Source organism: Manis javanica, chromosome 14 (assembly GCF_040802235.1).
Source record: "Manis javanica isolate MJ-LG chromosome 14, MJ_LKY, whole genome shotgun sequence".
NCBI lineage: Eukaryota > Metazoa > Chordata > Mammalia > Pholidota > Manidae > Manis > Manis javanica.
Window position 1 is genome coordinate 42,009,153 of NC_133169.1, and position 72,089 is coordinate 42,081,241.

A 72,089-nucleotide genomic window follows, 5' to 3' on the forward strand; every position below is an offset into this window, starting at 1 on the left:
CACTGAAAGTTTTTAAACTCTGGAGGGATCAAGTAGAGAGAAGGATGTTTCAATTCTGCTCATAAAGATAGTCATTTACTAAACTGTTGTCAGTTTAAGAGAACAAGGTTAAAACACTTTACCAGCAACATTTGAAACAAAAAGACACAAAATCATTTTCTTTAGTTTATGTAATCTTATGTAACTAATACCTGTTCTGCTGAAATCTAGTTCTTTACCAGTTTCGGGATAATACTATAAATGACAAAAGACTTACAAATGACAATGGTTAAAGATCTGATGAGAGCTTACTGTAAAACAGTTGACATAAGGAAATTTTGATATTTCTGTAATACAAAACATTCAGTAACAAAGTTTAGCATCATTCTCTTTGACAGTGCTTTCCAGGTAAATATATATATATATATATCAGATAAATAAGCCAAATTAGTCAAATACTTTCTCTAGTGAGAAAAATTCTTCTGACATGTTCCAGGGGCCCTCTGGAAAATATCAGAGTTAACTAGAGGTAAAAGCACTTTTTTGCATTTAATTTTTTAGAACTATCATTACACATTTATTGTCTATATACTCAGCACAGTAAACGAGATATCTTAAAAAGGTGGGGCAGCAGGGGAGATGCTGCTGTCAATTTTTAAAGACAACATACAGAAAGTCAAACTAATTCTATGTTACTAAGCATTCTTGAGAGAATGGTAGCAGATGGTAGATTCTTCTGCTTTCATCTTCAGGAGGGGAAAAAAGCTACAATAAGAGTTCATATTTAGCTGAAAGAACTGTAAACTCAAGGCAGTGTATAATATCACCAGGCATACAAAAAACCTGTTAGAGATACATACAAAGAATGAATATGGCTATAGTCAAATTTAACTTAAAAGTTTAAGCAGAATCTCAAATTTAAATGTCTCTTTCTTTCACACAGATATTCAGATATGACCAGAAATATGATTTGAGATGAAAGAGATCAGGCATTTTACTTCTTCATTTAGGGACTGAGAAATGATGACCTTTGGCTTACAATTAATAGCTTACAAACAGTGAAAATAATAAGAACATAACTCAGCATAAGTGTCTAAGACCAGATACAAAAAAGCAGAGAAAGTGCTTAAGTTTACAGGTCTTCCCTGAAAGCTTCAAGAATGTTTTACTCTTTAATAGTAGATATAAGCTGCTATGCAAATTTTATTAAAAGCTCTAAGATTATTTGCATTAAAAAATATGGAGAGTCCCCCATGTTTTTTTTAAAAAAACATACAGCATATAAATTAAACAAGAAGACCTGGTGGTTCTCAAAAAAATCTATTACAACTTTTCTCAAAAGTGGTCACACGTTCGTCTATCTAAACCTTTACAGTGAAACCTGTTTTTCTGGGAGAAACATAATCTTGTCCAGATTCTACAGTTTAATAAATTTTGGTTTGTTAACTAAGTGCATTTAATCAGCTGAGAAAAGCTTTGTTACTATTCTGCTTAGGAATTCAATTTTTCAGGCCATGCAATCATTTTTAATAACAAAATATTTCAAAGGCAAATAAAGGTTATACAGTTGTTAACAAACTTTAGCTTTTAGTTTCTTTAACATTACGATTTCATGGCAACTCACTGAGACTTTAAGCATGAGAAACTGCTGTGATCTTTCAACATAGAGAAATGCCCTCTCTATCACTTTAAGCAGTTCTAACCAGAACTCAAAACTATTAGAAACTTCAAGCTCCAGTGAACACTGAGAAGCAGGACACTGCAAACTGTCAAACCAACATTTCCTAGACTGACAAACTTACGAACACATTCTACAATTTCTGCAACCATGAGCTTCACAGCACAATCTCCCAGAAAACACAGAGCACATCTTCTCAACTTAACAAAACTCTAAGGCCTTAAATTACTACAAAGATTTTCAGGCTGCAGGTAGGCATACACACTGCAACACACAATTAAAAAGGTGTTCACTTGCCACACTTATCCAGTTCACCTACCTGCAACAACTATGCTAGCCTACTCACAAGACCCCCACTGAACACTAGACAAAGCCAAGCTTCTAAGCATTCTATTCTTAAAAGATTTAGCAGATAACATGACTCAAATGACTCTAGGTAAACTCAGGCAGCCGACAACTACCAGGACATGCCCGCCTCAGGCAAACTCAAATTAGCATTAATGCTTAACACTTTTTTTATCAGGTTTTCTGGAAGTTTTAGAACACTCAATTTTCACAAGCGCTTGTCTTTAAATCAATTTCATTAATACCATCCGGAGGTAGAAAGATATATTCATTTACACACTTAGGGGGTTGTCTGAGTCTGTCCCATTGTCAGTATAACAATTATTAGGCACATGAAAGACACAAAAAACAGAGGCACACACAGATTAGACACACAGCGGCTGCTTTTTGTTTTTTCTCAGATTTTCAAACAGAAACCGAAAGGAATCAGAGGGTTGATATTCCTGGCGCCTGAAAATCAACCCTATCTCATCAGATTCACCTTGCCAGAAAAACAGACGGGAGGCTACCAGGCGTCCCTGGCCTCCCAACCTCCCCGAGGCGTCCCCCAGGGTTGCAGCCTGCGGTGCTCCTAGTACGTCTACCGACCGCAATCTCGACCCCTTTACGGGATCGGGACAGCTGCCAGACAGTGGGTACCCCTTTTCAGAATTCTGACCGGTCTCACTGAAAAACAGAAGACAGAACACAGACAACTCAAGGCGCCACTAATCTTACCTCTTCCTCCAAGAGCGACTTTGGGAGTGAAGCGGGGTGAACGCATGATCCCGGACAAGCCCCCAAATGTTGGATTCCCCTGAGGAAGGCGCCGCCCCAAATCACTCACCAAAGACGTTTCTTGATGCAACAAGCAAGAGGAATTTATTCAGAAGCCAACTAGTTGGGGTCCAAGTCAGCCCGTCGCAGCGGGTCTCAACGAGGACCCTGAGTACTTACAACTAAGTGGTTATATAGGATTTTCTGAGGCATTCAGCCCTAGAGAATTACTATGGTTACAGATTATTTTGTAATAACAAGATAACAATACTACATAGCAAGATAACAATACTACAAAGGCAGTAATTTTTCAAACCTACGATTTCTGGGTTAGTGCCACGTCCTGGGGGTGTAGCAAGGTAGGGTCGGCATTTATGATTAACTAACCGAGAGGTTAGCGCTGCCAGCAGTCATGATTGATTAACTTGTTTTTCCAGAGGAGTTACCTGGTTTCAGTTGTTCCCTCTGAGTCATATATCAGAATGGCTTTTTTGGCTTCAAGATGGCCACTCTTAGGCTAACTTATTTCTCAGGGAGGTTGGGGTCCTACAAAATATGCTTTGAGATGAAAGAGATCAGTCATTTTACTTCTTCATTTAGGGACTGAGAAATGATGACTTTTGGCTTACAATCAACAGCTTACAAACAGTGAAAATAATAAGAACATAACTCAGCATAAGTGTCTAAGACCAGATACAAAAAAGCAGAGAAAGTGCTTAAGTCTACAGGTCTTCCCTGAAAGCTTCAAGAATGTTTTACTCTTTAATAGTAGATAGAGCTTTTAATAGAATTTGCATAGCAGCTTATAAGATCATTTGCATTAAAAAATATGGAGTCCTCTATGTTTTTTAACACATACAGCATATAAATTAAACAAGACCTGGTGGTTCTCAAAAAATCTATTACAATTTTTCTCAAAAGTGGTCACATGTTCGTCTATCTAAACCTTTACAGTGAAACCTGTTTTTCTGGGAGAAACATAATCTTGTCCAGATTCTACAGTTTAATTTTTAAGAATAAATTTTGGTTTGTTAACTAAGTGCATTTAATCAGCTGAAAAAAGTTTTGTTACCATTCTGCTTAGGATAAATTAAGAAAACAAATAATCAGTAACAACTTTAATCATTTGTTGGTTAGAGATTTTTCTACTTATAAAAATATATGGAATAATTCAATTTCTCATGCCATGCAATCGTTTTCAATAACAAAATATTTCAAAGGCAAATAAAGGTTACACAGTTGTTAACAAACTTTAGCTTTTAGTCTTTTTAATATTACGATTTCTTTTTTTTAATATTCTGGCAACTCACTGAGACTTTAAGCATGAGAAACTGCTTTGATCTTTCAACATTAAGAGCAGACAAACAGTTAAAGAAACTGTTTAACTGGAAACGAGATTCTAATTTTGCTGTGCACTTGATATCAAGACTCACTTTCTTTAATTTCACTAGGCACGACTATATCTGTAAGAATATAGTAATTTATCCTTCATTTGCCCCATGGTCCCAAGCACATAAGCCGGTGAGAATTATGCCTGGGCTTGACTGGTTTTATCTCACTTTATCTCTAAAAGCAACAGGCTGAGCGGATCTTCCACAACAAAAGGCACCACGCTGTTTTCTCTCTTTAAATAAATAGCTGTACTTTAGAACAAAGTTACTTTCTTTTATCACAAAACACATTCTTTAGCATGCAGAAGAGTTTTCCTTCTTTATACTTTTTCTTATTAAAACATACATCTTTTAGCGTAGAGAAATGTTTTCTTTATTACTTTAAGTAGTTTTAATTAGAACTTAAAACCATTAGAAACTTTAACTTCTAGTGAACACTGAGAAGCAGGACACTGCAAACTGTCAAACTAACATTCTCTAGACCGACAAACTTACGAACACGTTCTACAATTTCTGCAACCATGAGCTTCACAGCACAATCTCCCAGCAAACACAGAGCACATCTTCTCAACTTAACAAAACTCTAAGGCTTTAAGTTACTACAAAGATTCTCAGGCTGCAGGTAGGCATACACACTGCAACACACAATTAAAAAGGTGTTCACTTGCCACACTTATCCAGCTCACCTACCTGCAACAACTACGCTAGCCTACTCACAAGACCCCCACTGAACACTAGACAAAGCCAAGCTTCTAAGCATTCTATTCTTAAAATATTTAGCAGATAACATGACTCAAATGACTCTAGGTAAACTCAGGCAGCCCACAACTACCAAGACATGGCCGCCTTAGGCAAACTCAAATTAGCATTAATGCTTAACACTTTTTTATCAGGTTTTCTGGAAGTTTTAGAGTACTCAACTTTCACAAGCGCTTGTCTTTAAATCAATTTCATTAATACCATCCGGAGGTAGAAAGATATATTCATTTACACACTTAGGGGGTTGTCTGAGTCTGTCTCATTGTCACTATAACAATTATAAGGCAAGTGAAAGACACAAAAAACAGACACACACACAGATTAGACACACGGCGGCCGCTCCTTGTTTTCCTCAGATTTTCAATCAGAAACTGAAAGGAATCAGACGGTTGATACTCTTGGCGCCCGAAAATCAGCCCTATCTCATCAGATTCACTTTGACCGAAAAACAGGTGAGAGGCCACCAGGCGTCCCTGGCCCTCCACTCTCCCCGAGGCATCCCTCACGGTTGCAGCCTGCGGTGCTCCAAGTACATCTACCAACCACGGTCTCGAGCCCTTTACGGGATCGGGACGACTGCCAGACAGAGGGTACCCCTTTCAGAATTCTGACCGGTCTCACTGAAAAACAGAAGACAGAACACAGACAACTCAAGGCACCACTAATCTTACCTCTTCCTCCAAGAGCGACTTCGGGAGTGAAGCGTTGTGAGCGCACGATCCCGGACGAGCCCCCAAATGTTGGATTCTCCCTGAGGAGGACGCCGGCCCAAATCACTCACGAAAGGCGTCTCTTGATGCAACAAGCAAGAGGAATTTATTCAGGAACCAGCTAGCTGGGGTCCAAGCATCAGCCCAACGCAGCGGGTCTCAACAAGGACCCCGAGCAGTCAAAGCCGGAGGTTTTTATAGCATTTTCTAAAAAGACAGTATTGTTCTACAAGCATGTAACAGGGGTTATTTTCTAAGGACGCATAAATCTTCGGTTGGCGCTACATCCCGGGGGTTTCACGAGATAAGAACACTCTCAGCCATACAGTGTTTCCGCAAGATAAGCTTGGTATGTATGACTAACTGACTAAGGTTAGCTGTCTGAAGGCTGCAGCTGCCCACCACCTGGTGTTTATGATTAACTTGTTTTTCACCTTGTTTTTCAAGGGCTTTCTGAACATATTCAGAAAGTGGCCTCTGAGCTTCTCAAGATGGCTGTGCTTAGGCTAACAGGCTAACCTGTTGTCTTCACTGAATGCTTAGATCCTACACATTTCCTTATTTTTCTTTCATTCCTCTAGTGATACATATTGAAAATAATTATTCTCAGTTTTCTGAAGCATAATCTATGTATTATGAGTAAAGCTATTTAATTCACTCAGTGTATACTTGTAAATGTTATACAACACCAGTTAGTTCAATTTAATTAACTCAATTAATTAAATTTCAAAAAAGAGGAGAGGTAATTTAATGATATGTCCCTAGCCATTGCTTGTGGATTGTGTCATGGAAGAGCTTTGCAAAGATTTAATGTAGTTTTAAACCAATTTATACACCCTGAAACAAAACATACTGCATGCACACATTGATGGTGGGGTTCTTGTTTGTGGAGCCGAAGAATGAGCTTCAAAAACAGTCAAGGTAGGAGAGCAAGGTACTGGCTTTTATTTAGAGATACAGTGAAAGGACAGCACTCCTGGCTCATGCCAGGAGGGGACAAGAGAGTCCGTAGTCGTGTTTTGTTTAGGGGGTTTTATAGGCAGCTGAGGATTTTTTGAGAACATGAAAAAAGCTTAGGGGTGTGGACTTAAGTGGTCTCTGAATATTTAGAATTAATTTAACACAAGCAACTTCCTCTGATGATTTCTCCTTGAGATACTAGCATCTCGGTCTGGGAGCATATGAAACAAGGCCACCTGCTCAGCCCCCAAAGTGGGCCCAGGTATTATTTGCTAAAGAGGAAGTTAAGAATTTCTAAGGTTTTAACTTCTTGGGTATTAAAATGCAATCTTATCTTTAAGGTGGAATCCTTCATGCCTTTTACTGTGTTGTTTATTCCTGGGCTTACTTGCTAAATTAGTTGCCCAGTTTGCAAAATCACTTCATCATATCTGAAGGAGAAAGACAGCACATAGGCCTGGGCCTTTTAGTATGCTAAAGAGAACTATACACATGATTACAAATGGTTAGCATAATAAAACATGCGCTACTCTTCTTTATCCAGGGAACATTAACTGATTTCACTGAAGAATGATTCTAGGGCTCAATGTTTAACATAGAGTTTTAGCAGGGGGGTTTCTTTGCATGTAGTTACATTGCTCTGACTGCAAACATCTCACTCTGCCCCCTCCAGAGGCCCTCACCTTACTCTGACTACATCTATGGTCTCCGTCTCAACATGTCAATAATTAAGATAAAAATGCCATTTTTTAAAATCTTATCAGCAAGACCATAACTAGGCATGCTGCAGCTAAATTTGAATTCAGTAAAGGAAACAGCACATATTTGTGATCTAGCTATAAAGGTATGAGTGTTTACATCAAAATGGAAACATTTTATGATATAATAAAAATGATTTTACATTTTTTATAATTTATGCATGCTGAGAAGTGTAATTGTAATCAATAATGTATGTGAATTGTCTGCAAAATCAATGAGAAACATTGGAAACATCTCTTGATTTTGATGAATTTAGAGTTACTTTTCAAATTATGTTTTAACTTTTTGAATTTCTGTTAATACTGATTTAATAGAAGTGTAAATTAATGTGGACATGCAAAGCTCTCAGTAAGAGGTCCCATCAGGGTGGAGTAGTAGGAATCTGTGGGAGATTTGGTTGGAGGGGAATAAGATGAGACAAATGGCTTAAGGTGGGAGTTGTGTATCTAATGGAGAAGACTCTGGAGTTTAACTGCAGTTGGCGTGGAAAGGTTACTGTGTATGGTCTTGGAATGGGCATGGTTTGGAGGAGTTTTTTCCTGTCTATGGTAATGGCCTTGTAGCACGGGGAGAGCTGAACTCCTAGTTACATGAACTGAGCAGCTGACAGCTGAACTTTGGAGGGTGAGACCGAATAGCTGTGTTCTGAGAGAAAGTTTAAAAGAAGAATAGTATCCCATTGAGAGGTTTGTAGGGAGGGACTGCATAGGAGAAGTTCATCTACATATTGAAGAAGGGTGGAGCTCAAGAGTAAGGGATTTGAGGTCTTGTACTAGAGCCTGTCCAAAAAGGTGGGGACTATCCCTAAATCCTTGGGGAAGGACTTGTTAAGTGTTCTCTGAATATTAAAAAGTCACTTAACATAAGGAATTTCCTGCCTTGATTTTTCTCTGGGATACCGGCATCTTGATCTGGGAGCATATCAAAAGGCTGCCTGCTCATCTCCCAAGGTGGGCTGAGGTATTATCTATTTGCTAAAGAATCCTGCCTTTCGGGATTAAACAATTCCCAGAAAAGCAAAAGCTGAGGGAATTTGCTTCCCACAAACCACCTCTACAGGGCATCCTACAGGGACTGCTCTAGATGGGAGCACCCCTAAAAAGAGCACAGAACAAAACACAACATACGAAGAATGGAGGAGGAGGAATAAGAAGGGAGAGAAGAAAAGAATCTCCAGACAGTGTATATAACAGCTCAATAAGCGAGCTAAGTTAGGCAGTAAGATACTAAAGAAGCTAACCTTGAACCTTTGGTAACCACGAATCTAAAGCCTGCAATGGCAATAAGTACATATCTCTCAATAGTCACCCTAAATGTAAATGGACTTAATGCACCAATCAAAAGACATAGAGTAGTAGAATGGATAAAAAAACAAGACCCATCTATATGCTGCTTACAAGAAACTCACCTTAAACCCAAAGATAAGCATAGACTAAAAGTCAAGGGATGGAAAAACATATTTCAGGCAAACAACATAGAGAAGAAAGCAGGGGTTGCAGTACTAATATCAGACAAAATAGACTTCAAAACAAACAAAGTAACAAGAGATAAAGAAGGACACTACATAATGATAAAGGGCTCAGTCCAACAAGAGGATATGACCATTCTAAATATATATGCACCCAATAAAGAAGCACCAGCATATGTGAAGCAAATACTAACAGAACTAAAGAGGGAAATAGACTGCAATGCATTCATTGTAGGAGACTTCAACACACCACTCACCCCAAAGGATAGATCCACTGGGCAGAAAATAAGTAAAGACACACAGGCACTGAACAACACCCTAGAACAGATGGACCTAATAGACATCTATAGAACTCTACATCCAAAAGCAACAGGATATACATTCTTCTCAAGTGCACATGGAACATTCTCCAGAATAGACCACATACTAGCTCACAAAAAGAGCCTCAGTAAATTCCAAAATATTGAAATTCTACCAACCAATTTTAAAGACCACAAATGTATGGAAGTAGAAATAAATTCTACAAAGAAAACAAAAAGGCTCACAAACACATGGAGGCTTAACAACATGCTACAAAATAATCAATGGATCAATGAACAAATCAAAATAGAGATCAAGGAATATATAGAAACAAATGACAACAACAACACTAAGCCCCAACTTCTGTGGGATGCAGCAAAAGCAGTCTTAAGAGGAAAGTATATAGCAATCCAGGCACACTTGAAGAAGGAAGAACAATCCCAAATGAATAGTCTAAATTCACAATTATTAAAACTGGAAAAAGAAGAACAAATGAGACCTAAAGTCAGCAGAAGGAGGGACATAATAAAGATCAGAGAAGAAATAAACAAAATTGAGAAGAATAAAACAATAACAAAAATCAACGAAACCAAGAGCTGGTTCTTCGAGAAAATAAACAAAATAGATAAGCCTCTATCCCAACTAGTTAAGAGAAAAAGAGAGTCAACACAAATCAACATAATCAGAAATGAGAATGGAAAAATCATGACAGACTCCACAGAAATACAAAGAATGATTAAAGACTACTATGAAAACCTATATGCCAACAAGCTGGAAAACCTAGAAGAAATGGACAACTTCCTAGAAAAATACAACCTCCCAAGACTGACCAAGGAAGAAACACAAAAGTTAAACAAATCAATTACGAGCAAAGAAATTGAAACAGTAATCAAAAAACTACCCAAGAACAAAACCCCGGGGCCGGACGGATTTACCTCGGAATTTTATCAGACACACAGAGAAGACATAATACCCATTCTCTTTAAAGTGTTGCACAAAATAGAAGAAGAGGGAATACTCCCAAACTCATTCTATGAGGCCAACATCACCCTAATACCAAAACCAGGCAAAGACCCCACCAAAAAAGAAAATTACAGACCAATATCCCTGATGAATGTAGATGCAAAAACACTCAATAAAATATTAGCAAACAGAATTCAACAGTATATCAAAAGGATCATACACCATGACCAAGTGGGGTTCATCCCAGTGATGCAAGGATGGTACAACATTCGAAAATCCATCAACATCATCCACCACATCAACAAAAAGAAAGACGAAAACCACATGATCATCTCCATAGATGCTGAAAAAGCATTTGACAAAATTCAACATCCATTCATGATAAAAACTCTCAGCAAAATGGGAATAGAGGGCAAGTACCTCAACATAATAAAGGCCATATATGATAAACCCACAGGCAGCATTATACTGAACAGCAAGAAGCTGAAAGCATTTTCTCTGAGATCGGGAACCAGACAGGGATGCCCACTCTCCCCACTGTTATTTAACATAGTACTGGAGGTCCTAGCCACGGCAATCAGACAAAACAAAGAAATACAAGGAATCCAGATTGGTAAAGAAGAAGTTAAACTGTCACTATTTGCAGATGATATGATACTGTACATAAAAAACCCTAAAGACTCCACTCCAAAACTACTAGAACTGATATCAGAATACAGCAAAGTTGCAGGATACAAAATTAACACACAGAAATCTGTAGCTTTCCTATACACTAACAACGAATCAATAGAAAGAGAAATCAGGAAAACAATTCCATTCACCATTGCATCAAAAAGAATAAAATACCTGGGAATAAACCTAACCAAAGAAGTGAAAGACTTATACTCTGAAAACTACAAGTCACTCTTAAGAGAAATTAAAGGGGACACTAATAAATGGAAACTCATCCCATGCTCATGGCTAGGAAGAATTAATATCGTCAAAATGGCCATCCTGCCCAAAGCAATATACAGATTTGATGCAATCCCTCTCAAATTACCAGCAACATTCTTCAATGAATTGGAACAAATAATTCAAAAATTCATATGGAAACACCAAAGATCCCGAATAGCCAAAGCAATCCTGAAAAAGAAGAATAAATTAGGGGGGATCTCACTCCCCAACTTCAAGCTCTACTACAAAGCCATAGTAATCAAGACAATTTGGTACTGGCACAAGAACAGAGCCACAGACCAGTGGAACAGATTAGAGACCCCAGAAATTAACCCAAACATATATGGTCAATTAATATTTGATAAAGGAGCCATGGACATACAATGGCAAAATGACAGTCTCTTCAACAGATGGTGCTGGCAAAACTGGACAGCTACATGTAGGAGAATGAAACTGGACCATTGTCTAACCCCATATACAAAGGTAAACTCAAAATGGATCAAAGACCTGAATGTAAGTCATGAAACCATTAAACTCTTGGAAAAAAACATAGGCAAAAACCTCTTAGACATAAACATGAGTGACCTCTTCTTGAACATATCTCCCTGGGCAAGGAAAACAACAGCAAAAATGAGCAAGTGGGACTACATTAAGCTGAAAAGCTTCTGTACAGCGAAAGACACCATCAATAGAACAAAAAGGAACCCTACAGTATGGGAGAATATATTTGAAAATGACAGATCCGATAAAGGCTTGATGTCCAGAATATATAAAGAGCTCACACGCCTCAACAAACAAAAAACAAATAACCCAATTAAAAAATGGGCAGAGGAACTGAACAGACAGTTCTCCAAAAAAGAAATACAGATGGCCAAGAGACACATGAAAAGATGCTCCACATCGCTAATTATCAGAAAATGCAAATTAAAACTACAATGAGGTATCACCTCACACCAGTAAGGATAGCTGCCATCCAAAAGACAAACAACAACAAATGTTGGCGAGGCTGTGGAGAAAGGGGAACCCTCCTACACTGCTGGTGGGAATGTAAATTAGTTCAACCATTGTGGAAAGCAGTATGGAGGTTCATCAAAATGCTCAAAACAGACCTACCATTTGACCCAGGAATTCCACTCCTAGGAATTTACCCTAAGAACGCAGCAATCAAGTTTGAGAAAGACAGATGCACCCCTATGTTTATCGCAGCACTATTTACAATAGCCAAGAATTGGAAGCAACGTAAATGTCCATCGGTAGATGAATGGATAAAGAAGATGTGGTACATATACACAATGGAATACTACTCAGCCATAAGAAGTGGAAAAACCCAACCATTTGAAGCAACATGGATGGAGCTGGAGAGTATTATGCTCAGTGAAATAAGCCAGTGGAGAAAGAGAAATACCAAATGATTTCACTCATCTGAGGAGTATAGGAACAATGGAAAAACTGAAGGAACAAAACAGCAGCGCAATTACAGAACCCAAAAATGGACTAACAGGTACCAAAGGGAAAGGAACTGGGGAGAATGGGTGGGCAGGGAGGGATGGGGGGGGAAGAAGAAGGGGGGTATTAAGATTAGCATGCATTGGGGGGAGGGAGATAGGGGAGGGTGGGCTGCACAACACAGAGAGGACAAGTAGTTACTCTACAACATTTTGCTAAGCTGATGGACAATAACCGTAATGTGGTTGTTAGGGGGGACCTGGTATAGGGGAGAGCATAGTAAACATAGTATTCTTCATGTAAGTATAGATTAAAAATTTAAGAAAAAAAAAAAAAGAAAGAAAAAAAGAAAAGGGGGATTACTCCTTGACAGGATAAAACTATTGGTAAATCAAATATCAATGCATGCTTTAAATATCCTTAATGTTGATCACTTAAAGGGTGTCACATGATCAGCTATGGAGGTACTCTTTTCTGATAATATTCCTTTCTCTTAATTAGAAAAAAAAAAAAAAGGCAGTTACTGTGTGCTGACCTCCAATGAGTTCTGCACAGTGGTATAGAAGGCATGTCAAAGTGTGGGCAAAGGGTCTGTTTGTTTCTACGCTGAAGATCAAGGCCTAGCTTGGATACCCAGAAAATGAACTAAGATATGATATGAGGAGGAGCTTCCGGCATCAGCACTCTCTGGAGGACTTGTGCCGGGGGATGATCATCAAAAAGCCTCCACAGGTATCCGGACGATGCTGAGGTTGTGGCTGCATCCAGCCCACCATCTCCTGGACTTGCCATAGGAATGAGGAGGGAGATGTCTAGGCTGGCATGTGCATACAGTGAGACAACGAATTTGACCGAATCTGTCCTGTTGGAACTCAACCAGGAGTTGGGAGGGGTGCAAGTTGTAGCACTCCAAAATCTCATAACTATAGACTATCTACGATTAAAAGAACATATGGGATGTGAACAGATCCCAGAAATGGGCTGCTTTAATTTGTCTGATGGTTCAAGTACAGTTGGACAATATCCATCATATCATAGATAAATTTTCACAAATGCCTAGGGTGCCTAAATGGTTTTCTTGGCTTCACTGGAGATGGATGGTAATTATAGATTTGCTTTGTTTATGTCACCGTATTCCTATTATGTTAATATGTGTGTGCAAATTAGTAGTTTAAAACCTATACATACTTAAGGTACTCTACAAGAAGATATGTCAAAGAAATAATCAATCCTCCCAAGTTTCCTTCATATGCTACATCTATAGCTTTTCTTCTTCCTTCCTAATTACAACCCTTAAATAGAATTCGTGCCTCATATCAAATTTACCGAGTATCATAATTCCTCCAGGTGGTAAAGATACCTTGAGACAAGTGCTGGGCATAGAAGCCACAGGGCATAAATCTGCAAAGAAGTAAAAAGCTAACCTTTGCAAACAATATGGCTTCTCTCTCACTTACCAACTTTACATTTCCCTGTATGGCCCCGGAAGATGACTGGTTAGCCAGAGACGGGTAAGATTCCTCAAGGGAGGAACAACCTAAGACAGGCACAGTCGCAGGGGGGCCATCAGGTGAGAATTTGGGGATCAACAGAGGTGAGGCTCAGAACCTCACCCCACCTGCTTTGAGAGAAATCTTCTGCATCCGTGGATGTCTTGCTGCCCTTGTCTAGCCTGGATTAATACTTAGTCCATAGGCACATACCTGATCATCTGATCATCTACATTTGCCCTCTTACAGCACTAAACTATGTTTTCTACCTTTATCTTGCATCTACCTACCACTTCAGCATTTTATTAAAAATAAAAATAATAATAATAAAGGGAGAAATGTGGGATCAACATATAAATCAAGTACAAAAATCAAACGAATATTCATATTTGACCTGATTGTTTATAGGTCATAATGCATGATCAAAACCGAAAGTTTCTGTGATGAATGCCCTTGTACTGTTCACCATGTAAGAATTTATTCACTATGTAAGAATTCATTCACCATGTAAGAACTTGTTCGTTATGCTTCAGAAGATTGGAGACTGACGAGAATTAGGCTTGAGATGGATTAATGATTGTACATTGAGCGTTGACCCCCCTATACTGAATTTTATTGTTGTTAACAACCATTTGATCAATAAATATGAGAGATGCCCTCTCAAATAAAAAAAAAAAAAAAAAGAATCCTGCCTTTTACTATGCCGTCTATAGCTGGGTCTGCATGCTAAGTTAATTGCTCAGTTTGCAAAATTACCTCATCAGATCTGAAGGAGGAAAGACAGCACTTAGGCCTGGGCCTTTTAGTATGCTAAAGTGAATCTTATACACGATTACAAATGATTAGCATAATAAAATACGTGCTACTCTTCTTTATCTGGGGAACATTAATTGACCTCACTGAAGAATGATTCTAGAGCTTAATGTTCAACATAAGTTTAGTAGGGGGTGGTTCCTAGCATGTAGTTACATTGCTCTGACTGCAAATATCCTGCCTTGCTTTCTCCAGAGGCTCTCACCTTATTCTAAGCTTATGGTCCTTGTCTTACTCTCCCCTCTATAGATAGATACTGTAGCTGCTTCTAGGGAAAGGGGGAGATGACCGCTCTGGCTGCTTCATGCTGAGAGGAGGCACAGTAAAGGGTGCATCTAGGTCTCCATCACTGGTCAGTTGAAAGGGCCTTGGAAGGTGGGCGCTTCTATTCTGGGTTTCATTTCTATTACATTTTGCAGTTTTGTGGCTTCTAGGCAAGATAGAACAAATTGTTATTAGGTTAAGTAGCAACATCTGGAGTTGGATTTTTCATTCTGGAAGGACAAACGATGAGATTAAGAAGGCATCTCATATTTAGATATGAGAACTAGAAATATGAAGAGTCTAATTGAGAATCATAGCCAGGTATCATGGGGAAACTAGAATTCTGGATAGAGTTTAAATCTCAATGACTAGTATTAGGATATAGTATAGATAAGACTGCATTATTGAAACAATACTTTTCTCTAAAAGCACCCTCAGTTTTATTAGAAGTATCCAGATTAAGAAAATAATTAACAGTTGGCTTGATTATTTGCATAAGTGCAGCAAGAAGAGCAATTGATTACATCGGATCTTTTAAATGTGCTTTGCTGGAACTTTTTGTAAGGAATTTCAGATTGAACTTTTAACGGCTTCTTAAGGCCAGAAAGCTAAGCCAGACTCGCCATCAGATTGTGCCTGCAGTACCTTTAGATTTGGGTGAATTCCTCTCTTCTTGAGATTCCCAAGACATTCCTGAGGTTCCTGCACTTGCCAGGAAGTGACCTTCCTTACTCACCAGGTAAGGCTGCTGGGAACCCTGTAAGCAAGGTACCAGGCCAGTTCTTCTAAGGGGCTTTGTTGACTTTATAGTCAATCTTAGTTCCTTAAAGCTCTCTGTTCATCTCTGAGTTTACACATGTGTCTCTCAGGCATGACATTCCAGTAGAAGCCTTGGTAATATAACCAGTGTTCTTAATTAGTCCTCTTACAAGGAAAGCAGATTCTTATTGAACTTGTGCAAATAAACATACTGCCATGAAATATAAAAATAGTCACTGAGAGTTTTTAAATTCTGGAGGGATCAGGTCGAGTGAAAGATAAAGTTTCAATTCTGCTTATAAAGACAGTCATTTACTAAACTTTTGTCAGCTTTGAGGTATTTTGTTGTCATTCTGGTTAAGTAAATAAGTATTGCTTCATGGCAACCTATAATCTTATTTAAGGAAGTGCCAAAGAATCTTTCTGACAGTTTCCCAAAATCAAATTTTAAAAATGTGTTTTTACTTCTAGTTAACTGATATTTTCCAGAAGGCCCCTGGAACATGTCAGAGGAACTTTTTCTCATTGGAGAAAGTATTTGGCTAATTTGGCTTATTTATCTAATATATAATTACCTGCTTGATTTTCTTGGAAGCACTGTCAAGAGGAATGATGCTAAACTTTCTTACTGAATGTTTTGTGTTACAAAAATGTCAGAATTTCCATATGTCAGCTGTCTTATAGTAAGCTCTCATCAGATCTTTAACCATTGTCATTTGTAAGTCTTTTGTCATTTAAAGTCACTGTTTTATTACTCCTAAACTAGTGAAGAACTAGATTTCAGCAGAACAGGTATTGGTTACATAGGATTAAGTAAACTTAAGAAAATGATTTTGTGACTTTTTGTTTCAAGTGTTACTGATAAAATGTTTAAAGTTTTTTCTCTTAAGCTGACTGACAACAGTTTTGTAAATGACAATACCTTTATAAGCAGAATTGAAACATTTATCTTTCTCTCTACCTGACCCCTCAAGAATTTTAAAGCTTTCAGTATTTTTATATTTCATGGCAGTATGTTTATTTGCATAAGTTCAATAAGAACCTGCTTTCCTTGTAAGAAGACCAATTAACAATACAGGTTATATTACCAAGGCTTTAACTGCAATGTCATACCTGAGAGACACGTGCATAAACTCAGATATGAACAGCTTTAAGGAACTAAGATTGACTTTATAAAGCCAACAAAGCCCCTTGGAGGAACTGACCTAGTAACTTGCTTACGGAGTTCCCAGCAGCCTTACAGGTGAGTAAGGAAGGTCACTTCCTGGCAGGTGCAGGAACCTCAAGATGTCTTGGGGACCTCGAAAGAGAGGAATTCAGCAAAATCTACAGGTACTGCAGGCAAAACCTGATGGCAAGTCTTGCTTGGCCGTCTGGCTTCAAGTGGCCTTTAAAAGTTTGATCTGAAATTCCTTACAAAAAGTTCCAGCAAAGCACATTTAAAAGAGCCTATGTAATCAATTGCTCTTCTTGCTGCACTTACACAAATAATAGAGCCAAGTGTTGATTATTTTCTTAATTTGTTTTTTTCTAGTGAGAATGAGGGTGATTTTAGAGAGGGGTATTGTTTCAATGGTGCAGCCTTGTCCATGCTGAGTCCTAGTACTGGTCATTGGGACATGGACTAGATCCAGAATTCAGGCTTCTTCAAAGTATCTGGCTATGATTTTCCAGATGTTTTGTTTTTTTCCTATCATTACAATTAGAGTTTTGCTGTTTCTAGTTCTCATATTCAACCATGCATTCTTGGTCTCATAAGGTTTCTCCTTCCAAAGTGGGGGGTACAACTCCAGATATTGCTACTTAACTTAATGGCATAATCTGTTCTGTCTTGCCTAGAAGTCACAAAACTGCAAATAGTAGTGGAAATGAAACCAGCAGTGGAGGCACCAATCTTCTGGGGCCCTCTCAACTGACCACTGATGGAGACCTGGATGCACCCCTTACTGTGCCCCCTCTCAGCATGGAGCATCCGGAGCAGTCACCGCCCCTTTCCCTAGCAGCAGCTAGGGTCCCTACCTGTACAAGGGAGAATGAGACAGGGACCGTGGGCTTTGACAGAGTAGAGTGAGGGCCTCTAGACGGGGCAGGGTGAGATATTTGCAGTCGGAGCAGTGTAGCTACATGCAAAGAAACCCCCCTGCTGAAACTCTATGTTAAACATGGAGCTCTGGAATTATTCTTCAGTGAAATCAGTTGGTGTTCCCCAGATAAAGAAGAGTAGCATATGTTTTGTTATGCTAATCATTTATAACCATGTGGAGGATTCACTTTAGCATGCTGAAAGGCCCAGGCTTGTGTGCTCTCTTTCCTCCTTCAGACCTGACAGAGTAATTTTCCAAACTGAGCAACTAGCTTAGCATGCAGACCCAGCTGTAGATAGCATGGTAAAGGACAGAGAGAATTCCATCTTGGAGATGAGATTGCATTTTAACACCCAGGAAGTTCAAGAGGCAAGATTCTTTAGCAAGTAGACAATGCCTCGGCCAACCTTGGGGGCTGGGCAGGCAGGCTTTTGATATGCTCCTGGACCCAGGCACCAGTGTCCCAGAGAGAAATCAAGGCAGGAAATTCCTTATATTAAGTTAATTTTTAATATTCAAAAACCACTTAACAAGTCCCCACCCCTAAGTTTTTTCATGTTCTCGAAAAATCCTCAACTGCATTGTAAACAAACTTATTAATTTTGTAAGAGACCATGTTAATACTGTCCAACTCCTGTTCTTAAGACAATACGAAAAGTTGCCCACTCCTGAGACCCCCTACGATTGCCCTACCAATGAGCAAGATTACTCATTGTAACAACAAAAAGGGGGGAATGTAAGGGCAAAAAGGCCATTTTCTGGGTACATGACACAGGGTAGGAGGAACTGGGTAAAGCTTGATAAATAGAGTTTTGAAGAACAAGTTAATCATGGACACTGGGTTGTGGGCGACTGTGACCCTTGATCAGCTAATCATGCATACCAGGTTGTGGGTGGTTGCGACTCTGGTTAGCTTATCTTGCTGAAGCACCCTAACATTTGAGGAGTGGTCTTATCTTGCTTTTGCTTAACACCCAGGATGTAGTACAAGCCAAAAATTATGGAAAATTACTGTGAGTAAGGGCTTTTTGAAAATGCCATATAAACCCCTGGCTTTGAGTGCTCTGGGTCCTTGTGGAGACCCACTGCGTTGGGCAGACACTTGGACCCCAGCTAGCTGGAAATAAACCTCACTGTGTGACTTGCATTATCGTGAGTGTCTTCTATTTGAGAGGTGGCTGAATCCGAACCCTAACACAGTCAATACTGATATTACCTATATACACCTAAAAATGTATTACCTGGACTTATGGAACATAATATTAAGTTCTAAACTAAATTATATCATATTGTAAGAATAGAAATAGGTTAGCATAAGAGTAGACATCTTAAGGGCCTAGAAGCCATTTTCTGAGTGTGTGTTAAAAAGAAAAACTGAAACTGGGTAAGGCCTTGAAAAACAAGTTAATCAATCATGAACACCGGAATAAGGCAGTGGTGACCCTTGGTCAGCTAGCCTTGGTCAGTTAATCCTAAATACCAAGCTTATCGTGCGAAACCACCCTAACAATTGATGAGTGGTCTTATCTTGCTCTTGCCTAACCCCAGGATGTATGTCTTGCAAGAATAATGTATAGCTGTGAAAAATTACTATGAGTTAAGTGCTTTGAAAATGCTATATAAACCCTTGGCTTTGGGTGCTCGGGGTCCTTGTTGAAACCCACTGTGTTGGGCAGACACTTGGACCCCAGCTAACTGGAATAATAATAAACCTCTTGCTTGTTGCATCGATCTGCCGTGGCCTTCATCTCTTCACTGGGGGGAAGCGCAGAATGGAATAAGGCCGTTGGGTCTTACAATATCATGAAGATATGGTCACTGAAAAAAGAAGATATTGTGTGACAAAATACATACTAAATGGGTGCAAAGGCTACTTCAAAAATGAAGATAATTTATTTATACATAATTCAGCCAAAACTTGTCTTAGAAATGCAATTGAATTTAAAAGATATGTGTATTTACTGAGGAAGGTAAGGGGCATTGTGCTCTGGGTCTGTGATGAATCCCCTGGAGTTGGGGAGGATTGCGTCTTAGTGGAGAGGCTTTAGAGGCTGTATGTAAGAGAAACTGTATTCCCCACCAGTAGGGCTGTTTTCATGGCAGACTGGGAGGTGCTTGCATAGCTGCTGATACTGCTATGCAATGTGTGGATTGTTGTCTGGGTTGAAATCCTAACAGATTTAAGGAGATCAGTTAAGGAAATGAGTGTCATGATCTATGTGAGAGTAGGTCAAGCTCAGAATTATATTTTAAGTGCTGTTTCGGTGTGAATGGCTGCACGTCTTTCAAAATAAAATGATTTGGGGGCTGTTTCATAAACATGCCTCCCTGGAGGGGAAGGTCAATGCTGGTCTTTGTACGAGACAGTGTTGAGTCACATTGGGGTGGGCTCTGGATGGGATCATGTGAAATTTAATTAAAAATTAACACTTATATGTCCAAATCCTCAATATCAGTTGCTGAGAATAATATTTCCTATTTTTACTTGGTTGTTTGTGGGATTTTTTTCTTTCTTTCTTTTTCAAGTCATCGCACAGCACAGTTAAATGGTTCCTAGGGTAACTTATTGCATAAACACACTTTTATATTATATGAAACAGTTCTTCCTATTTAAGTGATTTCTTAAATGGGTGCAAAGAGTAATTTATGTTTTAACTCAGAAATAAAAAATGGATAAAATCATTAAAGTTAAATGGTAACGGGCAAGATGAACTGCCTATGGGGACAATAAACTATTTTCTGAATTTGAAGGGCACATTTGGGAAATAATCCATGCCTTCATAGTGATAGTGGAGGTTTTATGGTTATCAAGAATTTCTTGTCAAATTTCCATGATTTTATTGCTTTCTGTTTAATTTTTACTTTTGATTTTTAATATTCTATGCATATCATGGAGCTTACAGTGAAATAATATCTTTATTAGCAACCTAGGACATGTTGTTGAAATGAAATAGTAGATAGAAACAGTGTGATAATTAAGTCACTTAGAAATCCAGGTAGCAGATGGTACAGTGACTATGATGGAGACGTGCTATGGGCAGAGCTGCTAATGAGGATGGTGCATTTCACAGCTGCTGTTCAGTGATGACTTCCACATGTCACACTGAAATTGTACAGACTTTGTTAACTCAACTATCATGAAGTGGTTGTTTTCCTCCTAGTTTACTAAGGTATGATGGACAAAATAAAAATTTTATATATTTGAAGTGTACAACTAATATTTTCATATATGTACACATTAAAATTATCACCAAAATGAAGGTAGTTAACATATCTATCATCTCACACAATTTTTTTTCTTTTGTCTGCTGAGAACACCAGCAGCTGGTGAAATCTGTCCTGGCAAATTTCAAGTGTACAAGACAATAAGTAACTATGTGCACATTGCTGTGCATTAGATCTACAGAGTTTATTCATTTTAATAATAGTAATGCAGATTTTATGCACTCACCTCTTCTCCATCTCTTCAGCCACTGACAACCACCATTCTGTTCTCTCCTCTATGATTCTGATATTTTTTTATGACACATAAGTATCATCAAGCTGTGTTTGTCTTTCCGAGCCTGGATTATTTCACTTAGAATGATGCCCTCCAGGTGTATCCGTGTCGTTGCAAATGGAAGTATTACTTTTTTTTCTTTTTATTTATTTATTTATTCATTCATTCATTCATTCATTTATTTATTTATTATTTATTTATTTATTTATTTTTGAGAGGGCATCTCTCATATTTATTGATCAAATGTTTGTTAACAACAATAAAATTCTGTATAGGGGAGTCAATGCTCAATGCACAATCATTAATTCACCCCAAGTCTAATTTTCATCAGTCTCCAATCTTCTGAAGCATAACCAACAAGTTCTTACATAGTGAACAAATTCTTACATAGTGAATAAGTTCTTACATGATGAACAGTACGAGGGCAGTCATCAGAGAAACTTTCGGTTTTGATCACACATTATGAACTATAAACAATCAGGTCAAATATGAACATTTGTTTGATTTTTATACTTGATTTATATGTGGATACCACATTTCTCCCTTTATTATTATTATTTTTATTTTTAATAAAATGCTGAAGTGGTAGGTAGATGCAAGATAAAGGTAGAAAACATAGTTTAGTTTTGTAAGAGAGCAAATGCAGATGATCAGGTGTGTGCCTGTAGACTATGTGTTAATCCAAGCTAGACAAGGGCAATAAAACATCCACGGATGCAGAAGATTTCTCTCAAAACAGGGGGGGTGAGGTTCTGAGCCTCACCTCTGTTGATCCCCAAATTCTCACCTGATGGCCCCCCTGCGACTGTGCCTGTCTTAGGTTGTTCCTCCCTTGAGGAATCTTACCCGTTTCTGGCTAACCAGTCATCTTCTGGGGCCATACAGGGAAATGTAAAGTTGGTAAGTGAGAGAGAAGCCATATTGTTTGAAAAGGTTAGCTTTTTACTTCTTTATGCCCTGTGGCTTCTATGCCCAGCATTTGTCTTGAGGTATCTTTACCACTTGGAGGAATTATGATACTCGGTAAATTCGATATGAGGCACGAATTCTATTTAAGGGTTGTAATTAGGAAGGAAGAAGAAAAGCTATAGAGGTAGAAGATGGAAGAAAACATGGGAAGATTGATTATTTCTTTGACATATCTTCTTGTAGAGTAACTTAAGCATGTATAGGTTTTAAACTACTAATTAAATTGTGCACACACATTAACATAATAGGAATACAGTTACATAAAGAAAGCAGATCTATAATTACCAGCCATCTCCAGTGAAACCAAGAAAACCAGTTAGGCATCCTAGGCATTTGTGAAAACTTATCTATGATATAATGGATATTGTCCAACTGTACTTGAACAGTCTGAGAGAAATCAGACAAATTAAAACAACCCATTCCTTGGAACTGTTCACATCCCATATGTTCTTTTAACAGTAGGTAGTCTATAGTTGCAAGATTTTGGAGCACTGCAACTTGCACTTCTGCTAATTCTTGGTTTAGTTCTGACAGTATAGATCCAGTCAAATTTGTTGTTTTACTCTATGCACAGGCCAGCTTAGATATCTCCTTCTTCATTCCCATGGAAAGTCCAGGAACCGGTGGAATTAATGAGCTACAGCTGTAGCAGCGCTTGGATCATTGTTGAGGTTTTTTGATGATCATCTTCTGGTATGAGTCTTTCAGAAAGTTTTGATGTTGGAAGTTCTTCTTCATATCGTATCTTAGTTCATTTTCTGGGTAGCCAAATTAGGCTTTGATCCTCTGTATAAACACAAACAAACCCTTTGCTCACACTTTGATATGCCCTTTATACCATTGTGTAGAACTCATTGGAGGTCACCATACAGGAACTGCTTTTTTTTTTAAGAGAAAGGAATATTATCAGAAAATGTACCTCCATAGCTGATCATCTGACACTCTTTAAGTGATCAAAATTAAGGATATTTAAAGCATGCATTAATCATTGATTTGCAGTTAGTTTTATCCTATCAGGGAGTAATCCCCCTTTTTTTTCTTTCTTTGTTTTTGGTTATCATTAACCTACACTTACATGAATAATATTATGTTTACTAGGCTCTCCCCTATACCAGGTCCCCTCTATAAACTCTTTTACAGTCACTGTCCATCAGCATAGCAAAATGTTGCAGAATCACTACTTGTCTTCTCTGTGTTGTACAGCCCTCCCCTTTCTCCCACCCCACCATTATGCATGCTAATCTTAATACCCCCCTTCTTCTTCCCACCCCTTATCCCTCCCTACCACACCCATCCTCCACAGTCCCTTTCTCTTTGGTACCTGTTAGTCCAATCTTGGGTTCTGTGATTCCACTGCTGTTTTGTTCCTTCAGTTTTTCCTTTGTTCTTATAATCTACAGATGAGTGAAATCATTTGGTATTTCCCTTTCTCCACTTGGCTTATTTCACTGAGCATAATGCCCTCCAGGTCCATCCATGTTGCTGCAAATGGTAGGATTTGCCCTCTTCTTATGGCTAAGTAGTATTCCATTGTGTATATGTACCACTCTTCCTTTTCCATTCATCTATCGATGTACATTTAGGTTGCTTCCAATTCTTGGCTATTGTAAATAGTGCTGCGATAAACATAGGAGTGCATCTGTCTTTTACAAACTTGAGTGCTGCATTCTTAGGGTAAATTCCTAGGAGTGAAATTCCTGGGTCAAATGGTAAGTCTGTTTTGAGTATTTTGATGAACCTCCATACTGCTTTCCACAATGGTTGAACTAATTTGCATTCCTACCAGCAGTAGACGTGGGTTCCCCTTTCTCCACAGACTCGCCAACATTTGTTGTTGTTTGTCTTTTGGATGACAGCCATACTTACTGATGTTAGGTGATACCTCATTGTAGTTTTAATTTGCATTTCTCTGATAATTACCGATATGGAGCATCTTTTCATGTGTCTGTTGGCCATCTATATTTCTTTTTTGGAGATTTGTCTGTTCAGTTCCTCTGCCCATTTTTTATTTGGGTTATTTGTTTTTTTTGTGTTGAGGCATGTGAGCTTTTTATATATTTTGGACATCAAGCCTTTATCAGATTTGTCATTTAGAAATATATTCTCCCATACTCTAGGATTCCTTTTTGTTCTATTGATGGTGTCTTTTGCTGTACAGAAGCTTTTCAGCTTAATATAGTCCCACTTGTTCATTTTTGCTGTTGTTTTCTTTGCCCGAGGAGATATGTTCAAGAAGATGTCACTCATGTTTATGTCTAATAGGTTTTTGCCTATGTTTTTTTCCAAGAGTTTAATGGTTTCATGACTTACATTCAGGTCTTTGATCCATTTTGAGTTTACTTTTGTATATGGGGTTAGACAATGGTCCAGTTTCATTCTGCTACATGTAGCTGTCCAGTTTTGCCAGCACCATCTGTTGAAGAGACTGTCATTTCCCCATTGTATGTTCATGGCACCTTTATCAAATATTAATTAACCATATATGTCTGGGTTAATGTCTGGAGTCTCTATCTGTTCCACTGGTCTGTGGCTCTGTTCTTGTGCCAGTACCAAATTTTCTTGATTACTATGTCTTTATAGTAGAGCTTAAAGTTGGGTAGTGAGATTCCCCCTACTTTATTCTTCTTTCTCAGGATTGCTTTGGCTACTCAGGGTCTTTGGTGTTTATATATGAAATTTTGAATTATTTGTTCCAGTTCATTGAAGAATATTGCTGGTAGTTTCATAGGGATTTCATCAAATCTGTATATTGCTTTGGGCAGGAAGGACATTTTGATGACAGTAATTCTTCCTAGCCACGAGCATGGGATGAGTTTCCATTTGTCAGTGTCCCCTTTAATTTCTCTTAAGAGTGACTTGTAGTTTTCAGAGTATATGTCTTTCACTTCTTTGGTTAGGTTTATTCCTAGGTATTTTATTCTTTTTGATGCAATTGTGATTGGAGTTGTTTTCCTGGTTTCTCTTTCTATTGGTTCATTGTTAGTATATAGGAAAGCCACAGATATCTGTGTGTTAATTTTGTATCCTGCAACTTTGCTGTATTCCGATATCAGTTCTAGCAGTTTTGGGGTGTAGTCTTTAGGGTTTTTTATGTACAATATCATGTCATCTGTAAATAGTGACAGTTTAACTTCTTCTTTACCAATCTAGATTCCTTGTATTTCTTTGTGTTGTCTGATTGCTGTGGCTAAGACCTCCAGTATTATGTGAAATAACAGTGGGGAGAGTGGGCATCCCTGTCTTGTTCCCGATCTCAGACGAAAAGCTTTCAGCTTCTCGCTGTTCAGTATAATGTTGGCTGTGGGTTTATGATATATGGCCTTTATTATGTCGAGGTACATGCCCTCTTTTCGATTTTGCTGAGAGTTTTTACCATGAATGGATGTTGAATTTTGTCAAATGCTTTTTCAGCATCTATGGAAATGATCATATGGTTTTTGTCTTTCTTTTTGTTGATGTAGTGGATGATGTTGATGGATTTTCGAATGTTGTAACATCCTTGCATCCTTGGGATGAATCCCGCTTGGTCATGGTATATGATCCTTTTGATGTATTTTTGAATTCAATTTGCTAATATTTTGTTGAGTATTTTGCATCTACATTCATCAGGGATATTGGGCTGTAGTTTTCTTTTTTGGTGCGGTCTTTTCCTGGTTTTGGTATTAGAGTGATGTTGGCTTCATAGAATGAGCTTGGGAGTATTCCCTCCAGTTGTATTTTTTGGAAAACTTTAAGGAGCATGAGTATTATGTCTTCCCTTTATGTCTGATAAAATTCCGAGTCGAATCCATCTGGCCGGCAGGTTTTGTTCTTTGGTAGTTTTTTGATTACCGCTTCAATTTCGTTGCTGGTAATTGGTCTGTTTAGATTTTCTGTTTCTTTCTGTGTCAGTCTTTGAAGGTTGTATTTTTCTAGGAAATTGTTCATTTCTCCTAGGTTTCCCAGTTTGTTAGCATATAGGTTTTCATAGTACTCTCTAATAATTCTTTGTATTTCTGTGGGGACCATCGTGATTTTTCCTTTCTCGTTTCTGACTCTGTTGATTTGTGTTGACTCCCTTTTCCTCTTAATAAGTCTGGCTAGAGACTTTTCTATTTTGTTTATTTTCTCAAAGAACCAGCTCTTGGTTTCATTGATTTTTGATATTGTTTTATTCTTCTCAATTTTATTTATTTCTTCTCTGATCTTTATTATGTCCCTCCTTCTGCTGACCTTAGGCCTCATTTGTTCCTCTTTTTCCAATTTCAATAATTGTGACATTAGACCATTCATTTGGGATTATTCTTCCTTCTTTTAATATGCCTGGATTGCTATATACTTTCCTCTTAAGACTGCTTTTGCTATATCCCACAGCAGTTGAGGCTTTGTGTTGTTGTCTTCGTTTGTTTGCATATATTGCTGGTTCTCCATTTTGATTTGGTCATTGATCCCTTGATTATTTAGGAGCGTGTTGTTAAGCCTCCATGTGTTTGTGAGCCTTTTTGCTTTCTTTGTACAGTTTATTTCTACTTTTATGCCTTTGTGGTCTGAAAAGTTGCTTGGTAGCATTTCAATCTTTTGGAATTTACTGAGGCTCTTTTTGTGGCCTATTATGTGCTCTATTCTGGAGAATGTTCCATGTGCACTTGAGAAGAATGTGTGTCCTGTTGCTTTTGGATGTAGAGTTCTGTAGATGTCTGTTAGGTCCATCTGTTCTAGTGTGTTGTTCAGTCCCTCTGTATCCTTACTTATTTTCTGTCTGGTGAATCTGTATTTGGAGTGAGTGGTGTGTTGAAGTCTCGCAGAATGAATGCGTTGCATTCTGTTTTCCTCCTTTAGCTCTGTTAGTATTTGTTTCAGATATGTTGGTGCTCCTGTATTGGGTGCATATATACTTATAATGGTTATATCCTCTTGTTGGACTGAGCCCTTTATCATTATGTAATGTCCTTCTTTATCTTTTGTTGCTGTCTTTATTTTGAAATCTGTTTTTTCTGATACTAGAATTGCAACACCTGCTTTTTTCTATCTATTGTTTGCATGAAATATCTTTTTCCATCTCTTGACTTTAAGTCTGTGCATGTCTTTGGGTTTGAGGTGAGTCTCTTGTAAGCAGCATATGGAAGGATATTCCTTTATTATCCATTCTATTATGCTGTGTCTTTTGATTGCTGCATTCAGTCCATTTACATTTAGGGTGATTATTGAAAGGTATGTACTTATTGCCATTGCAGGCTTTAGAATTGTGGTTACCAAAGGTTCAGGGTTAGCTTCTTTACTATCTTACTGTCTAACTTAACTTGCTTGTTGTGCTATTATAAACACGGTCTGATGATTCTTTTTTTCTTGCCCTTCTTATTCCTCCTCCTCCCTTCTTTATAAGTTGGGTATTTTGTTCTGTGCTCTTTTTAGGAGTGCTCCCATCTAGAGCAGTCCCTGTAAGATGCCCTGTAGAGGTGGTTTGTGGGAGGCAAATTCCCTCAACTTTTGCTTGTCTGGGAATTATTTAATCCCACCTTCATATTTAAATGATAATCATCCTGGATACAGTAGTCTTGGTTCAAGACCCTTCTGTTTCATTGCATTAAGTATATCATGCCATTCTCTTCTGGCATGTAGGGTTTCTGTTGAGAAGTCTGATGATAGCCTCATGGGGTTTTTTTGTAGTTAACCTTTTTTTTCTCTCTGGCTGCCTTTAATTCTTTGTCCTTGTCTTTGATCTTTGCCATTTTAATTATTATGTGTCTTGGTGTTGCCCTCCTTGGATCCCTTCTTATGGGAGTTCTGTGTACCTCTGTGGTCTGAGAGCAATTTTTCTTCAAAAACACTTTCTATCCCTTTTTCTCTCTCTTCTTCTGCTACCCCTATAATGTAGATATTGTTCCACTTCGATTGGTCTCTCAGCTCTCTTTGAACTCTTTCATTCCTGGACATCCTTTTATCTCTCTCTGCATCAGCTTCTCTGCGTTCCTGTTCTCTGTTTTCTAGTCCATTAATGGTCTCTTGCATCTCGTCCATTCTGTTCTGAAGTCCTTCCAGAGCTTGTTTTATTTCTGTATTCTTGTTCCTCAGTTCTTGCATATTTCTCTGCAAATCCATCAGGTTGGTTATGACTTTTGTTTTGAATTCTTTTTCAGGAAGACTGGTTAAATCTATTTCCCCAGGTTCCTTTGCAGGGGAAGATGTAGCAGATGCCAAAGCTGTCTGTATTAGTCTTGTCTGGATCATATTTTTTTGACTTTTCATGTTGATAGGTGCTACTGACTGTCAGCTGGGGGGGGGCATACTTTCCACGTGCTACTGGCCTTTCTTTACTGGGACATCTGCGACCCCTAGTGGCTTGTGTTGGGTAATTGTGTGTAGACTGGCTCTTTGTGTCTTGCCCGGCCAGTATGGAGGAAGCTCCCTTTCTGAGGGCGTGGCCAGCCTTACGCTGATTTTCTGCTTTCGCAGCGTCCATAGGGGTAATGAACGGGGGGGCTGTTTGGCTGTTTACCTCCATGAGGGGTCTCAGAGCTGTTTCCCAGGTAGTTAGTGCATCTGGTTTTCCCTGTAATTTCCAGCTGCTGATCTGTGAGCTGTGTTGTTTCCATCCAGCTGTTGCATCCCTGTTCCTTTAAGAATTTCAAAAAGCACTCGCTTTTCTTTGTCACGGGGGCATCAGCTTCGTGACCTGCTCACCGGCCCTGCTGTCCTGTTTCCCTAGTATCCAGGACCCCACGCATGCACTGTGTCTGTGTTCTGGTGCAGATGTCTGGGGCTGGGTGTTTAGCAGTCCTTGACTCCCTCTCCCTCCTTGCTCCGACACCTCTCCTCCCACAGGGAGCTGGGGTGAGGGGTGCTCAGGTCCCACCGAGCTGGGGCTTGTATCTTTATCCTTTCACCATGTGCTGGGCTCTCGCACGTGTGAATGTAGTCTGGCTGTTGTTCTGTGTCTTCTGGTCTCTCTTTTAGGTTTAGTTGTATTTGTTGTATTTTCAAAAATATATATGTTTTTGGGAGGAGATTCCCACTGTCCTACTCATGCCGCCATGTTGGCTCTGCCCCAATGGAAGTATCACCATTTTGAAGGCTAAATATACTATTCATTCATTTGTCAATGGATATTTAGGGTCATCCCTACATCTTAGTTATTATGAAAAATGCTGCCATAATCATAGGAGTGTGGATAGTGATTTCATATCCTTTGGCTATACACTGATGAGTGGGATTGCTGAATAACTTTTTGAATAACATCTGTACAGAATTCCATTAATTGTAGCAATTTTAATTAATCATAAGGGAACTGAATATATCCTGAATATGTAGATATACATTTTGATTTACAAAGAAAGTAATACATCTGCTTATTTTAAATCAGAATCCCGAGGCAGGGGCATTTGTGTGTTGAACAGAGACGTGAGTCAGAGCTCCTTCAGAGGATCTGAGGGTAATGCACGTGCTCTCTGCACCTGTTGTTATGTTTGAGTTGTTGCAGGAGACAAGGCAGGATAGGGGTAAGACAGCAGGGAAGAGATAAGGATTTGGGAATGAATAAAATTGAACTCAAAACCAATTTATTTGGGCATAAAGGAAATCATACACATTCTTTACATTTTCAGCTGTAGTGAATGTATATTTTAAAAGTTTTCATTTTATGTGATTTTTTTGAGGTTAGTTTTTAGTAGACATAATAAATTTATTTCAGAGTTGACCTCAAAAATTTTATGGGCAATTATGGGATATTTATTTAGACAAAAATTAAAATGTAAATAACTATATCTATCACTCTAACATCTAAAATAATAGCAGAGTAACTAGATAAAAGCACTTAAATCTCTGAATCTACTCTTATCATCTGTAAATTGCCAGATTATATCAGCCTCAAGAGCTAGCAGTCAAGTTAATCCTGACACAAATTTTGACACACATCAGATTGCACCTAGTGCAGAACGTTGGAAAAAGTTCACAGCTTGAACCTTTTTTCCATGTAAGGACCTTATCTAGGGTCAAGGTTAGTTTCTCCAAATCACTGAGAAATCACGTGTTTTTGCTTTTCTACTGATATCCAAATCACAGGTTAAGTGGAATGTGAAAAATGAAATAAGGAGAAAATCAACTTTAAATGGTCTTTAAAATATTCTTTATTATTATTATTTCTTAGATAAAAATAAAAGGGGGAATTAAAAAATAGGCAGAGGAGATGAGCAGACAGTTCTCCAAAGAAGAAATTCAGATGGCCAACAGACATATGAAAAAATACTCCACATTGCTAGTCTTCAGAGAAATGCAAATTAAAACCACAATGAGATATCAGCTCACACCAGTAAGGATGGCTACCACCCAAAAGACAAACAACAACAAATGTTTGCAAGGTTGTGGAGAAAGGGGAACCCTCCTACACTGCTGATGGGAACGTAAATTAGTTCAACCATTGTGGAAATCAGTATGGAGGTTCCTCAAAATGGTCAAAATAGACATACCATTTGACCCAGGAATTCCACTCTTAGGAGTTTACCCTAAGAATGCAGGAGCCCAGTTTCAAAGACATATGCACCCCTATGTTTATCACAGCACTATTTCCAATAGCCAAGAAATGGAACCAACCTAAGTGTCCATCAGTAGATGAATGGATAAAGAAGATGTGGTACATATACACAATGGAATATTATTCAGCCATAAGAAGAAAACAAATCCTACAATTTGCAACAACATGGATGGAGCTAGAGAGTATTATACTCAGTGAAATAAGCCAAGTGGAGAAAGACAAATACCAAATAATTTCACTCATATGTGGAGTATAAGAACAAAGAAAAACTGAAGGAACAAAACAGCAGCAGAATCACAGAACCCAAGAATGGACTAACAGGTACCAAAGGGAAAGGGACTGGGGAGAATGGGAGGGTAGGAAGGGATAAGGGTGGGTAAGAAAGGGGGTATTATGATTAGCATTTATAATGTGGGAGGGGAGGAATGGGGAGGGCTGTGCAACACAGAGAAGACAAGTAGTGATTCTACAACATCTTACTAAGCTGATGGACAGTGACTGTAATGGGATTTGTGGGGGGGGACTTGGTGAAGGGGGGACCCTAGTAAACATAATGTTCTTCATATAATTTTTGATTAATGATAACAAAATTTTAAAAATTCCTAATAATGAAAATAAAATAAAAGGTAAATATGTAATATTTTTACAGGAGAACAAAAGCAATCTGTTTTCCTTAGACCTTGAGACATATTCCATGGCCGAGGTTTCTTCCCTTTCAGATGCAACACTTCTTTAAATGATCAAATGCAAGTTTAATGCTAAAGGACAGAGGTACAGAGCCAATCAAATACTGCCGCATTTTCAGTCCTGCTACATGGCATCAAAATATACATCTAACTTGCCATTCATTATTTCTGTTCTGTGTGCTTTTTCCTCATGATTAACCTGAGGTGATGTTAACTACCTCAGGGGGACTTTGCCACAGTAAGCCCTGCATGAAATGGAAATGATAGGAATACATACAATGTGCACTTAATTGGCAATAACAAATACTACATTTTCAATCTTGTCAGTGTGTGTACTGATTCCACAATATCAGTCAATATGAAGTTCTCATGTTGAATCCAAATGCCATGTTATAAAAAAAAATGAATTCTCCCCGTTTTTCTCTGCAAGTTGTTGGCAGCAATTGAAAATCAATTTTTCCGCATTTGCCTAGGATTGTGCTGTAGGATCCTTATAATTTATTTGATGGGTCATATATAAAATAAGTTGAGTACATGCAAATTATTAACTGAAATAATTGTATCACATTAATATTTTGCTCAAATAATGTGTGGATAAGGCATCAACAACTCACAGGTAAATGGTCCTCTTGTTTGACTTAAATCCATCCCTGTGAGCTCCAACACAAATGCTTCAAATTATTTTGTAATTTTCCCCAGTATTTTGCCAATGTTTTAAAAAGTATTCATATGTTCTAATGCTTGACTCCTAAACCCCAAATGCGAAACAATTATTTGAGACCAGGGCGACTGCAGATGGGGAGCTGACCCCACCTACACCGTGCCTTCACCATCCTCCCTTCCTGCGTGCTCTCAACATAGGCACAGCCCACTTTGTGTCTCAGGGAAGTGGGATGACGGCATTATTCCATATTCCATGATTTACTGGCCGCATATAAAAATACGACTATTGCAAAACCTGATGCTATCTTATTGGCCATTAATGCATATATTTCTTGTCATCATATTACTATAATTTCTCTGAAGACATTTTCAGGTTTTGACTTTATAACTAATGTTGATAATTCCCAACAATATTCTTTTTTAAGACATTATTTAGACTTCAGAAAACTTTTCTTTAATAAATTATTTTTCCTTATTTTTCTGTCTTTTACATTGTATTTGAGTATTTTAGCTCATGTGTAACTATTCTGAGATAATGCTTTCTTTAATAATATTCACTCCATGATTTCTATGTCATATGCATTTTTACGAATGCTCATAAGCATATGTTGGGCCATCTTATCTCAATTCTTTAATTCTCTTATGTTTTCAAAATGTCGATCTTTTGTTTTTGATTCCCAGAAGTCTTTTATTATTACCCTTTTATATCACACATTTTATTAATAATGTAGAATTAACAACTCCTTATATTTTTCTGAACATAGCAATTTTCTTTTAAAGGTGTATTGTCATTATGTGGTGTATGTGTGACCTCTGTCATACATTCGGAGACATCCTCATCAGTATGATTGTCTTTGATCCTGGAAAATAATTAAAAACTGACATATTGCAAGATTCTTATGCTAACATATTGCTGTTATTGCCTCTGGAAGAGAATCCACAGGCTCATTCCTTCTCAGAAGACCCTAAGGACGCCATTTCCTCTTTTCTCTGTTTACATGACTGCTAACCAAAATTCCTTCTTCCAAAAGACTGAACTCTTTTTATCCTTGGATCCCCCCTCTTCTCCCTTCCACACTTTCTTTACATTTATAACATATTTATTTCTTTATTATAATGTTAGTTTAATGACAGAGGCCTGACATATGTGCTAAATTCCCACAATTATCTGATTGTTTAAAGAGTTTTAAATAAATGAAATTAAAAAGGAAAATTGAAAGAGACAGAAAAGACAATAAAATGAACAAAATAGCAGTAGTCTCAGAGACAGTGAGAAGTTCCTGTTGGTTGGAATGGGGGAAGGGTGGAGTGGGGAGGTAAACTAGGGGAAAGGGGTAAAGAGGCACAAAATCTCTCTCATAATATGTAAATTAGTCATGGGTGAAAGTATACCACAGAGAATATTGTCAGTACTTCTGTAACATCTTTCTATATTGACAGATGTTATCTAAACTAGTTGGGATGAGGATTTAAAAATACATATAAATGTTGAATCGTTATGTTGTGTATTTGAAGCCAGTATAATATTGTATATGAACTATACCTCAATAAAAAAGCTTATTACACTGTATTTACCTTAATGTACACCTGTTTTTAGGAACAATTAAATGAGTGAAATATGGAGAATTACAATCACAATCCTCAGCTGGCTTGCTCCTCTTCGTTCTCATTGTTCTCATTTTCCCGGTGGCCCTGCCGGGCAGCCTCTCCGTGATCCCCCCGACCCTCCTGGACACCCACCTCCACCCTCCCGTGTGCTTCCTGGTGAGCCGGCTCTCCCTGATGGGCCTGAGCCGCATCTCCACCATCGTCCCTGAGGTGGCTTCCAGTTATCTCTCTGGAAACATGTCCATCTCCTCAGTAGGCTGTGGGGTTCAGAGCTCCTTGTTCTTGCCTTTAGCAGCTGCAGAAGGATTACTACTGGCATCTATGGCCTATGATCGTTATGTAGCCATTTGCTTTCCTCTCCACTATCCCATCCTTATGAGCAACAGAGTGTGTGTGCTGCTGATAACAGGAACTTGAATAATGGGCTCCATCAAGTCCTGTGTCCACACCACGCATATCCTCCATATCCCTTACCGCCCATCCAGGGCCACCAACCATTTCATCTGTGATGTCCCAGCCACGCTGACTCTGGCCTGCACGGACACCTGGGTCTACGAGCACACAGTGTCTCTGAGCACCACTCTCTGGATTGTGTTCCCTCTCATTGGCTTGCACGTTCCCATGGCCGTGCCCTCCTGGCTGCCCACTGCATGCCCTCACCCGAAGGGAGGAGGAAGGCTTATTCCACCTGCAGCACCCACCTCGCCATGGTGACCTCCTACTATGGGCCCTTGCTGACACTTACCTGTGCCCAAGATCCCTCCGAACTCCAACAGAGGGTAAAGTACTGACTGTGATCTGTACCGTCCTGACCCCAACGCTCAACCCCATCATATACAGCCTGAGAAACAAGGAGTGATGGGGGCCTGGAGGAGAGTGACTCAGAGATTCTGCTTTTTCAAAATGTAGACAATGGTTCTCTTTAGGACTGCAGTTTCAGAAGCAGATAAATTTAAAAATTAAAGAATATCATTACAAGATCAAGGAATGTAGTATTTAATATGGAGCATTAAATATTTGAGATTTGATAAAACACATATATTTCCAATCACTTTTTAGTTTTCTTCCTGATAACTTTTAATAAAGTACATATAATTCCCACTATCACTTGAGCAATGAATAGTTATTAATGTGTAGAAATGAAGTTGAAAGCATCAAATTTGATGTTATCATTCAGAATAACTTTTCAGCTATACATAATACATATCCAAAAATGTCTAAACATTGCAAAAGAACCATAAATATTATAACATTGTTTGATATAATTGAAAACAGAACAAATATTTCTATTATAATTCACTCTTAACTGGTGCATATTGGTTCCACTATTCCCACTTTTCAGGGAAAATGATTAATATAGAGATTAGATAGAGAGCTCTACATGGATTTAAGAGTGCTTGGACCACTGTATATAAAATACAATATGTTTATATCATACATGCAAGGGTCCATGGAAATACCTAAATGTATCTTTAGGAAGTGATATATTTATGGTCTACCTTAGATTTCACAGCTTTGGCTGTGGAGATGCAAAAAAGCCTATACTGGAATGAGAGCCACTTTTTGAAAAGATTAATGCAAGTTACATATAATACTAGTGCAGATTAATCAGTCTGAGAAACACCTCAAGAATCCTTCAAAACACACTCAAATTGTATTTCCCAGGCAGCTACTTTTTACCCTTTATACAAAAGTATCTGTTATGAACATTTTGTTCTCCACTTACTAGTCTCAATATGCTTCTAAACCCGCTTAGGAGGTAGATTTGAGTTCAGCCTCCCTGGACCAAAATTTTTAATAGTTATTCTTGCCCATTCACTTGCCTACATAGTTCCCCCATCACTCCCAGCTGAGATTATGGGTGAAGGGTCATCAGGGTCCAAAAGGGAATTCTGGTTTACTCTTTATTCTGTGAGGACACATGAGAAGGAAGAAAGAATGGGCAGATAAGAATCTCTGTATTATCCAAATCATGACATTGATGGATCTCTGATTATTACAAATGTAAATAATCATTTTTCTAAAATAGATCAACTTTTAATGTGGGCTGATATGATATTGGATATTTTTATAATAAAAAAGTTAGTATAGCTGAAATTTGGACAGGAATTTAGTGTTTTCTTGCAAATCAAGCGATTCAAAGCTTATTTCAGCTTTGGGAAATGTTCTCTTATGGGAATATCTTATGGGAATGTTCTCATCACAATATACTTACTGTATGATAATGTAGTAATAGTTTATATTGAAAGAATTGCTTCCATGTTGAATACTTACCTCAGCTAATAAATTAATTCACAAATATGGATAAAAAAAGACATTTACTGGTTAATTTTTATGACTAAATAATTTCTGAGCATTTACTCTTTCCAACAAAGTTTTCAAACTGAATTAAAATGTGACTTAGAATATAATTACCTAATGATCTAAGCTATAATAAATTTACATTTTAACATAAATAACATAAATAAAACCAGTCTAACCAGGAAGTTTCTAATCAAGAGAGATGAAGTACATGCAGATAAGTTATAGAACATTTTTTAAACGTTGTGATTCTAAGATGGCTGCCTGTAATTCCTCACACAAATCCCAGCCTGTTAATATTTTGGATGTTCTCCTGTATTTGTTTCATCATGTGGCTGAAAGGCATTTTGCAGATGTAATTAAGTTTATAAGCCATTTAAGATCTTACATGCTTATACCTAACCTTAAACACATGAGTCCTCTAAAATAAAAACTGTTCTCTGTCTGGTAACAAGAAGAGAAAGATTTGAATCCTGAGTATTCGTCATACTATTTCTGGCTTTAAGATAGAGGGACCATGTGCACGTACAGGTTCTGGGCAATAAAAACAACTCTCTGAGAGCCAGTGAGAAGCATTGACCTTAGTCCTAGACCTGTGAAGACCAGAATTCTGCAAATAACCTGAATGAGCTTGGCGATGGGTTCTTTCCCACAGGCCTCCAGGTAAGTACCGGCCACCTGATGTCATGCCTTTGGATTGTGAGAACCTGCACACAGAATCCCACCAACCTGACCTGGATTTTGATCTACATGACTGTAAGATAATAAATAAGCATTAAATTAAGACACTGAATTTACAGTGATTTTTCACACAAGAATAAAAAACTCATATAGGCCACTAGAGTAGTTCACTTAAAAATTATAGAGGGTGGGAGTTAATGCAGTTAAGAATATTTAAAATCCCTGGGATGGCTTCTTTGCAAAGTTGGCATTTGTGATACTGCATTTATATAAATATGTATATTCTGACAAAGAATGGTTGTAAAGTCATTTTGAAAGAATGAAATGTAGGCACTAAGGCACACACTGAGTAACACTGAACATATATTTATTGAAAAGTATATGTAGCTGATTGTGGGGTATACAGTGCTTCCCTATAAAAACAGAAATAAATACTGTGTAGGGATTTCAATTTCACTGCCTCATTTCAAACTGAAGAATAGAAATTATATCCTCCAGGGAAAATAAAAAATATGTCACTGGACATATCTTGACATTATATAAGCTTTTTTAGGGAAATAATATTAATCATAACCAAACCAGTATTTGGAGTTCCTGTAATACTTTAAAAAATAAATTATTTATGATGAATCACTTCTGGAATTATTAAGGATGGACAGTCAAAAGAGAGTAAAAGATATTCTTGTTTATATGCCATAATTTTTATGTCATCCTGACTTGGCAAATTAATATGGGCAACACAGATATTTAAAAATTTTTTTATTTCCTAATACAGAGACTACGTTTAGATTGATCTACTTTCTCTTTGTTTCTTTATTTGACTTTGCTAGGTTTAAGAAACGACCCCAAAATTAATATTTTTTATGTTATTCAGGCCTGTTCCACAAATTTAAGCATATGGGAAATAGAACCATCAGAAAAAAATTATAATATTTGATTTTAATATTACAACTAATAATTACTCCTTTTCTAAATGATAATCTTAACCATTTATTCTTCAAGCAAGCTTATATAATAATTTTATTTAACATCATAAGGAATTCTTATTCATTATTTATCCTCATCAACACTTGCTAACTTCTTTTTTTATTTTCTAATTTTCTATTCATGATCGACTATTCAGATCTTTTCATGTCCAGTACCACCATTTCCAGTGTCCTGTACCTGCTAAAGAAGAAACTAACCAGTTCAATTTATTTATATAGTCTGAGTGTTGATGGAACAAATTCCATAGCTTTCTTGTTCAGTGTCATTTTGTCAATGACAAAATGGGATCCTTAAAATATTCACTCATTCAGAGATTCTCAAGAATGATTTCTGAGTGTTCAGGGGCCAGTACTCAGAGGTAAGATTTATTATGGTGGTAAAGTTGGGATACCCTGTAGGGCCATAAACACAAAGACACAATCCGGAGGAACCCGCGTGCAGACTCCTCACGTGCTCTCTCTATCCGCGAGGTGTCACATAGAGTGAACTTCCCCAGGCAATTATATTTTGAAACAAACAGGGGTGTGATGTTTCTGCCCAGGGAATCCCATAGAGACTCAGAACCCAAGGTTCCTACTGGGGAATGGCCATCTAGGCACCCTCTGCCGGGAACATAAAATTTTAGCCTCCCAGAAGGTAAAACGTTGTTCAGCATAAACCATGATTGTGCTAATGGTTCAAACCTGGCAAAGCATTGTCATTAGTTAACTGTTCACTGAGAATACACTGAAAGCCCAGTTCCTGGATGCCAGCCTCTGGATTGCCATGCAGGGGGGCCTTTCTAGGAGCAGCTACCTCAGACCTGCCCTGGGAACTCAGTCCCGCACAGTCTCCAACAGCTGTCCTTGAGGCCAAATCTGTCTAAAATTCTTCTCCATACCATTAGTTCCATGCTATTAAAAACTCCAGAACACTTATGCTAAGGCCATCAGTGTCCCCAAGACACTGCCCACCTATATGCCGTCTGGATTCCTATTTTTCTTGATGATTTGCTGTCCAGCTGCCAGGAGTGCTTTAGGCAGCTGTCATTCAGCTGCCCCCTTTTGGGGCTCCAGCTGTGGAAAGCTGCCTTTCCCAGAGAGACCCACCAGTGCCTGATCAGGACCTATAAAGACCCATCATGTCAGCCAACGCATGCCAATTCTAAAGGGCCATTGCAACTCCAGGCTTCCCTACAGACTAGCCAGGGCTGAGGATCTGGTGTCAGGTCATTTAATGCAGAAGTCAGTGAGGCCCCCATCACTGGGTGTATTCAGAGGGCTGAGTCTATGCTACCACATACAGGTCCAACATTCAAACTGTCTGAGAGTGGAGAATAGAGGTGATGCATGGAAGGAATTGCATGAGCAACATGTTAGGCTTTTGTGAAATGTGAGGAAAACAGTAACTGTAGATGAAATAGGATGGCTATTGCTAGGTTATGGATGATCTACAAAGATAACTAAAGGATAGAAATTATTGTCATTTGAAGACTAAACTTGAAAGACAGAAGCTCCTTTGGAATGGCTCATCAGAAGGGGCAGTCAGAGAAACCTGACCCCGGGAAAAGGGTCTAACAGGAGCAGTGAGCAGTGGAGCTGTGAGGAAGAGACCCTACAGGACGTGTGCTTCTTCACCATAAAGCCCTTTCTGCCTCCTGGCCATTAGGCCAATATAATGGATTAAGTTACAGTGTAACTCAGGCAGGGAGGGGCTGGATGTGACAACACAGTAAAGATACTGTACCACAAAGAACTCAACTGCTTTGAGCAGCAGGAGCTGGTAGAGCAGCCGAGAGGTTTGATCCTGAGGGTGCTGATCAGGCATGACAAGCTGTGAACTGTTAGGGGGAGCTTGCCATGTTGGAAAAACTCCCCTGCAACCCTGGCTTGCAACCAGAAACCACCCAGCAGGTGGCCCACACCTGCTCCGTGGATGTCTCCTGCAAGCACGACAACTGGGTCTACAAAACCAAAATTCCATGAAATGGTGTGGGTAAAATTGTAATATTTCCAGAATCTCTCACCTGGCCTTAGTGCATTTCCATATCAAGAGGTGTTTGCAGGGATGGAGAGAATTAGTCTATTTGAATATCAATAGGGAGTTACAAGGAGGAGAGGGGCAAATCTGGACTGGACAGGTAGGGTGGGGCCCCTTTCTGCAGCCGGATCACAAAAGACAATGGTGACCAGACATGGATGACTGCTCATAAGAAATTACAGGTTTCTCCAACTTTAGTTCCCTCTTTGACTATTTTCAGTTTCAAAGATAACTTTCCCCAGGCTGGGAAAATATTTCCCTCTGGAGTTACATCTGGGACAGCAGGTGAATCTCTGCACCAGATATCTGTCTTTATGGGTGCAACAGGTGCCCCCGTGGATGGTTGGGAGGCCACAGTGGCCGCTGCAGTGGGGGTGGTGACTCTCCCTTACCTCTGCAGTGGTGGAGGGTGCAGCTTCCCCTGGGAACCCCTTATCCATTGGGCTTCCGCTTGGGAGCCCCTAGTGGGAAATTGGTCCAGGGTAAAACACCTCCCCAGAATTGGGGAAGGGTGGAGACACTGGAAGTGGTGGCATTAGCCATCTGTGAGATAGAAGACTGCTCAGAGGCCCTGAGTGGCTGTGTCACAGCCAGGATTGTGGGATGTTCATTTCTTGAGATAGTGGAAAGGGTTATTGAGGAGAGAGAGACAAGTCAGCATCACTTGCAGGAGCTGGGCGACGACCTATGGGATGCCCCTCAGAAAGAGAGAATTATTGAAAAGATGGGTCATACTCATGGAAGGTCCATTACCAGTGAGGGAAGAGACACCAGGAGAATCTGCTCACAGGAGGCCGTGGGGAGGGGGAGGAAAGAGTGGTGCCTTCCCCCCAAGATGGTAGGGGAGATACTGGGGGAGGATGAGAGAATAAGGCTGAGGGCCAAGCTGTTTCCAAAATCACCACCCAAGTCACCTGCTGTAATTAAGAAAATAAAAATGCAACAAAAGTGGGCTCCTCAAGGGGAGAAGCTGCCACCTCCCCAGGTTGTGGAGCACTCCATGTTCCTCACCTATACCCAGGATGAGCAGGTGGACATGAGCATCCGGTTTTGGCAGAAGCCATGGGAATATCTGTCTACATGACTTTGCATCTCTGGGATATGTGGGTGGAATATATTATGTCAGGTTCTAAAATGGATAGACTGGCCTCCCTGGGCAGCATGGCTTGTGATCACCCAGGAGCCTTATGTGTAGTTGTCTGCACTGAGAGATGGGCCATCTATAGGGCTTGACCCTGTGGCTACCGACATTATACCATGCCAACTGGATGGTTGGGCACCGGCCCTTTGCGGGCAAGAATTGTGGCAAGACCTATGGGCTTTGGTCAGACTATGACAGTTCTGTAAATCATGTGATTGGCCATTTGCCTTTGGCATCCCCAGAGAATGAAGAAGCAGACACATTAGCCCATGTGTGCTGGCTAGAAAGAAAGCCTGACTCTGATGTGGCCCAGTGGTTACACCAGCATTTGTTGCATGTGGAGCAAAATACAATGTGGGCTGTAGCCCTTCTGTGGGGCTTGCCACTGCCCTTTGAGAAGTCATCCAAACCAAGGAGTACCTTGTGTGCTCTAAGAGAGATTTACATTGAGTCCCACAGCAACATGGGACAATAGTAAGGGGGCAGATAGCCCTTCTCAGGTGGCAGAAATACTATACTGGGCCTTTGGTATGTCATGACTTCTGTGGGCACAGCTACTGGCCTATTGGTTGCTTTTCCTGCATGCACATTGTGCAGATCAGAAAACCCCCAAGAGGGGCCTAGAGTGTCTCTGTGCAGCCTAAGGCCAGCTGCAGGTGACTGAGAGCAATCAAGGCACCCACTTCACTGGACATAGGTTACAAGAACGAGTGTAGCAGTTAGGAATAAAGTGGAAGTTTCATGTACCATATAGCCCTACTGTGGCAAGCATGAGAGAGAGGTACAATGGTTTGTTGAAATCTAGCCTGAAGTTGGACACTAATAGTTTACAGGGATGGTCACTTCCCTTAAGGACAGTGCTGTGGCATTTGAATGAGAAGGCATGTAAAGAAGCCTTGAGCCTTGTGGATATGCTCACACACATTGCTGCCTCTCTTATACAACTGTATGTGCAAACCCAAGAGGAGGTACTGAGGTACTGAAGCCAGGATACGGCCAGCAGAGCAACATCCTGCTGCCAGCCCCAACTGCGTTAAACCCTGGAGATTCTATTGAGTGGACATGGCTGTGGACATTTCGACACATGGACCAGTGATGGCTGGCCCTCTGGCACCTTGGGGGAAAGGCCTGGAAGCTGGCCTCGTGTATTCCTGGGGTAACACCAGAGTGGTCCCCAAAGACTATGGTATTGTAGCCAAAACATCTGGGAGGTAAGAACATTTTATGGTGAAGGTTTGTTTTATCTTTATAGCCAGGGCATGTACCTCCCTTAGTCCTATATACTGACCCATCTGCAGCTCCCACAGGGAGGGGAGTGAAGGTCTGGTATACTAGCCCAGGACCACATCCCATTTACAACACTGTCCTGTCACAGGACCACTCTCTTGCACGAATCCTACCTGTTGGATAAGATTTGCCTATGTTGGTATAAATAAACATGTATCTTATCACCCTTTGCCACACTCAGTACATGGGTGAATCTCAGAAACATAGTCTTTAACTGAAGAGTACAGAAAAAAGGATGCATAGGGTATCACTCACTCTATTAATGTGAACTTGAAAACAAGCAAAATGATTCTTGTTTTTTGGAAGTTATGAAAACACCTATTTTAAGGAGAATAGTATTTATGGACTATTAGAAGATATCATTGTGCTTTGAAAGGGCAGGTATACATTATTTATTGAGTATAAATGTGTTTCTTTATGAAAAGTAATTAAAGTATGCATTTTTGTGCATGGCATATTTCAACAAAAAATCTAGTTTTTAAAAAAATGTGTGTGATATAGATAGGGATTTCTAGAAGAAAATATAAAGCACTATATTTGCATACTATACTTTAAAAATACTGTAAGTGCTGAGATAAATATGTCAATAATTGAAAAAAAAATCTCCAAAGAAGTAAGAAAGAATGGGAATCATAAGGGTAGAAGAGTAATTTATGCAATAAAAGAAAAACACATACTAGAGAGGCCTCAAAGGCCAAAAGTTGGCAATTTGAGACAGATCAAATAAATAAAGATAAATGAAAAGTACCAGAATAATAAAATATAGCAAAGCTATTCAATATTCTCTCATTCATGAGATAATACCTGGATATTATTGCTGTATTTTTTGACCTTTTGATATTTTGCCTAGGATGGAAAAGTTGATGGCATAATTGCAGAGTAAATATTATAAATTCAGTATCTTTAAACACAGACTAATGTAATATATTCTAAGGGCTGAATAACCAACCATTAAGAGATATCAACTATGTTAAATAGCCTTATTTTCACTAGCACTGTTGGTACTATTTTGAGACTCATACTTTAAGGAAAAGCAATAAGTATTTATGCTAATATTAATAAGAACCAAAATTTTCAGAGTAGGGTAAAATATACTAAACATATAGAATGAAATACTTTATGCATAATTATATAATTTTAACTTGAATTAGAAATATGAAGAAAATCTTGATTGATTTTTCTCTTTCTAGATAATATGTACTTCCTAACTCTCTGTTGCAGAAGCATTGAAGACATGTCAACAGTACCAGTGGGCACCATAGTTCCCCAGTGTAGTATTTATATGAAATCCCCAGGTTCACCAATTAAAATTGATAAAGGGGTACACATGAAGACCATAAAACCTCTTTTTTAAAGAGTAAAAATGTATCAGATAGTAATGAAGGAAGGTCAAAAGGAAACAGCAATCAACTTGAAGGGAATCCAGTGGACAAATATGGGATAATTTAAGCATCAAAAATAAATTAACTCTAGTGGCTTACCAAGATATGTAAGCAACCAAAGTGTCTATCAATAGATGAAATATAAAAATGATATAGTGTATGTGTGTGTACATATATATATACACACACACACGCACACATACACACATATACACACACAGTGGAATATTATTAAGCCATAAAAAATCATTTTCAATAATATGGATGGATCTAGAGGGTATTATGCTAAGTGAAATAAGCTAGGTGGAGAAAGACAAATACCATATTATTTCACTTATTTGTGGAATATAAAAACAAAACAAAGCAAAATGAACAAAATAGTAGACTCATAGACACTGAGAAATGACTGGAGGTTACTCTTGGGGAGGGGTTTGAGTGGGTGTGTAGGGTATGTGAAGGGGATAAAGAGGCACAAAAATCTCAATCATAATATTAATTGGTCATGGGGATGGAAGTTTAGGCATAAGAATATAGTCAATGATTTTGTAACATCTTCCTGTCTTGACAGATAGTAACTACATTAATTGAGTGAACATTCAACAATACATATCATTGTCAATCACTGTATTGTATACTTGAAACCAATATAATATTGTATATCAAGTATACTTCAATAAAATTGTTTTTAAAGAAGCAAGAGACACTAGAAATAAGAGCATCTCCCTTTTTGATTTGGGCTGTAGCTACCTTATCCTTCCTAATTACTATTGGATATGTTGGACCTGGTAACAAATCTTTTACATATGTATAGTTCTATTTACATTCTAAAATGTGTTGAGAGAGACCGTGGAATTTTCTGTTATGGAATATATGTTTAATAAAATCAGTAATACAAGTTAAATGGACTTCCAATGGCCTGGAAGTTCAGATAAATTCTAAAAATCTTTGATTCACTTTTTTCTTCTACAGTGGGGAAGGGATGGCCACTAACAGACAGCAAGGCAGAAATCACAGATAACAATGTACTCCAAGCATAGAAGGTTATGGCCTTAATTGGAAGCACAATGTTTAGGGGCTCATTAAATCAGGCTTCTGGGATTGTGACAGAAAACTTTTAATGACTTTGGGTAAATTGATAACCCATGGAGCCTTGTTACATGGCTTCCAAATTAACAAGACTTAAAACTTTATCTTCCCCCCTTGGAACCTGTGGTTAATTGGATAATTAATCTGTTGGAGGAACTGAGGTAAATGCTCAAAGGTCAGTAAGGACCCTTTGTTGGCAAACTCAAAGGAGAAAAAATTGTGTGGTTGCCATGATAACAGGTGGCACAGAAATGGGTCTCCAAGCAGTGAAGTGTCCTTTCCCTGAACTGTACTCCAAACCAGTTAACTGTAGCCTGTCTATGCTTCATGTACAATAATTACTAGTTATATAATAAATTTTTAACAGTAAAACACTGATTCCTGGTATCTGAATATAAAGGAGTCAAGCCAAATTAGGTTAATTCGAACTAAAAAATGAAAAATAAATTAGACTAATTTATCATTATTAAAGAAAGTATAAATCTCACTTCAAAATATAATCACTGTATCACAATTGTAATTAATTTTGTATATGTATAAAGAAAATATTCATGGTCAATTAATATGTGGCAAAGAAGGTAAGAATACACAATGGGAAAAAGACATGTCTCTTCAATTAATGATGTTGGGAAAATTTAACGTTATATACAATATAATTAAGTTGGATTACTGTCTAACTGTACACAGAAGTAAACTGAAAATGTATTTAAAACCTAAATTTAAGAGATGAAACTGTAAATCTCAGAGAGGGAACCATGCAAAAATCTCTTAAACATATGCATGATAATTTTCTCTGACATGTTTCCCTCAGCAACACAAACAAAAGCAAAAGTAATCCAGTGGGTCTGCATTGAACTAAAAGTCTTTTATACAGCAAAGGAAAGCATCAACAAAGCAAAAAAGGTAACCTACAATACGGGAGAATATATTTATAGATGATATAGCCAATAGGGAGTTACATCTGAAATATACAAAGAACTCATATGATCAACACCACAAAAATAAGTAACCCAATTAAAAAGTGGGCAAAAGTCTCAAATAGGCATTTTTTAAAATAAAGACATACAGATGATCAACAGACACATGAAAAAATGCTGTGCATTGCTAATCACAGTAAATGCAAATTAACTCACATTGTTATGAGAAGCACACACAGCTCAGGAAGAGATGAAAGGCATTGTCAAGCACGGTTAAATATTTTAGGCCAGTTACTATATTAAAGAAGAGCTGTCAGGTATTTCACATCTGAGCATGCAACCAAAATCCAGAATGTGGAAGGCAAATTGATGATTGATAGAGGAGAGAAAATAAAGTAAGCTTCAATCTATAAATTTGAGATAAAAGGAGATATGTCACTGTAAACTAAAGAAGGAACTAATTTTTATAGCTTTAACCTAAACATGCATGCAAACACTTACACATTTTCAGGGTAATATGTTTTTCTATATATGAGTATACTCTCACTTTAAAATATACACTTAGTTGTTTAACCTCTGTTAAGAATATTTTATTAATATTTAATTAATTAAGAAATGATCTAATTTGGGGTCTTTCCTTGCCAGTGATCTGATTTCTACATGTGGTGATAGGTTTCTACATTAGCCAAGTAGCCTGTCTCAAAAAAGAAAAACTTCCCCTTACATTGTTTCTGCAGCGTGACATAAATGGCCACAACTAATTTCAAAGGAGACTGAAGAAGCATTGCATCTTTGTGTCCAAGAGACAAAAGAAGTAAATTATTAAAAAATAAACTCCATCTGTTTCAAAATACAATCAAGAGTGGATTAAGAACACTCACTTTGAGTATATGAAGATATTAATTACACATATAATAAATCAAGTTGTATTAATAGTTTATAGTGTTGACTATAAAGTATAGTATGTTCTCTATAGTTTCCATCCTGTTGTAAAGATGTGAATGCAACAGATGCAGTATAGTTTGCATCACTAGCTTGGAGGACACCTTAATGTTCACTGGAATGATGGTTTAATACAGCAGTTTTGAATTTTTTATAAACAAAATTTTAATACATAGTATTATGATTCTTTATTGCTTTTCTAACCTATTTGGTTTCAGGTCAAACAGTTGATTTTAATTCATGAAGGGAAGGAATGAGACATCAGGGATGGATTTATTCTTCCGGACTCTCCCTGACAGGAAACAATGTGACATCTTGATCGTTGTGATCACGCTGATCTGTGCTGTTGCCCTCACTGGGAACTCAGCTCTGATTCCCCTTATGCTGGTGGATTCCCATGTCCACGTGCTCATACACTTCCTCCTCAGCCGGCTGTCCCTCATCAACTTGCTGTTCATCTACAACTCTGTCCCCAACATGACCACTGAATTTACTCAGAGAATAAAAATATCACAAATATAGTCTGTGGTTCCTGATATTTTTCTTCCTTATGCTGGGAGGAGCAGAGTGTATTCTCCTGACTCTCATGGACTCTCATGGCCTGTGATTACTGTGCAGCCATCTGTCAGCCACTGAGGTACCCAGTCAACATGAGCACGGGGGTCTGCCAAATGATGGGGTGTTCTAAATTCTTTAAAACAGACTGAATATACTGTGCAGTTATCTACATGTAGTTACAAGGAGATAGATGATTACTTCCATGAAGTTAGAGCTTTTCTGAAGTTCTCCTGTGAGGATACCTCTTCCTGTAGGTTTGCAGGACTTGTGTTAGGCATTGTGCCACTCTTTATTCCCTTTGGAGTCATCTTTACTTCCTACCCACCATCTTACATGAATTCCCCCAAGAGGAGGAACAAAGCGTGGGCACATGCTCCCACCGCCTGATAGTAGTAAGCCTGGTTTATGGCCGTGTCATCTCACCTACATGACTCCTGGTTTCTCACGTAGGCCTGCTCAGGACCAGGCAGTACCAGTGTTTTTTTTTTCAAACATTGATCCTGTGTTGAACCCATTTATTTATAGCTCAAGAGACAAGGATGTTTTGAGGGTATTGAAATAGGTATTGGAATGGCTTTTTATTACATAGTGAAACTTCATATTTTAATTTAAAAATCTAATGAATAGTATGGATTTGACAAATCAATAGCTGTCCATGACCTTTAAGTTATCTGTCTCCTAACATTTATAATCCACTTTGATTTCTGGGAATTCTAAGTGACTGAAGTGTGACATAAGTTTTACTATATGACATTAACATTCATAGAATTCAGTTAGAAATGTTTGTTATAAATTCCTGTTAGCTTGTTTCTCTTTCTCTTTTTTTAATATTTGAATTATGAATTGCAAATGCTTTGGGTACAAATGTGATGTCTTCTATATCATTTATATCTTCCCTGGTGTTCCCATTAGAAATGTGCATTAATATAAATGGAGATAGAAGGGCAAAATGAAGAATATAGTATATGGTTCTGTAACATTTTTTATGTTGACAGGTAGTAACTGCACAAGTTGGGGTGAAGATTTAATAATATGAGTAACTTTTGAATTACTATGTTTTACACTTGAAATGTATATAATACTGTATATCGACTATACTTCATTTAAAAATATAAGTAGATAGATAGATAGATAGATAGATAGATAGATAGATAGATAGATAGATAATAAATGGTCATATAACAGTTTCTTCTGAAAAGAATAATAAAATATCCTGGCTTGTGAATTAAATCACAAATATATGTCATTTCAGTTGATAATTATTCACCAATTTTTGTTTTAAAAACATGTTAAATGGAATACTTTAAAATAATTTGAACAATGTATATCATAATCAAGTTAAAAAAATAATAAAGAACAATTAATTGTTAAGTAGAAGACATATTTTATAGTAAAAGTTATTTAAGCAGATAGACCAATGTTTATATGTTAATGGAAATATGTTACTTGGAACAATAATTTCAGTAAACTGCATGACCAATTTGTGTACAGTAATTCTGTGTTATGGTGATTGTTTTACTCTCCCTCCATGTTTTGCACAGTAACCCTGTTTTTCTGCCTTGTATGCTTCCCCCAATCATCTCATCTGAGAACACTCTGTCCCTTCTTTGGGAAGTAGTTCCTTTCCAAGTCTACCCAGTACAAGTATGGTCATTTAATACAGCTATTGAGCCCGTAAGTTTCCCTGAAATTATCTCAATTGTTCTCATTTTGGCCATTCTCTAGGACTTGGTAGTTTTAAAAGAAGATTAAACATACAAACTCTTGTAAAAATTTTTCTCCTCTCATGCTCTCACTGGCCTCCACCTCCCTCTTCTCAGTTCCTGAATATTAGAAAAAATATGTATACCATACAAGCAATAAACTCCATTCTATAAATTTACACAAAGAAGACAAAATCTTTAATTCAAAAAGATATATGCACCCCCTATGTTTACTGCCACATTATTTTACAATAACCGAGATATGGAAGCAACCAAAGTGTCTGCCAATAGGTAAATAGGAAAGAGGAGGTGGTACATATATACAAGGGAATATTATTTACCCAATAAAAAGGAATTGTGCCATTTGTGACAATATGAATAGACCTAGAGTCATGCTAAGTGAAAGAAGCCAGGTGGAAAAAGACAAATACAATGTTTTACTTATAAGTGAAATCTGAAAGCAAAAGGAAACAAAATGAAGAAAACAGCAGTAGACTCGTAGACACTGAGAAGTGCCTGGTGGTTTCCATGCACGAGGGGTTGGAGTCAGTGGGTGGGGTGCATAAAGGGAATAAAAAGACAAAATTTCAATCATAATATAAATTAGTCATGGTGGTGAGAGTACAGTGTAGAGAATATACTCAATAATTATACAACATCTTTGATAATCACAGGTAGTAAGTACAATAGTTGGGGTGAGGATTTACCAGTGTATGTAACTGTTGAATCACTGTGTTATGTAGTTGAAACCAGTATAATGTTGTCCATTCACTATGCTTCAATAAAAAAAAAGACTTACAAGTTTCCTGTTATAAAATAAAGTCATGGGGAGGTAATAAGCAGGTTAGTGACTACAGTCAATAGTATTGTATTAGAGATCTCAAAGAGGCTAAAAAATAAATCTTAAACATACATATCACAAGGGAAAAAGTGTACTTTCTATAAGTGTGACAGAGTGTAACTAGACTTACTGTGGTGCTCATTTCACAATGTGCACAAATGTGGACTCGTTATCTTGTACACCTGAAAGTAATGTTTATGTCAATTATACTTCAATAAAAATAATAAAATATGTAGTAATAAAGTTAACAAGTATCTATATGATGAAATACCATAAATCACTGATGAAAGAAGTTGAAAAAGACACAAATTAAAAGATTTCCCATATTCATGGTTCAGAAGAGGTAATGATGTTAAAATGTCAATATGTATATTTCATGCAAACCTTATGAATATTCTAATGGTAGTTTTTGCAGAATTAGAAAATCCTAAAATTCATGTGGAATCACAGATTATCCTAAACATCTAAAGTAATCTTGAGAAAGAAGCACATGGTGGAGACATCACACTTCCTGATTTCAAAAACTATATTAATAACCAAAACAATGGTACTAACATTAAAATAAATACACAAATAAGTGGAACAGAATCAAGAGCCCAGAAATAAGCCAATGGATATATGGTCAAGTAATAGTTGGTACAGGGACCAAGATTACTTAAGAAGAAAAATATAGTATCTTCAATAAATGGTATCTTGAATACTGGATATTCACGCACAACTTAATAAAACTGGACTCTACCTTACACCACTTATGGAAGTTAACTGGAAATGTATTAAAGACCTTAATATAGTATCTAAAGCCATAAAACACCTGGAAGACAATATAGAGGAAAAGCAACTTAGCATCAGTGTTGGCAGTGGTTTATTTTGGATGTGTCACCAAAGGCATAAGCAACAAAAGCAACAAAAGCAAAAAATCAACAAGTTCTGCCTCAAACCAAAAAGTGAAGCACAGCAAAAAAATAATTTAAAAAAATGGAAAGGCAACCAACCAAGAAGAAAAGCATTTTTAAAGCACATGTTGGATGAGAGGTTGATATTGAAAATACATATGCAACTCTTATAATTCAGTAGCAAAAATACAAACCATTTAAAAAATGACAAAGGATCTGAATAGACATTTTCCCATAGGCCATAAGTAAATCATCAGGGACATGAAAATCACAACCACAATGAGACATCATCTCACATTTGTTAGAATGGCTATCATCAAAAAGGAAAAAGATAACAAGTGTTGGTGAGGGTGTGGAGAAAAGAGGGTCACAAAACTTGTATACTGTTTGTGCTAATGTAAATTGATACATGCAGTATGGCAAACTATCGAATTTCCTCAAATACTTAAAAATTCAATTTGATCCAGCACTACAGCTTATGGAAATTTAAATCAGGACTTCAAAGAGATATCTGCACACATGTTTACTGCAGTATTATTCACTGTAGCAAACACCTGGAAATAAACTAAGTTTCTGTCCATGGTTAATGGATAAAAAATGTGGGATGTATATATATATAATTTAATAAGTTAGAATAAAGAAGGAAACCCTGCCTTTTGTCATATTTGTTGACTTTGTGGGCATTATGTTAAAGGAAAGAGAGAAAGAGCAAAATTACACGATCTCACTTACATGTGGAACCTCAAGAAGGCAAACTCAAAACAGGGATAGGTCACCAGGGGCCTGAGGGGTGGGGAAATTGGGAGATACTGTTCAAAGGGTGCAAAATTTCAGATATAAGATGACTGAGTTTTGGGATCAAATGCACAATATGATGACTACTTTTAATACATTAGTGTATACTTGATAGTTATTGAGATTGTATCTTAAATGTTCTCACTGTACACACAACTACACACACACACACACAAAGTAACTATGAGAGGGAAAGCATGTTTCAACTCCCCTTAATGGTGAGCAATTCATAATACATAAGCATATCAAGTAATTGTTACATATCTCAAACTTATACAATGTTATACATCCAACTACATTTAATAAATCTGGAAAAATTATAGTTAAATTTTCTACAGAAGTATAAAATAGCAGAAAAATAGGAAGAAATGAACAAAATGAAAAAATACTGTATTTACACAGCTTAATGTCCAAACTCATAATGAGGTAACAAATTAACACAATGTGTTGTGTAAGAATGGAAGAGTTGAAAAAGGGAAAAAACCCTTAATTGCCCCATACAGATACCTCACTCTGACAAAGCTGACACTGAAAGTTTTTTCGTCAGCTCTGGGTTGATTGGGAGTGATTTTATACAGTACATGTAAAAATTGATTTCAAAGGGACTATAGAACTAACATGGCAGAATATCTGCATGAATTTTTATAGGCATAAATATTTATTAAGTTCAAAGTGAAATATGAAATTTTATACATACATCTTTCTTTCTAAAAGTTTATATTTTCTGCTCACCATTAGAAGGAAAAGTATAAGCTAAAATATAAGTATATGGGAAGATATTTGCTTTACATATATTGGGTAAACAATTGGTATCCAAAACATATAAAGAATTTCAACAAATCAATGAATAAAGAGGGCTAGCTTTCCCTCCCCACCCTAAAAAAATACTGGCAGATGGTTATACATGAAATCCAGTATCTAATAACCATATAAAATGTGATACAGAAAACTCTTTCAGAGAAAGAGAAATGAAACTACAGTGGAAAACTACTCACCGTAATGGCTAAAATTAAAAAAGGACTGGCAAAACCAAGGCTGTCAAGGATGTGCAACAACTTACATGTAAGTTGGCATAAAAACTTTGGGGAAAATGTTTGGTATTATGTGGCACAGCTCAACGTTTTTGTAACATCATCCAATAACTCCACTATGGTCTTTTCCAAACAGAAGCGAAGGTTGAGTCCATTAAATGTCAGATACAGAAATGCTGACAGCAGTTTAATTCACAGTAGCTCCTAACCAGAAACAAACCAAATGCCTATCAAGAGCAGAATTAATAAGTAAGTATAGTATATTAATAGCATGACATATAACATAATATTGAACAGGAAGGTATAAGGGATAAACACAACAACATAGCTGAGTCCCCAAAATATTATTAGGCAAAAGAAGTATGATATAATTAACAAGAATATATTAAAGTGGTGATTACCTTTTTGGAGGTATTGATTGGAAGGAAGAAAAAGGGAGACTCCACGGTACTGGAATACTCTAAATCTTGATCTTCATCATAGTTACATAGGCATTACATATGTAAAATTGACCAAGGTGTACACTTGAGAATTGTATTTATTGTATTAACTAAAAACTACCAACTGTAAATTAATTACCCCTTGAAGAAGATTTATTCAAAATAACTCCCCACATCACATAATCTTACCACTCATGCTCTCTGATATACTGCCTCTACATTTTCTAGATATCTATGAAAAACATATCAGCAGTAATTTTGGAAAATTTTTCTAAACTCAACATCAAAAATACCAAATAATCCAACTAAAAATGGGTAGAGAACAGGAACACACATTTTGCCAAAGTGGCAAACAGGCACATGAAAAGATACTCCACATTGCTAATTATAATGAAATACAAATCAGAACCGCAATGAGTTCCCACCTCACACTAGTTTAGAATGGCCGATACCCAAAAGACAAGAAATAGCCAAGTGTTGGAGAGGATATGGAGAAAAGGGAACCTTCCTCCACTGCTGGTGGGAATGTTAATTGGTGCAGCCACTACAGAAAGCAGTGTGGAGGTTCCTCAGAAAATGAAAAATAGAAATGCCATACAACCTAGGAACTGACTTCTAGGAATTTTCTGAAATAAAATAAAATATATTTAAAATGATATGTACACCTTTATGTTTACTGCCACATAATTTACAATAGTCAAGATATGGAAGCAACCAAAGTGTCCATCAACAGATGAATGGGTAAAGAAGAGGTGGTGCATATGCACAAAGGAATATTATTCAGCCACAAAAAGAAGGAAATCTTGCCTTTTGTAACAACATGGATGAACTTACAGGGTATAATGCTATATGAAAAAGGCAGGCAGAGAAAGACAAATATCATGATTTCACTTATTTTTGGAATCTAAAAACAAAACCAAGCAAAATGAACAAAACTGCAGTAGACTCACAGACACTGATCAGTGACCGGCGGCCACCACAGGGGAGGATTTGGGGTGGGTGCTGGGCTGCCTGGGGGTCCAGGAAGAGACACAGAATCTCAGTCACAATATAAGGTGGTCACAGGAATGGGAGTGTGGCAGAGAGAATACAGTCAGTGGTTCTGTGACAGTTTTCTATACTGACAAAGAGTAACTGCACTAGTTGGGGTGAGGATTTAATAATGTGTGTAACAGTTGAATCACTCTCTTATATACTTGAAACCAATATAATATTGTATATCAACTATTTTTCAATTAAAAAATGAAAATTTTTCCATGTAAAATATTATTAAGGAATTGAGATTAGGATCTCCCAAAGGCATTCGAAACAATAAAGATATGAATGCACATAATTTCCAAAGCTATTTGGAAATTATCACTGCATTACTGATTTCATATTTGATTTCATTATGGTCAGATGACTGGTCTAAAATATCATTTCTATGAATTATATTGTTCTTTTTACAAGTATATCATACATTTTTATTAGAGTGTTACATTTGCTTACATATAATATTCATCCTGTGTTTTTTTCTTAGAGTTTCTTCCTATAAATTAGGCACAATAGTTGTCCTGTTTAAATATTTTATCTTTATCATATTTAATAGACTTAACATGCCACTTTCTAATTAATATATTCTAAAATATACCTTTCTGATGATAAATTAATTGGGGATAAAAAATTAAATTTCCATGACTGAATTTAATTGTGTCAACTTCAACCATCTTAAGAGATGAAAATACTTTTGATGGCATAATTGATAGAATATTAGCAATTACATTCCTTTTTTTATCATAACACTGGTTGAGGAGGATAACAAACAAGGAAAACAAACTCTTACACTTGGAAAGTTAACTTCCTTCTCCTCACATCCTCGGTTTCTGAGATAATCTCTGTGGACATGTGTCCAGGTTCTAGATGCACTGGATAAAGTACTACCATAAACATGCACACGATATTGGTATTTCTGACTCATTGTGAAGATGGAGATTTCCTATATTGCTGTAAGACATTTGTTTTGGGATTGAAGTCTGTTGAAATAGTATTTATATCTCAGACACTCACACTGGATTGTCATTGGCCACGGAAGCTTTTTCAGCAGTTATTTCTCTCTGAATGTTTGAAACTGATTTCATTCCTTGTTCATTGTAGCTGTAAGGAATTTAGGTTTGTCATAAAATTCTCTAAGACAACTTGTTATGCAATCTCTGATAACAGTTTGGTTTTGATGATCAGCACTTTCTGCCCTATCTGTCTGGCTGTGTCCCCCTCTAACAGAAGAAATAGTCATGTTTCTCCTCTTTTCAAAGTCCCAAACACTTAAGAAGTGCCCACATTTAATATGAGAAATAGCTCATGAGCTGCACACGTGCAGTGGTAAAGAGACCCATACATCTTGTAAGAAACAGAGGTTGAATCTTACTCAGCTTTGATAGCACATTAAAAGTAAGTATGTTTATGCATTTGAGTTAATATCGATGGACCTCATATTCATCATTAGTCAACAGAACCTTTAAACATCATTTCTCAACAGTTCCACGAAAGAGAATTTAGTTGTGATATAAAACAGATTGACCATTGCAACTACAACCAGAGTCTGGGGAAATACATATATTTCTGTGTGTGTGTACACATATGTATAATAACTTAAATAAAAACTTGAATGAATTACAAATGTTTGCCTTCAAACACCAAGTAAAACAGGCTGGGAGAAAATGTAAAAACCATGACAATATAACACTTACATCTAAGTGGTTCACTTCCCCCTTTCCCATGGACTTGCATTTTAGGTTACTGCTAAAGAGTGTTGTTCTCATTTGTCTGATAGAATCATATACTTAGTTCTTAGAAACATATGGAATAAAGGCATAGGAAACAATGTTCAAAGTAAATTACTGGAAATGAAAATGTCTCAGCTTGTGGGACATGCTTCAAAGACACATTTTAACATTTACTTGATGAGTGACACTGGGAACAATGTGTAATTTTTCCATCCCTCCATTTCCTCATTCAGAAAATGGGATTCAGAGCACTTACAGAGTTCTTACAGAATACAAAATAATCCATAAAAACTGCTTAGTGTGAGCAACTCAAGTGTCCATAAGTAGATGAATGGATAAAGAGGTAGTGAACATATACAAGGGAATATTATATTATTCAGCCATAAAGAAGACAGAAATCCTATTTTTGGCTATACGGATATACCTTAAGTATATTATGCTCAGTGAAATAAGCCAGGCAGAAAGAAAAATGCCGCATGATTTCATTATTTGTGGAACACAAAAACAAATCAGAACAGAATGAACAAAACAGCAGGAGACTCATAGACACTGAGAAGTGTCTAGTGGTCACCGCTGGGGAGGGGTTAGGTGGATGGGAGACAGAGGGGGAGGGGATGAAGTGGTGCAGAACCTCAGTGTGACATCAGCTCATCACGGGGATGGTGGCGAGGCATGGGGAACACAGCCGGTGACTGTGTAATGTCCTCTGCTGACAAATACTCATTATACTAGTAGTGGCGAGCATTTAATAATGTAGATAACTGTCAGATCCACTATACTGCATACTTGAGACCAATACCAGAGTACATCAACTACACCACAATAAAATAATTAACAAAAGACACACAAACACAAAACAAAAGAAATTGTATCTCTCAATACAGTATGGACTCAATTCTCAACTTCCTATTATACCAATCAACAAACGTAACCTCCTCTTTACATATCGCTAAAGGAGAGATAATTAAAATAGTTTAAAATGTTAGTGACTCCATGAACTTAGACTCATTTGACACTGTGTAACCTTGAAGAGTGTGTTTGTATTTGCTGAGGTTTTAAGTTTGCACGTTTCCCCAGCCACCTTTTCAAGGCTCCCTCGACCTCCCTGTTCCTCAGACTGTAGACGAAGGGGTTCAGCACAGGGGTGAAGATATTATAAAATGTTGACAACCTTGTCATGCTTAGCTTAACTGTAGGATTTGGGTCTCATGTAGATAAATAGAGCAGCTCCAAAAAACAGTCCCATCAGAGCCAAATGTGAGGAGCAGGAGGCAAAAGCCTTTTTGCGGGTATCTGCAGAACACACCTGGAGAACAGCAGCCAGGATGGACCAACAGCGTTAACAGACAGCAGGTGTACATGGCGTACTCAAAGACAGACGTCAGCACAAGCCAAACGCATGAGAGTGGGTGCCTCCCAGAAGAAATGGTCAATCTCATGAGCTCTGCTAAATGGGAAGCTCAGGGTGGCAGCAGCCTGCACGAGCCCATCAGCTGCCCCCAGGAACCAGGACCCCCAGGACATTCTCAGGCATAATCGCCAGCTCATGAGGATGGGGTATCTCTGGGGGTGGCAAATAGCCACATAGCGGTCATAGGACATGGCTACTAAGAGAAAACTCTCTCCATCACCCAGTGTGAGGGAGACAAAGATCTATAGCCCACAGTCAGTGAGGGAGATGGACTTCCTGCCAGTCAAATAGTCAGCAGCCATCTTGGGCACAGTAATGCAGACCAGCATCATGTCCATGAGGGAGGCTGGCTCAATAGGAGGTACATGGGCGTGTGAAGCCGGGGGTCCCGGTGAATCAGGAGAAGCATGAGAGCTTTGCCTGTGAAAGAAGCAATGGCTATTATCAGCACCACTGTGAAGAGGAAAAGGTGGCATCTCGTGTATTTAAAGAGTCCTAGAAAAATGAAATCTGATGTGTTTCTCTTCATGATTTATGCTTGTGTGACCCTGCAAATGGAAAATTAGAGAACAAAGGGGTTTTCATCATCTAAAAACCTTAGTTTGACATCATGACCACTGGGCAATACTGTGTATAAAATCCAAGGTCCAGATTCAAACCCTACTTTCCACTTAGGATGGGTTGGAATCACTGCATAGGGGCTATAGCCAATACTATTACAATTTCTTTGTATGTTGACATATCATAACTATACTTACCATGGTGAGCATTTAGTAATGTACATAATTGTTAAATCACTGTGTTGTATGTGTGAAACTAGTACATTGTAGATTAACTATATCTCAAAAAAGTGAAAAAAAGATTTTTTTCTTGATATTGTTCTACTTCTGTATGGCTCATTTTCATACTTTATACGAGGACATACTATATACTTAACACAAAAATATATTGATTAATTGAGATGATAGATCAAAGTAGATCAAAAATAGGAAAAACTATTGAGAACTATGTAATTATACTTATTTTTATATTATTTGTTCTATTCATATTCTTTAATTATGTATACTGAAACCAAATTCACCAGTTGAGAAAATAAACATTTAGAAGTTTGCTCATTTATATTTGAGTTGCACTTAACTTTTCCAAATTTTGGAAATCTTAACATATTCAAATAAGGGTTTTAATATAAAACAGATTCTAATTGTTTTATTGTGGATTTTAATAACCACAGAATGGAACTGATGAATATAAGTAAAACAAGATTTCTCTAGTGAAGGAAGATTATATTCCCAATAATTGATGAAAACATTCTTTCTCCACTCATTAAAAATTTTTTTTATTTCCCTGATTTTTAAAATGCAGATATCCCAGTTCACCAGTCCCTCCTCTGAAATCTTCAGTGTCTTCCCATCACACTTGAAATACAAGGAAAATTACTTCCTGGTCTTCCGAGGGCTCGGAGACGTTGCCTGCAGCTCAGCTCTCCTCATGCATCACTGCCGTGGAGACTCAGGATGACGAGGAAACGTGGCAGGGCCCGTGGGAGGGTCTGGATGTCCGTAAATGCTTGGCAAGACTATCAGGAACTCAACAAGGAGTGAGGTGACTAAAAGACACAGAGGCAGTTTTAACACAATTCTATTACAAAAAATTATAATGGAGCATAATTATTAGTCACATATAAAGTATAAATACATATGGAAAGAAAAAATGAATTTTATTTAAAAACATCTAACTTAGATATTTGGCCTGTCTTTCGAAGACAGCTTTTAATATTCAACAAACAGATATGTTTTCTTTGGAGACACAGCAGAAATGACTGAGCCCACAGAAATGAGCACAGTTTCACTAGGAAGGGTTTGCAGGTTGAGAGCTGTTATACCCTGAATATAATGAAGATTTTTCACTGCTACTGCTTGCTAAACTCATAATAAGAACAAAACTTGTAAATTCTTAAAGAGCAAGATAGCACATAACTGCAGAAGCCAATTATCTTGTATTAGCAGAAAAATGCACCAATGTACAACCTCTATACATGTACAGAATTGCAGATGTCTGAGATGGATAGTTCAGGAAGATTCATCAAAAGCTTTAGAAATGTCACTATCTCTAGAGATGCATGAAGGCATTTGTCTTACCTGGGCACAGTCCATTATCAGAGGAAGAGGTGGAAAGCAGATGCACAGGGACAAAATGTGGCCAGTGGGGAACATAGTGGACTAAGCATCTGGATAGTCCCGTTGGAGGATTTCAGGGTATTTTTCCAGTTCAATAGGTCTGTTGCTGAGGATACAGATGTGTAAGGACAAGTCAGGGTTGGAAGTTTGGAAAGAGAAGAGCACGTATGACAGTCACTGAGGAGGACGGAGGAGCAAACAGATGTGTAGATGGGCTGCTCCAGGGGACTGTGCATGCAGGGGAGGTTACTGGTGATGAATTTTAGAGTGGCGACATTACGTGCTGTTTATTTAACACCTCCTTTAGTGTGTGGAATCCTATGTATGGCAGGTAGATGCTGGCTTTAACCAGAACTGGGTCTGACAATGAATTACATGGAAGCAACACAAAGGGGACATGTTGAAGGTATAGAGGAAAGAACCATTACAGTGGCTGAGAATGGTGTCCAACTGGGCAGGAGAGGACATTGACAGAGGTGTGGGCTACCTCAGCACAGGGCTTCACATGCACACACATGCACCTAAATGTGGCATAAAGTACCCACAAATATTGTTTGAGGGGAGAATTAATAAGCTTTCCCAAGATGTCACAGGAGATACATCTCCTCTAATTATGTAATTAACTTACATTCCAGTGAAAAATAGTATTTATAAAAATCCCCAAACAATTCTGAATTACATAAACTCTCTAAATAAATCTTACATCTAAGAAAAAAATCAAGAACAAATTTTAAAATATCTTGAACATCTTTTATTATTGATAATCAAAGCGCATTTTGAAAGTTGTTGTATGTTTCTATAGGACTTAGTAGTGAAATCATAACTGTAAAAGCCTTAATCAGGGAAACAGGCTGAAAATAAATTATGCTAATTTCCACTTAACATAACCAGAAAGAAAGAGCACACCAAACCAAAAGTAGATAACAGAGAACAGTGATAAAGACAAAGGCATAATTCAAAATGAAATAGAAAACACTCATTATAGAGGAACTCAAGCCAAATAAATGTTGGTACTTTGAAAATATTATTAGAATATAAAAGACTCTAGAGAAAATTCACAAGAAAAAGAGAGAAATCACAAATTACCAGTATTAAGAATAAAAACAGAGATCTTACTACATACTCTACAGAATAGAAGGGGTAAGTTATTAAGTGAATAGCCCTGGTTCAAATTACACACTGATTGTAACAAAGTACACTAAAAGAGTGGTAGAAAATAATAGCAATTTCTGATCTGCATACAAACGGAGCAGTAGGCTTCCTGCTGAGGCTTTCCTTGCTGGGGTGTCTCCTGCAGCCGGAATCGGGCCACTGGAGCTCGGTCTTCTAATTTGCAAGGCCCGTATCTGGGCAGGGAAGACTCCTTCCAACACATATTTTCATCAGGTAACTGGTAACGCTTGTCCAGTTTGTGTAGTAAAGATGCCTTCTGGTGAGTGTTCATGTCTTTGCCCAGATCTCATTTATGTTGGGGATGCTGTGGTAACTTCCTGAGCAAAACACGGAGTGAAAGTTTCCACACAAGTGGAGACCTTGGAAATGGAAACATTAAGTTGTCACAAACAAGTACATGAAAGCAGAAAGCTGTTACCATGTAGATTCATGAGCCACTCGGCTAACTCATGCACTGAGGACGTGGACTTCTTTGCAAAAGCCACTCTCCTCTCTCCCAGTAACACTCAGAGTTATGACGATGTACTTCTGTGGAGTATGAAATTGCTGATATGAGACATTTAAAGAACTATTTGGAACAGAATTTGGGGCTTTCTTAAAATCCAATATGATAAAACAAAGCTCTTTGTAAAATGCTTCTGAGAGCAGCAAGCACGTCTCTTCTGTCACTAAATGTGTATTTCTGACTACGTATGTGTTAGGCTGGAGGCATCAGGGGAAGGGGTGAGCCTGATGGACAAGCTCAGGCCTCACCAAATGAGACAAAGAGACCAACAGGTTCCAGTCTGACAACATTCCAGAGCCTGATCAGATAACCCTCCCAAATAGAGCCCTTCCCCTGAGCTAGAAGATTAGTGGTAACTTTCTAGTACCTGGCTAAAGGCCAATAAGAGAACCCCACATACCTTAGATGAGCCAATCCTCATGCCACTGTACACCTTTGCTCTCCCTCCCCCTGCCTTACTTAAAAACTTGCTGCCTTCCCTGCTGGGTGTGACTTCCCTGGCCTGTGTTTCAGATTGCAGAACATCACCCGGGGATTGCATTCAAATAAACTGCCTGGCCTTTGTTGCCTCTCTTCGCCTGCTTACTTCGGTTGGAATATATTGGAATTTATCTTACATTTGGTGCCAAAATCCTGGGAAGGAGTGTGAGTGCTCCACCCCTTCCTTCCTCAACCCAGGACCTCAGCCTGCTCTCTGTTGCGTGGTCTATTTTCTGGGGGATCCCTCAGTTTCCCCCAGTCTGTTTCTCTTCCTAACACTGTTTCACCTGGTCCGTTAGAAATCGTAGCTCCATCCAGGGGTGCATCGGCCCCTGGACGTTCAGACCACCTTCTGAGGGCACTTGGCCTGCCCCTGGCCTTGCAGTACAGGAGACGTCCCTACCCCAGGCCCCAGGACATCTGTGGGCATCTGGCCTGCCCCTGGTCCTCTGGTGTGGGAGATGTCCCTCACCCAGGCTCCCAGGACGTCTCCCCTGACTTGGTGTGCTTGAGATGCTGGGTGCTCCACTCAGCGGGATTAGTTGGAAAGTGGCGCAGACATGGAGAAGCAGCCCTTAAAACGGAGGCCCAGACCCCATTGTGGTGTCTCATTTCTTATTTGGCTACTCTATATTTGTCCCAGGAAATTCACAAATGGAAGCTGGTCTTCCTTTGCTCTCAGGCCTGGTCTCAGTATCCCTTGGACAACCAATCTCACTGGCCCCCTGAGGGAACTTTCGATTTTGGCCTCGTCACCAACTTAACTAATTATTGCCATCGGAGCGGAAAGTGGAGTGAAATCTCATATGTTCAGGCTTTTTGGACTCAGCGCACATGCCCAGATTTGTGTGTTAAATGTACTCCTTCCCAAGTTTTGTTAACCCAGGCCTCCACCAAGACCGCTGATCTCAATCCCTCCTATTACTGGGAGGCTCTTCTCTGACGGACTTGGTGGAGGATCTCGGTTACCCCACTTCCCGCTCCTCCAGGCCCACCGTGGGGGTCAGCTCCCTCCCTCAATGTATCTCTCCTCCATCTTCTCCTTCTCTCCTGGTTTCTCCACCACCTTGTTCTCCTTCTCTTCTGGTTTCTTCACCATCTTGTTCTCCTTCTCTTCCGGTTTCTCCAACATCTTGTTCCCCTTCTCTTCCAGTCGCGCTGCCATCTTGCTCCACAGGTGCTGACTTCACTTTGGATAAAATAGATAAAACTCTCCCATACCCAAGTCCCCTGCCTTCAGGCTCTGCATCGATTCCCAGGTTGTATCCCTACTGCCAAGGTCACCCCCTCCATCCCCTCCTTCAAACCAGCCACCATCTTACTCACCACAGCTGGTGCCCAAATGGTCTAGCCCTCCAGTAACCCACTCTAAGTCACAGCAGTCTCAAGCTCACGTGATGGCTCCTCTGAGGGAGGTAGCAGGGACTGAAGGGGTAGTGCAAGTTCATGTTCCTTTTTCTCTGGCAGACTTATCCCAAGTAGAACAGCGATTGAGGTCCTTTTCCTCCAACCCCGTAATGTTTGCTAAACAGGTTAAATATCTCACTTGAGCTTACAAGCTCACCTGGTACAATGTGCATGTAGTCCTCCAGTCCACTCTAACCCCAGAGGAATATGACCATGTCATGGCAGCATCACAGCACTGTGCCAGTGAAGCCCATGCCATAGATGAACAGGAACCTATGGGCAGGGAAGCTGTTCCTCTACAGGAACCCATGTGGGATTATAATACTCCAGAGGGTGAGGTGTGCCAGGATCGCATGGTTTGCTACTTATTGGCAGGTATGAACTCAACTGCCCAAAGGGCTATCAATTATGATAAGCTTAGAGAGATTACCCAGAAGCCTGACAAAAACCTGTCAGAATTCCTCAAACGCCTAAGAGAAACTCTAGGAGCTTTTCCTAAGATTGACCCGGTCTCAGCGTTAGGTTCCTCTCTCATAGCCATGCATTTTATAACTCAGTCAGCTCCCAACATCAAGCACAAGCTTAAAAAGGCTGAGGATGGTCCCCAGACCCCTCTAGGAGACCTGGTAGATATGGCATTTAAAGATTTTCATGCCTGACAGTACGAGAGCGAGAGGAGGTCATCTGCCCAAATGGCAGAACAGACTTGTGCCATAACAGCTGCTCGGCGGCCGGCTTGTGGAGATTGTCAGGGTGTCCTTGAAGATCGACTTGAACCTCTGGGCCCTTGCTTTTGGTGCAGCAATGAAGGGCACTGGGCATGGAAGTGCCCCAACCAACCATGCAGACTGACCAGACCATGCCCCAGCTGTGGTAAGTGAGGTCATTGGAAAGTAGACTGTGTACTCGGGGGTGGTCTGCCTCTGGCAGCAGAGCCTCACAGACAGTGGACACCCTCGAGGGACTATCCTTCAGACCTGCTAGGCATCCTCAAAGACTGAAGACACCTGGACTCGGACACCCCAATCACCCTTGCCAAGCCCAGGGCCAAGCTATGGGTAGCAGATAAGCCCATCTCCTTCTTGGTGGATACAGGGGCTACATACTCTGTTCTCCCCTCCTTTAAAGGGCCTCTGAACCCTGTCAAAATCTCTGTAATTGGGGTCATGGTAACCCTCTCCAAGCCTTTAGAGACAGGCCCAGTGGCCTGCACCTTCCAAGGCATCCTGTTTACCCATTCCTTTCTAGTCATGCGTTCCTGTTCTACCCCTCTGTTAGGACAGGATTTGCTCTATAAGTTAGGAGCCTCTATTTCCCTCCCAGCTTTTAAATGCTTACAGGATGCCAGAAACTCCCTCATTGCTTTGGTCTGCAAAGGTGAGTTAGACAACGGTAACCTGAGTCTCCCAACTTCCTGGACTGCTGTAAATTCAGTCATGTGGGACATCTCCACCCCTGTGGCAACCCACCACACCCCGGTTTTAATACACCTGAAAAACCCATCCTGATTCCCTTCTCAGCCTCAATTTCCTATTTTACAGGCTCATTGAAGGGGACTACAGCCTATTGTTAATCGTCTACTCTCTCAGGGGCTTTTAGTACCGACTAACTCTCCATGCATTACTCCCATCTTGCCAGTAAAAAAGATTTCTGGAACGTATCACCTCGTTCCAGACCTCTGAATAATTAATGAGGCTGTTATTACCTTACACCCAGTAGTGCCTAACCCATATACTCTTCTGTCTCAGGTCCCTTCCGGTACCTCTCATTTTACTGTACTATACCTTAAAGATGCCTTTTTCACTACACCTCTCCACTCAGACTTGGAGCCGCTACTTGCCTTTATGTGGGAAGACCCTGACACCTGTTGATCTAGACAATTGACCTTGACAGTTCTACCTCAAGTTTTTAGAGATAACCCCCATCTTTTTGGACAGACTCTGACAGAGGACCTCTCATGACATTCAACAGGTAAGAGTACTCTCCTCCAATACATAGATGATCTTTTACTTTGCAGCCCCTCAAAGGAGGCCTCAGTTCTGGACACCACATCCCTTCTTAATTTCCTGGAATACATGGGATACAGGGTATCCCATGCCAAATGGAAAGGAAAGTCAGCAAAGAACATTCATTGAAAAAAAATAGTATGTCAGGTTCCCTGCCGACCTGCTGAGACAAACCTCAGGATTTTTGTGGTCGCTCAAGTATGTGGTTTCAGTTTTTCTCCTTTATAACTGTGTGATGTGGGTATCATATGTGGTCAGAGTCATGCCCATAGATGACTTTCTCCTCCCAACTGTCTCAGAATGTTAAAAAACATGGAGTGGAGAATATAACCATGACAACAGGAGAGTTTATAAGCACTTGGTGGGAATGAATGTTTTAAAACTATGAAGTACCAGTGGTCACATCTGCAGATGATTGGACCCTGGAAACAGAACGGAAGCCTGAGCTCATTATTGCTGCTTCCCCAGGGCAGGGCTTTGAGTGAAACAATATCCTCAAGAGGACAATTTATAAGAGTAATGCTAATTAAAAGAAAAGTGGACATGTCCCAAATTAGAAAAGTCAAAACTTGTAACACAAATCTATCAAAAACACACTGAGCCTAAAAAAGAAACCTGAGAAAACCATTAGAGATGCTTCAGTCAGGGGTCAGTCCTTTAACTGCAGCGTCATGTTGTGTACAGGCATTGGGTAATGACTGTTTACATTTATCAAATACATCTACATTTATCTAATCCTCACTATTCTCTACCCAGTCTTCTAAAAATAGGACAGGTATCTTTTCACCTTTATGAACACCATGTATGAGAGTTTGTATTATTGATACCAAGCTTATTATTGATTTTAGAACTGATTTGACATAACTATTTCACATAATAGGTAAAAAATAGAAAACTATAAAATATGAATTTATCTAATATAAAGCATTATTTTTAAAAATTACTAACATATATTGAAAGATGGTACATATTTTAATTCAGTGTGACATACATAGTAATCCATGCCATCAGAGGCATATAAATTAATCAAGAATAAAAATGACAAACAAGAAAATAAATTGTATATTTTTATGTAGTAAATAAAAATATATTTTGGATATATAAATACAATTGGGATTACTATCAAGAGAAAATTTCAGAGAAAAAAGTCTGGTTTAGAAATCAGTGGCAAATTACTAATTAAGCCAGAAATTGGTATGTGTATTTATGTATGCATATGAATAATCCAGTCAGCAACAGACATGGTCATTCTGGCAGACTTATTCATGTGCAGATGAAAACGTAACATACATTTTCTTTTGCTCTGCACATTCGATACTAATTTTTCTCACATAATGTTTTTTTTCTTTGAGAGGGCATCTCTCATATTTATTGATCAAATGGTTGTTAACAACAATAAAATTCTGTATAGGGGACTCAATGCACAATCATTAATCAACCCCAAGCCTAATTCTCAACAGTCTCCAATCTTCTGAAGCATAACAAATAAGTTCTTACATGGTGAACAGTGCAAGGGCAGTCATATAACAGAAATTTTCGGTTTTAATCATGCATCATGAACTATAAACAATCAAGTCAGATATGATTATCCATTTGATTTTTATACTTGATTTATATGTGAATCCCACATTTCTCCCTTTTTTTAATGAAATGCTGAAGGGGTAGGTAGATGCAAGATAAAGGTAGAAAACATAATTTAGTGTTGTAAGAGGGCAAATGTAGGTGATCATGTCTGTGCCTATAGACTAAGTCTTAATCCAAGCTAGACAATGGCAAAAAAACATCCATGGATGCAGAAGATTTCTCTCAACACAGGGGGGGGTGAGTTTCTAAGCCTCACCTCTGTTGATCACCAATTTCTCACCTGATGGTCCCCCTGTGACTGTGCCTGTCTTAGGTTGTTCCTCCCTTGAGGAATCTTACTCATCTCTGGCTAACCAGTCATCTTCTGGGGCCATAGAGGGAAATGTAAAGTTGGTAAGTGAGAGAGAACAATATTCTTTAAAAAGTTTAGCTTTTTACTTCTTTGCAGATTTATGCCCTGTGGCTTTTATGCCCAGCATTTGTCTTGAGGTATCTTTACCACTTGGAAGAATTATGATATTCGGTAATTATTTATAAGAGGCATGAATTCTGCTAAAGGGTTGTAATTAGGAAGGAAGAAGAAAAGCTATAGAAGTAGCACACCAAAGAAAACATGGGAAGATTGATTATTTCTTTGACATAACTTCTTGTAGAGTAACATAAGCATGTATAGGTTTTAATAAACTACTAATTAAATTGCATACATACATTAACAGAATAGGAATACAGATACATAACAAAAGCAGACCTACAATTACCAGCCATATCCAGTGAAACCAAGAAAACCAGATAGGTAACCTAGGTGTTTGTGAAAACTTATCAATAATATGATGGATGTCATCTAACTGAATTTGAATAGTTTGAGAAAAGTCAGACAAACTAAAACAACACATTCCTGGGAACTGTTCACATCCCATATACTCTTTTAACAATAGATAGTCTACAGTCACACGATTTTGGACCACTACAACTTGCACTTCTCCTAATTCTTGGTTGAGTTCTGACAATATAGATTCAGTCAAATTTATTGTTTTACTGTATGCACAGGCCAGCTTAGATATCTCCTTCTTCATTCCAATGGCAAGTCCAGGAACTGGTGACCTGAATGCAGCTAAAACTGCAGCAGCGCCAGGATCTTTGTTGAAGTTTTTAAATGATCATCTTCTGGAATGACTCTTCCAGAGGATGTTGATGTTGGAAGTCCTTCATATCGTACCTTAATTTGTGTTCTGGGTAGCCAAATTAGGCTTTGATCACTGTATAAACACTAACAAACCCCTTACCCACACTTTGATATGACCTTTAAACCATTGTGAAGAACCTATTGGAGACCACCACACAGGGACTGCTTTTTTTTTAAGAGAAAGTAATATTATCAGAAAAATGTATTTCCATAGCTGATCATCCCACAGCCTTTAAAAGATCAAAATTAAGGATATGTAAAGCATGCATTAATCATTGATTTGGAGATAATTTTATCCTATCAGGGAGTAATCCCCCTTTTTTGTTATCATTAATCTACAATTACATGAAGAGTATTATGTTTACTAGGCTCTCCCCTACACCAAGGACATCCCACAAACCCCATTACAGTCACTGTCCATCAGCATAGCAAAATGTTGTAGAATCTCTAGTTGTCATCTCTGTGTTGCACAGCCCTCCCCTTTCCCCACCCCCCACATTCTACATGCTAATCATAATACCCCTCTTCCTTCTTCTGCACCCTTATCCCTCCCTAACTTTCCATTCTCCACAGTGTCTTTCCCTTTGGTAACTGTTAGACCCTTCTTGGGTTCTGTGATTCTGCTGTTGTTTTGTTCCTTCAGTTTTCCATTGCTTTTATACTCCACAGATGAGTGAAATCGTATTGTATTTGTCTTTTTCCTCTTGGCTTACTTCACTGAGCATAGCTCATCCATGTTTTTGCAAATAGTAGGATTTGTTTTCTTCTTATGGCTGAATAATATTCCATTGTGTATATGTACCACTTCTTCTTTATCCATTCATCTACTGATGGACACTTAGGTTGCTTCCATTTCTTGGCTATTGTAAATAGTGCTGCAATAAACATAGGGCTGCATCTGCCTTTTTCAAACGGGAGTGCTGCATTCTTAGAGTAAATTCCTAGAAGTGGAATTCCGGGGTCAAATGGTTAGTCTATTTTGAGCATTATTAGGAACCTCCATACTGCTTTCCACAATGGTAGAACTAATTTACATTCCCACCAGCAGTGTTAGAGGTTTCCCCTTTCTCCAAAACCTCACCAACATTTGTTGTTGTTTGTCTTTTGGATGGTAGAAATCCTTACATCCTTGCTGGTATGAGGCGATATCTCATTGTGGTTTTAATTTGCATTTCTCTGATAACTAGCGATGTGGAGCATCTTTTGATGTGTCTGTTGTCCATCTGAATTTCTTTTTTGGAGAACTTTCTGTTCAGTTCCTCTGCCCATTTTTTAATTGGATTATTTGCTTTTTGTTTGTTGACGTGCGTGGGCTCTATATCTTTTGATGTCAAGGCTTTATCGGATCTGTCATTTACAAATGTATTCTCCCATACTATAGGGTACCATTTTGTTCTATTGATGGTGTCTTTTTCTGTACAGAAACTTTTCACCTTGATATAGTCCCACTTCTTCATTTTTGCCTTTGTTTTCCTTGCCCGGGGAGACATGTTCATGAAGAAGTCACTAATGTTTATGTCCAAGAGATTTTTGCCTATGTTTTTTTTCTAAGAGTTTTATGGTTTCATGACTTATATTCAGGTCTTTGATCCATTTCGAATTTACTTTTCTGTATGGGGTTAGACAATGGTCCAGTTTCATACTCTTACATGTAGCTGTCCTTTTTTGCCAGCACCATCTGTTGAAGAGACTGTCATTTAACCATTGTCTGTCCATTGCTACTTTATGGAATATTAATTGACCATGTATGTTTGGGTTAATGTCTGGAGTCTCTAATCTGTTCCACTGGTCTGTGGCTCTGTTCTTGTGTCAGCACAAAATTGTTTTCATTACTATGGCTTTGCAATAGAGCTTGAAGTTGGGGAGTGAGATCCCCCCAACGTTATTCTTCTTTCTCAGGATTGCTTTGGCTATTCGGAGTCTTTGGTGTTTCCATATGAATTTTTGAACTATTTGTTCCAGTTCGTTGAAGAATGTTGCTGGTAATTTGATAGGGGTTGCATCAAATCTGTATATTGCTTTGGGCAGGATGGCCATTTTGACTATATTAATTCTTCCTAGGCAAGAGCATGGGATGAGTTTCCATTTGTTAGTGTCCTCTTTAATTTCTCTTGAGTGTCTTGTAGTTTTCAGGGTATAGGTCTTTCACTTATTTGGTTAGGTTTATTCCTAGGTATTTTATTTTTTTGATGCAATTGTGAATGGAACTGTTTTCCTGATTTCTCTTTCTATTGGTTCATTGTTAGCGTATAGGAAAGCCGCAGATTTCTCTGTGTTAACTTTGTACCCTGTAACTTTGCTGTATTCCGATATTAGTTCTATTAGTTTTGGAGTGGAGTCTTTAGGGTTTTTTATGTACAATATCATGTCATCTGCAAATAGTGACAGTTTACCTTCTTCTTTACCAATCTGGATTCCTTTAATTTCATTGTTTTGTCTAATTGCCATGGCTAGGATGTCCAGTACTATGTTAAGTAACAGTGGGGAGAGTGGGCATCCCTGTCTTGTTCCTGATCTTAGGGGAAAAGCTTTCAGCTTCTCGCTGATCAGTATGATGTTGGCTGTGGGTTTATCATATATGGCCTTTATTATGTTGAGGTACTTGCCCTCTATACCCATTTTGTTGAGAGTTTTTATTATGAATGGATGTTGAATTTTGTCAGATGTTTTTTTGCATCTATGGAGATGATCATGTGGCTTTTGTCCTTTTTGTTGATTTGATGGATGATGTTGATGGATTTTCGAATGTTGTACCATCCTTGCATCCCTGGGATGAATCCCACTTGGTCATGGTGTATGATCCTTTTGATATATTTTTGAATTTGGTTTCCTAATATTTTACTGAGTATTTTTGCATCTACGTTCATCAGGGATATTGTTCTGTAATTTTCTTTTTTCATGGGTTCTTTGCCTGGTTTTGGTATTAGGGTGATGTTGGCTCATTGAATGAGTTTGGGAGTATTCCCTCCTCTTCTAATTTTTGGAAAACTTTAAGGAGCATGGGTATAATGTCTTCTCTGTATGTCTAATAAAATTCCGAGGTAAATCTGTCTGGCCCAGGGGTTTTGTTCTTGGGTAGTTTTTTGATTACCGCTTCAATTTCTTTGCTTGCAATTGATTTGTTTAACTTCTGTGTTTCTTCCCTTGTCAGACTTGGAAGGTTGTATTTTTCTATGAAGTTGTCCATTTCTTCTAGGTTTTCTGGCTTGTTAGCATATAGGTTTTCATAGTAGTCTCTAATAATTCTTTGTATTTCTTTGGAGTCTGTCATGATTTTTCCATTCTTGTTTCTCATTCTGTTGATGTGTGCTGATTCTCTTTTTCTGTTAATAAGTTTGGCTAGAGGCTTATCTATTTTGTTTATTTTCTTGAAGAACCAGCTCTTGTTTTCATTGAATTTTCTGTTGTTTTATTCTTCTCAATTTTGTTTATTTCTTCTCTGATCTTTATTATGTCCCTCCTTCTGATGACTTTAGGCCTCATTTGTTCTTCTTTTTCCAGTTTCAATAATTGTGATGTTAGACTATTCATTCGGGATTGTTCTTCCTTCTTCACATGTGCGTGGATCGCTATATACTTTCCTCTTAAGACTACTTTCACTGCGTCGCACAGAAGTTGGGGCTTTTTTGTTGTTGTCATTTGTTTCCATATATTCCTTGATCTCTATTTTAATGTATTCATTGATCCATTGATTATTTAGGAGCATGTTGTTAAGCCTCCATGCGTTTGTGAGCCTTCTTGTTTTCTTTGTAGAATTTATTTCTGGTTTTATACCTTCGTGGTCTGAAAAGTTGGTTGGTAGAATTTCAATCTTTTGGAATTTACTGAGGCTCTTTTTGTGACCTAGTATGTGGTCTATTCTGGAGAATGTTCCGTGTGCATTTGAGAAGAATATGTATACTGTTGCTTTTGGATATAGTGTTCTATATATATCTATTAGGTTCTTCTGTTTTACCATGTTGTTCAGTGCCTCCATATCCTTAATTATTTTCTTTCCAGTGGATCTATCCTTTGGGGTGAGTGGCATGTTGAAGTCTCTGAAAATGAATGCATTGCAATCTGTATCCCTCTTTTGTTCTGTTAGTATTTGTTTCACATATGCTGGTGCTCCTGTGTTGGGTGCATATATATTTAGAATGGTTATATCCTCTTGTTGGACTAAGCCCTTTATCATTATGTAATCTCCTTTATCTCTTGTTTCTTTCTTTGTTTTGAAGTCTATTTTGTCTGATATTAGTACTGTAACCCCTGCTTTCTTCTCTCTGTTGTTTGCCTGAAATATGTTTTTCCATCCCTTGACTTTTAGTCTGTGCATGTCTTTGGGTTTGAGGTGAGTTTCTGGTAAGCAGCATATGGATTTTTTTTATCCATTCTATTACTCTGTGTCTTTTGATTTGTGCATTAAGTCCATTTACATTTAGGGTGACTCTTGAGTGATATGTACTTATTGCCATTGCAGGCTTTAGATTCATGGTTACCAAAGGTTCAAGGTTAGCTTCTTTAGTATCTTACTGCCTAACTTAGCTCACTTATTGAGCTGTTATATACACTGTCTGGAGATTCTTTTCTTCTCTCCCTTCTTATTCCTTTCCTCTTCCTCCATTCTTTA

General features: G+C 38.3%; 2 pseudogenes; one reads left to right on the plus strand and one right to left on the minus strand.

The window, feature by feature from the left end:
- The first annotated feature begins 29,736 nt into the window (after nucleotides 1–29,736).
- On the plus strand, nucleotides 29,737–34,697 carry LOC140845984 (olfactory receptor 2L3-like; annotated as a pseudogene).
- Nucleotides 34,698–56,559: 21,862 nt separating this feature from the next.
- On the minus strand, nucleotides 56,560–57,584 carry LOC140845985 (olfactory receptor 2T33-like; annotated as a pseudogene).
- Between the last annotated feature and the right edge of the window lie 14,505 nt (nucleotides 57,585–72,089).